This window comes from Varroa jacobsoni, unplaced genomic scaffold (genome assembly GCF_002532875.2).
Source record: "Varroa jacobsoni isolate VJ856 unplaced genomic scaffold, vjacob_1.0 scaffold_675, whole genome shotgun sequence".
In the NCBI taxonomy this organism is placed as follows: domain Eukaryota; kingdom Metazoa; phylum Arthropoda; class Arachnida; order Mesostigmata; family Varroidae; genus Varroa; species Varroa jacobsoni.
This window is the reverse complement of record NW_019213577.1, coordinates 1-71,054: the sequence shown is the minus strand read 5'-3', so window position 1 is coordinate 71,054 and position 71,054 is coordinate 1. Positions and strand designations below refer to the sequence as shown.

General features: G+C 40.4%; 6 protein-coding genes across 21 annotated transcripts in view; 3 read left to right on the top strand and 3 right to left on the bottom strand.

Annotated features, from left to right (window-relative positions):
* The window catches only part of LOC111262571 (uncharacterized), a 2,149-nt gene extending 1,248 nt beyond the window's left edge, over positions 1 to 901 (top strand). Inside the window, exon 2 of the mRNA XM_022836902.2 lies at positions 1 to 901. This exon is cut by the window's left edge and continues 569 nt beyond it. Coding sequence (XP_022692637.1) covers positions 1 to 568 — 568 coding nt within the window. The 3' untranslated portion in view covers positions 569 to 901.
* An 832-nt stretch (positions 902 to 1,733) lies between these two features.
* LOC111262572 (uncharacterized) lies at positions 1,734 to 12,459 on the bottom strand. Its single transcript, XM_022836903.2, has 11 exons — positions 11,618 to 12,459; positions 9,858 to 10,009; positions 8,755 to 8,830; positions 6,942 to 7,134; positions 6,439 to 6,609; positions 5,885 to 6,093; positions 5,561 to 5,635; positions 4,353 to 4,742; positions 2,978 to 3,115; positions 2,353 to 2,603; positions 1,734 to 1,967 (listed from the first exon to the last, which is right to left on the bottom strand). The coding sequence occupies exons 1-11, from the start codon at positions 11,696 to 11,698 to the stop codon at positions 1,886 to 1,888; spliced, it is 1,818 nt and encodes a 605-aa protein (XP_022692638.1). The 5' UTR covers positions 11,699 to 12,459; the 3' UTR covers positions 1,734 to 1,885.
* A 2,695-nt stretch (positions 12,460 to 15,154) lies between these two features.
* On the top strand, positions 15,155 to 21,595 carry LOC111262573 (uncharacterized). 7 transcript variants are annotated; one of them, XM_022836905.2, is made up of 4 exons: positions 15,155 to 17,071; positions 18,557 to 18,989; positions 19,123 to 19,902; positions 20,099 to 21,595. In XM_022836905.2, the coding sequence occupies exons 3-4, from the start codon at positions 19,840 to 19,842 to the stop codon at positions 21,221 to 21,223; spliced, it is 1,188 nt and encodes a 395-aa protein (XP_022692640.1). In that variant the 5' UTR covers positions 15,155 to 17,071; positions 18,557 to 18,989; positions 19,123 to 19,839; the 3' UTR covers positions 21,224 to 21,595. The 7 variants fall into 7 exon arrangements, with proteins under 7 accessions (XP_022692640.1, XP_022692646.1, XP_086825338.1 ...); XM_022836911.2 differs by having other exon boundaries at positions 18,557 to 19,250; positions 19,642 to 19,902; XM_086969212.1 differs by having other exon boundaries at positions 18,557 to 19,250; positions 19,630 to 19,902.
* Positions 21,596 to 49,233: 27,638 nt separating this feature from the next.
* Fer2 (basic helix-loop-helix domain-containing Fer2) lies at positions 49,234 to 58,666 on the bottom strand. 2 transcript variants are annotated; one of them, XM_022836921.2, is made up of 5 exons: positions 58,538 to 58,666; positions 56,524 to 57,318; positions 53,774 to 53,973; positions 53,235 to 53,437; positions 49,234 to 50,812 (listed from the first exon to the last, which is right to left on the bottom strand). In XM_022836921.2, the coding sequence occupies exons 2-5, from the start codon at positions 56,740 to 56,742 to the stop codon at positions 50,628 to 50,630; spliced, it is 807 nt and encodes a 268-aa protein (XP_022692656.1). In that variant the 5' UTR covers positions 56,743 to 57,318; positions 58,538 to 58,666; the 3' UTR covers positions 49,234 to 50,627. The 2 variants fall into 2 exon arrangements, with proteins under 2 accessions (XP_022692656.1, XP_022692655.1); XM_022836920.1 differs by lacking the exon at positions 58,538 to 58,666 and adding an exon at positions 57,585 to 57,654.
* A 1,322-nt stretch (positions 58,667 to 59,988) lies between these two features.
* On the bottom strand, positions 59,989 to 66,894 carry LOC111262574 (uroporphyrinogen-III synthase). 9 transcript variants are annotated; one of them, XM_022836918.2, is made up of 9 exons: positions 66,802 to 66,893; positions 66,269 to 66,354; positions 65,173 to 65,378; positions 64,579 to 64,707; positions 64,200 to 64,329; positions 63,726 to 63,871; positions 63,231 to 63,347; positions 62,627 to 62,720; positions 59,989 to 60,294 (listed from the first exon to the last, which is right to left on the bottom strand). In XM_022836918.2, exons 3-9 carry the CDS (start codon positions 65,308 to 65,310, stop codon positions 60,263 to 60,265), a joined length of 786 nt encoding a protein of 261 aa, XP_022692653.1. In that variant the 5' UTR covers positions 65,311 to 65,378; positions 66,269 to 66,354; positions 66,802 to 66,893; the 3' UTR covers positions 59,989 to 60,262. The 9 variants fall into 9 exon arrangements, with proteins under 9 accessions (XP_022692653.1, XP_022692649.1, XP_022692648.1 ...); XM_022836914.2 differs by lacking the exon at positions 59,989 to 60,294 and adding an exon at positions 60,352 to 61,882 and having other exon boundaries at positions 66,229 to 66,354; positions 66,802 to 66,894; XM_022836913.2 differs by lacking the exon at positions 59,989 to 60,294 and adding an exon at positions 60,352 to 61,882 and having other exon boundaries at positions 66,802 to 66,894.
* Positions 66,895 to 66,970: 76 nt separating this feature from the next.
* On the top strand, positions 66,971 to 68,808 carry LOC147753182 (uncharacterized). Its single transcript, XM_086969210.1, has one exon. It carries the CDS (start codon positions 67,321 to 67,323, stop codon positions 67,819 to 67,821), a length of 501 nt encoding a protein of 166 aa, XP_086825336.1. The 5' UTR covers positions 66,971 to 67,320; the 3' UTR covers positions 67,822 to 68,808.
* Positions 68,809 to 71,054: the final 2,246 nt, after the last annotated feature.

The following is a 71,054-nucleotide window of genomic DNA, read 5'->3' as shown; positions in this document are numbered from 1 at the left end:
TAAAGGCTATTCTATGTCAGGACCTGAATTCAAGGAGCCGTTATACGGACGTGAGCCCACAATGACGACGCCTCTACCCGCATTAGCTTATACTCTGAAGCCGCCCGCATATACTCCAGCGCTACCTGCTTATACCCCACCTCCATCTGCATACACTTCGGAGCCTGTTCCTGAACCGGCTTATACTCCAGTCGCCTATCAATCGCATCATCGACTTCGCCGTGAAGCAAAAGGGGCAACGCCGTCAGCTGTCCCCGAAGAAGCCCTTCGCCAGGTTTTCAGTTACGTAGATCAGTACGATGTGGACCAGTGCATTCTTCGTGTGGTGTGCGAGCTGGCTGTCAACCCAAATCTTGACAGTTACCCGGGCGACGATGTCACTAAGTTTATGCTGTCGCTGAACGACAGCAACCCAGAAGAGCCTTGGACGCCGTATAAGAATGCTGCCATTATGGGCCTGACCCACCGCTCACGCGAACAGTGCCAGAGCAAATTCAGCCTTTGCCCTGTAGAAACGGAAGGTCTTCTACGACTTGCGAAGATTCGTCTCGAAGGTTACGACCTATAGTGCTGAGTGAGCATTAGACAGCACGATCTCATTCAGCACTGAGCGCTGAGTGAGATCGTGCTTTCTAAGGATGTAGAAAACCATAGTTTCTACTATTATTATTTAGAAAAGCACGAAAACTTGGCACAGGTGACCACGAGCCCGGACACTATTTATAAATGCACCCGTCGTTTCGCAATAGGTTCGACACTTTTATCCACCCGCCTATTTAATATAACGTGCGTTCTTGATTTTTAGCGTGTTATGACGAACGGCTTTTTCTCCTTGCACTGCCTATGCACTCGTGCTTATAAAGCCCAAATTAGAAGCCTAATAAATGTTTTGTTATCACCAGTTGATTCGTCATTCTTGTATGGCCATCCGCAGCATATATAATAATTAAACGGAGCCTTTTATAGTAATAAAGACGCATCCACGAATCCATTACTAATATGATGAAGATAAACGCATTACATAAAGCTAAACACTATTTATTAAATTCAATTTTTTAACTTCGAGCATAATTAGTTGTCACATCCCTAACCTATTTTTTAATTCTCTTACACCATATACCCATAAACTACTTATCTCAAACCACAGAATATTAGCACTTTGCATATGGATAAAGTAGTTTTGCATTATCTAATATTTACGCCAACGTCCATTAATCAAACATGTCGGACATTAAGATAAGTAGCCTAACTACAACCCTGAAAGATAATTTGCGATTCCAGTTACTAGCTTTGCCGTAGAAGATGCTTCTAGTGTCTGTTTGTCACTCTAACAAAATGAATTATCTATCGTGAATTGTCAAAAAGATAATTTCACAGGTTGTGCAACAGCAACTTATATACAAATAATCGTGACTTATTCACACGTGCGTCACCTAAAGCCTTATTTATTAAAATCTTGTTCAATTACGTTCCGCTAACAACCTTTCTGTATTAGCTTGCTATAGCTTCAGCACTGAGCCGATTTCTGATTTTCAGATATTTGCGATTATTTATTTTGTCAGTTTTTAACGCGGCTCGCCTCTAAATGAGATGTGATCTAGACTAGCAATTTTATACACTAATTTCTGTTTCGTGATCTTAAATCTATTATTATTATTCAAACCCGTATTCAGCCGTGTACACGGGATAGGCATTTATACGACATATACTACTGAATTCAATACAACGGTACGTTATCGAACATTATGATTACATTTATTATTTTCTAATATTAATATATTTAAGTTCGTTTTCAGTTGTTTACGTCTATTTTACAGGTTTAATGTACATCAACCTCGAGAGTTGGTTGTGCGATTTTTGCCTTAATAGGCTCGCCGCTTCGATTTCATCGCCTTTGTGGAGGCATCAGATATGGATTACCTTGGCCAGCCGGCCCTCGCATATACGGATGGTGTTGATTTGACGGTCTGAAAGAACAACACAAAATTTGCTTATTGACTGTACAGTTTTACTAAGCAGCTATGGTAGCAATGATAGTAGGCTCGTTTATTATTCTTTTACCATAGTAACTTTTTGAGATTTAAAAAAAAATAAGACTTTAACCGCTTCCTGCATCATTAATTCTACTAGATGTTAAGACGAAACTGTAATTTTCATTGTTAACCACCAAACTAAAGAATGGAAGAATAAAATTCTGCTTTGGACCACAGTTCATGATAATCCAGTGCTAAATCCACGAGCGATTAATCAGCAAAGATGTGACTGGCCACTATTGTAACAAAGTTTGTGCTACAACAGATTCAGCGAATGATTTGTCATCAGCTACTAGCAGCTGTCTTTATCGATGCTTACCTATAGTGATCTCTAATTGGTCCTCCCGGTCCGGGTGCATTGCCAGATGGCGTTGGCGGTAGGCCCATTGGTGGCCGATGGTGGTGTGGGTTTGCTGGATAATATTGGTGTGGAGGTGGTGGTGGAGGCGTTGAATAGTCCTGGGGGGGTACTGCGGGAGGCGGTCCATGCAGGAAATAGCTAGCTGCCCCTGGGGGAACGTAACCACCCTGCCCTCCAGGTGACACCCCGACGACAGGCGACGGACGGGACTGCAAAGCACGATCAAAAATTAACGCTCAAGTCAATAAAAGGTACATTTCTCGAGTATTAACACTGCCATATTAATCTAACGCCAACAATTTTTATACTTAATGCAGAATTGGCGACCAAAGAAGATCTATCATAAGAGAGACACAGTGCACAAAAAGCTCGCCGAAGGTGGTCTGACTAAATGCATCTCCGAAAAATTGATACTGAATAAACTAGCAAGCTGACACTCGCCTTCTGCATCTTGATATAAAGTCTCTGAGGTTTCTGAACGGTTCTCATTTTACCTAGATCTCCGCAAGTCGGAATTTTTATTACCTTTATTATCTTACTAGAAAAAATGTATATATACATATACATATATATGAGAACTTACATGGACGGAGGGTGATCCGGCCACGTGTGCGGAAGGCGGCCCCTGGCTGTTGTGGTTTCTTGGCAGTGGCGGGGGTGGCCGGCTATACAGTCCGCTGCTTAGAACAGGCACCGCGCTTCCCGCGGCTCCGACCGGTGCCTGTAATAGCGAAAGAGAAACTCTGGGTTAATACACGCGTTAGTCCTCGACATTTTAGAAATACCTCTCCTCGACTATACGAAGACGCCACTAAAATGAATGTGCCCAGCATATATAGGTACATGATGAATTCTTCAGGAATAAGAAATCTCTAAGGTAGAATTTCTTTAGGCTAGCGTTCCTGACAGGTTGGATTACAGCAAGTCCAATCAATTGTAATTGATCAAAAAGAAGAACATAGTTAGCGCACTGCAGAGTACGAACGCCCAAACCCACGCTTTGTAAAATAATTGTGACACATGTAAATATTCTGAACATCAAACTTGGCCAGCCTGCGGTAGGCTAAGAGCAATAGTTTTGATTTGCCACACATAAGCACTCCATAGAGGATCGCATTATCAGTGCTTAAATACCCATAGTTATCTTACTGTTAGTTGCAAAATACGTCCATTATGGCTGAGCATAGGATCCTACATGCATTTTAAACAACCACCAATTCCATGTCGCGGATGCAGGGTCACTTCCATAGCTACAACTTGTTTATCCGTTGCCATTATTCCAAGCTTCAAATAGGCATCAATTGGCCGCTTTTTTTAGTCAACTGTTATCAACCGGTTTAACCGGAATCATCGATATAATTATAGCAAGACCCTCTTGGTGGTCCCTTTGAAACAAACAACGCAATCTTGCGTGCGAACCACACAAATCTCAACTAGAACCCTCTAGTAATTGCCGTGAGCCAGAATCCATCGAGAAAAATGCCGTTCATATAATTATGGTGGAGCATGCCGATAAAGGTGACTCTTTGGAAACTAGGACTCGTCTAGTAAAACTCGAACTGCTGTACACTTGCTCTCACCCAGAGTCTTTACAGTACTGATCGAAGAATAGCTTTTAACTCAGACATATTCCACCGAATAACGTGTTAGTCGTAGAAGATATTTTCGTCTGGCGCATGGCGCAGTTCTAAGTCTTTGTAGCAGTGGTAGGAAACGTCAAACATTGTTGTTGCTTTTGTTCTTAATGCGATTGTTGATGTTACTATATTTATACAGGGTTGATTTACGTGTTGTCCACACCCTTGTACAGGATGCTGTTTCTTTAGCTTGACGATAGACCTTAATCCGTTCTTTTTGTTTCGTCTCCACTTTCCAACATCTCTGTGCTTTCTTTCGTTGTCACCATTTCTGCTGCCGCGGTCGCTGCAGTGCAATTTGCTTTTTTGCTTGTAGCTCACCTGGGGCGGCGGCGGAGGCACGACGGGGGTAGTTGTCTGGTGGTTGTTAGCGTGATTGTGCGGAAGTGGAACCACCTGCGACTGTTGTTGCGGTTGTTGCTGCTGTTGAGGCGGTGGCTGCTGCTGCAGGACAGGGTGCGCCTGTGGTCCATGCGGAGGTTGTTGGTTGAGGCTGTGCTGTGGTGGTGGAAGAACCGGGGGTAAAGGTGTTAATCCGCCGATTGGTGGACCTCCTCCGCCAAATGGCCCGCCAGTCCCTTGCGAGCTCGATGGAGGCGCTGTCGGGTGCGTGACACCCAGTACCGGAATGGCCGAAGGCGGTTCGCTTGGTGGCGGGGCGTAGAATTGTGGCTCCTTCGGCAACGGCGGAGGTGGTGCTACCGTACTGCCCTGTGTTCGCGCAGGCCAAGATTGACCGGTCGGCAGCAAACCAAAAAGAATGTCGGCAGACAGACAGGATTTAAGATGGAAGGGAGGGGGTAGCGAAAGATTCAAATTTAAGTTATTAGAAATGGGAAATTAGGAATAGGGAATAGCGCAAAACCACCATCGTATCCGATATTTGATAGAGCAGCACACCAAGTGATTAGGAGCCGAGCGGAGCCCAAGATCGTATCAGAAACGGGCCACAGCACGGGAGCACACGGCGTTACACAGTCAGGCACGGAGGAAGAAAAAAGAAAATACCGGAGGAAAACCCCAGAGAAAAAGAAAAAGATTAAGACAAAAAACGACAATCACAAAAATAAAGAAACCACAGAAACAAACAACAGATGAAGAGATGAAAAAAACGATAAACATTAAAAAAAGAAAAAGTCAATTTAAAATTGAGTGTTACATTAACGTGGCTAGCATGCTGGTTTGCGTCGTTGACAGAATCAAGGTAAAAAAAAACTTTGTCAATGCTTCTTACAAAGTTTTTTAATAAGAATTTTGCGTATATTTAAAGAGTTATTGTTATCAGTATTCTTTTAAGGTAAACGTTTTTCTTTATCTATTCTTGTCCTTAAGATATATATGGGAAGATCACTTCATGGGGAACTTCTATCTGCTTACTCCAATAGAGGTTGGAATGTTGGACAAAGAAAAAATGCTTTTCTCTGTCTAACCTAGATACATGAGAACCTCATAATTAAGCGCACAAACTCAGCCATATTTCAACTGTAAAATAAATGAGTAATTTATGTGTATATCGCGTAAGTACGAACCATTCCAAGGGGTGGCATGGGTGGCATCGGCAGGTTTTTGCTTTCCTGGGGTGTATGAGGCTCTTCTTTCTTTTCCTTAATATAAAATAATAAAAAGTATAAAAGTTATTTATCGACCAAAAGAGGGACAACTAATAACAAGATATATGCTACATACGATTAAAGCAGCACTAAAACGTGAAGTTACATTGTTTGTCCTTTCTGCAAGTGTGCTATTACTTTTTGTAGCAGTGTTACTCATAGAGACTCGGCGTGTGCGGAAGAGAGATTAGCTCTCTAGCGTCTAATAATTTGCAATATACATATTCTTTTTTTCTGTCTTACCTTTTTACTAAGTGGCGAAGGCGGTCTCTGTGGAGGTCTTCGTGGTGGCGTTGGACATACTTCTTCCTCATCAGGCGGCGAATCCTGCGGAGTGTCTGGATTCGCTGTAGAGTACAAATCTAATATTTGATGGCAAATATCCTCTAACAATTCGACTGACACCTCCGAAGCAAACGCTTCCCACCATCGACGTTGACTTGACGTTCGGCCTACGATAGACACAAATAGATATGTCCTTGGCACATGCTATACAAGATGTAAGGAGACGTACCCATTAACACTAAGAGTTGTTCTTATTGTTGTTCAGGACATACAGATCGCTAATAACATAATAATTTAACCAAATACATCACAAACAATAAAGATTATTAATATCCTTCAGCGAAGACTGATTTTATGTTATTTAACGAATACGATGAATTCAAAATAACCGCCAAATGTCAGACTTACATTTTCGAGAATTTCGCAAAATATGCGAATGAGCTCAAATTGTGTAATCATTTTTATTATTAATTTGTGTCAATCGCTTATTATGTCAAATCGCTTAAAGTTACCTTGCCAGTCGGAAATTTCAAAGTTGGATAATTTGCTTGCTAAATAGATGGCAGCGATTGCAATAATCTCCGGCTCCCACTGTAGACATAGAGTACTTTGTAACGAGTCGTTGATAAACGTCCAAGCCATTTGCACCATCTGCCCTATTGTATCCCGGTCGCCGTGAATTGCTGTGGAAATTTGACAAAGAATTCAATAATCGAAAACGCCGTACGGTATTAATAATGCTGACATATATGTATTTATGCACATAGCCAAGCTTGCACTTATCTTTTGAAGAAGTTAAACAGTTAACTTCCACATCTCAAATTTGAGTACAATACAAATATGATGGAATGTAGTACTTTTGTTTGAAAATTAGTTAAAGCTACACGTCACCTCAATAGCAAATGATACAAAAACATTATTAGATATACAAAAGAGTTTAATATCTTCTTTAGGCATCCTTGCTGGTATAAAAAAAAATAGTGACTATTGGATTGAAATTATATATGATACGCACCTTTTGCGTATCGCAAAATGAAATGGTACGGGTGCGCTACTTGCAAGTCGAATTTGATCGTTTTTAGAAGAATCCGCTCCAAGGTCATTACTTCTTCTTTCGGGTCATCTCCGAACGTTTCTAACTGCTTTTGCGTAAGGAATTCACTCGCCGTCGAGATTATTTGTTTGCACTTTTTCGGAGTTTCTTCTACCTGTTCGAATAACCATTAGAGGATTAGCGTGTAGTTGATATAGAGTACAGTGAAAAGCACTTCTGTTCGTCAAAGTATTGTATAATTCGATTGTTCACTGATAAAGCGAAAATACTGTGATTTAAACAAACTGTTGTACTGGCAATACACGGAGAGAAGCGAAAATCTCTACATAGTTGAAGAAAGCGTCTCTTGACAGTAGAATTTTTACTTAACTTTATTCAGTAGCAGGATATTCGCACATTATAGCATCAAAGAGCCAATTTAGCTGTGCAACACATTTGTGAAAGAGGCTGCCTGATACCATTTATATATTTCTGTAATACTTTATTACAATGTTATCCTTAGAATATGCTTAAATAGTTTTGATTGACTAATATCAGAGTACCTTGCATGTTTATAGCATAACATTATAGGAATAGAGAAACTGGGGTGCCTCAGTTATGCGCTGCACAATTAAATCAGATAAACAGATATGAAACTAAGTTTTCTGCAACCTTTTGCGTATCTAACTACTATTTACGACGATAATGATTTAATACACAACCAGTTCCATCAAGGATTACTAAGCTGCACAGGAACACAACTGTTGTTAACATGAAATATTGGGCGCAGGATTATCTCGATATTTGTATTGTACGAGCGCGATACTCGACAATTCCTATTCATTAATACACGCGAAACTTGCTGTTGTCATCCTGCATAGTTCTACTGATGCACACTTCGTTTGTTGTTCTATATGAAATATCTTCTAGAAAGGATCTCCTTGAAACAGCATGAGATCAAACTTTTGGAAAGCTACATATCATCCTATCACTTTAATAACTGTTCATGTAGAACAACTACTTTTTTATTAGGGCTAAAGGATCTTGGTTGGAGTTTTTTTGCTAGTGACTTACTGCTTGCAAGCATGGACGCAACTATGAATTTGCTTAGACTTAAGAACGTGCTGTTATTCATGCCTGAAGATAGCTATACGATCAGACTATGCTAGAAAGTTGACCAGTAACAAGCGTCGTGTGCACCTTTACATTTTATATCAGACCACAGCGTACAAGCCGATCAACTCGTCTTTTTAATATAAACTGACTATCCACTGTGCGCGAAATATTCCGGTAGGTGTCGCATTCTGCGAATTAGATTATGGCTTTTGACAGGGTTGCGTTTGTGCTACCGCTAGAGTGATTCGTTTCACATAAAGTATCTATAAATGTAACGTATAAACCTAAACAACTTCCTAAATGACAGCGATTTCGTGTCATAATGACCTGAACATTTGTCATCACTTAAAAACAGTGAACCTGCACCAGTGATGCTCGGCATAACCGTATTCATGCTAACGTTTGAAGCAAAGATACAACGGTAATATTTTACCGCTATATGCACTATCAGCGTTCTTGTGTCATCTCGTATGCGGCTTTCGTTTTGCCTATAGACATACATCAAACGCTTGTAATACTTCAGCGATTCCCTCGTGCAGGTCGGATCCGGCAGTAAATGCTGTATTTACCATTGTTTTTAATCCAAGGTATTGTATTCTGTGATGTGACAGCACTTATAGCGTGTGTTAATAGCAAGAAATGCTGCTTTGCTGGAAAAGCGTGTGACTATCCAACTTGCCTTTCCAGCGAGGAACAGACAACAACAAGATGTGATGAATCGCGGGAACTGTTTAAAGCTGTGAAACATATAGAATCTGGAAAGAAAAGAGCAACAAAATGTCAGTAATTGCTTTATTCTCAATTACTATTGCAGGTGGAACGATTATTTTAAAATGCGAAATTGGATGCGACGCAAAGCACAAAGAAACAGCTAGAAATGCGGCACGCAAACGCTCCACGCGCTTCAAGCGTAGATTTTATGGTGGTATAGGGCGATACCAAAATTTCCTAACGTTTTACCATAACATATAATATCTCAAGCGAAGAAAAAGCAGTTCCAAAGGTGTGTTAATTGTACTGAAAGCCACAGATTTGTGTGGAGTGAATGCCGCCAACCAAAGCAAACGAAACCAAAAAAAAAGACAAAGCAGTTTTGGTGCGATGTACAACGTACGGGTTTACTGTGAGATTAACAGAAACAGTTGGCGCTTTACGGAACATATTCTAAAGACATAGGATCCTAAGATATATAAAAAAAAATCACCGCAGTGTCTAAGTAATAATAGCACAGTCAATAATGAAATTCTCCGGAGGAGGTACGCTTTGTTCTTGAACGAAATTTATGATGCTAATGTGTAAAAGAAAACTGCAATAAATAAGAAAAAAATATTCGATTAGCAAAAAATTTCGATAATAAAAAATAAAGTATGTATCTATACGCTCAGAACAATGCTACTTGTTGTACATTTCGTGCGTTTTCTACTCTTAGCTCAAATCGATCTGGGACCGTAAAACTCCAGGATGACTACAACCAGACCAGTGACATTTAAGATATATCAAGTATTCATTTGACACCACATTACCATATATGACCGGTCTATCAGGCTTTGAATCGTAAACGAAAAATCTACATTTAGGAGATAACAGTGGAAATCTGTTTACCTTAAGTACCTAAATATAGACGCTGTGTTACCTCAGTGGTAAGTACGTCAAGCGATTCATCATCAGACTGAACCCATAATCATGAAGACAAGGTTTTAATCATTCCTGTTTGTTACAGTAGCTATACATCTTCAATATTGTGTAACGGTCGTTGGATCAAAAGGTAAAAAGTTTTCTCACCTGTGAAAGTACACAATACCGCTTGCCGTGGTCTCACATTTAAGTCCCAATTTAGTGCCGACTTTCATAATAAATCGTGCACCCTCCCGTCGATACCGCATCTCCTTCACGTTTGATATGCCATCCAGAAAGGATGGCGTCTCACGTAATGCCTGGAAGTATAGCGCACCGCAAAAATGGTCACCACTATAATTTAACCTTGATAACTAAATTTAAGGCGTAGGAAAGCGTGTTTTGCTATATACTCTATTGACATCGTAGAATTAAAAAATACTTACGATAATTAATCATAAGAACGAAACTGGCTATTTAGATCTAAAATAAACATTCCTGGCCCGTCTTTCTATATTTGTAAATAGACATTGCAAATGGTAAATCTTGTCGCAGTCTCTTCCTGATGAGCTTAGCAGAATAATTTCACGAATAATCGTTCGCATCTTGAATAAATAGAAGTGTTCGATAATTTCGGGTTCCTTCGAAAGAGATGTTTGCTAGACGGATGTATGCAACTTCCAATTAAATGCAGTCAATGAGCTGAAGAAACCTTGTTCTCAACTCACTGTTTGGATCCAACTGTTAAACAGATCTTATGAAAAGCACGGTCTGTACGAAGTCCTAAATATATACACTGAATTCAGCTAGAAATAAAATTTGAGGCCTCTGGGGACGAAGATGATTTTATCAATATTACGATTAAGGAAGCGTAGCAAACCTGGTGTATTTAGGGGTAATAGCACACTGAATATACTATTTGTGGATAGAGAAGCCTATGTACTAAGTAAACATGCTTTAACTGTGTTTTCAAGTAAAATTCAGAAGCTTTTTTGGGTCTTGGCCATTCGTGTGAATTTGCCCCAATGTATGTTCAACATCGTATAAGCTATTAAAGCTAAAAGACACACTAACATTTAAAAGTACAAGCCTACCATAAATTTGTGAAAGCTGAATTACCCCACATTTGGGCAAAAACCTATACAACAAATATTACAAAACCTATACAATAAACCTAAACAAAAAATATTATGGGTTGCCTGCTCCAAATAGTAGGTTTGCGGGCTTTCCTTGTTGTACAATTGCTATTAAACGATTACACTATGCGCTTACATAAGGTTCAGGTGACAAAGTAAATAAAAAATACTGATTTGAATCGCATTATTATTTTTTTTTTTAATTTTATTTCCACGTTAACTTCCAACTTTTAGTTATTGCTACTGAACACCTAGCCATGTATTATTGTGGTGGACGGTTCCATATTATAAATACTCTGCGAAAATATCCTATGATGTCATTGGTTTGGCAGAGATTTAATTAAGGTTAGCTTACTAGTAAAATCCACAGTTTACTCAAAAACGAACCGGAAAATATCGAAATCGCTGCCCATCTTGCAATGTACTCACGCCGAAGCAGATCGCTCGGGTAATCGGTGGTTACTCAAATTGTGTAACTTCCTAGTTCCCAAATTTATATGTAGGCATATATAGAACATACGAAGTCCTGTCAGGTAGTTACGTCGCATGGCTATTTGTTCAAAAAAAAATACAAATTATAGAAAAGCAGCATGGGATGAATTTTATAATATTAGTGAAATAAAGCGGAGAGCAAGACGACCAACGACTTTCGGCGGCAAACATCTAGATAAGAGAAAACTACATTAGCTGTATCTCTACTGAATGCTGCAGGTTTTATCAAATTCGCAATATATTGTGACGATAAGCACGGTCCGATGCAGCAAACTTTCGTCGTCGTCAAGTGGCACTCACCTGTTTATCGTAGTACCAATTCGGCATCTTGAAACGTATTTCTGGTGGCGACATTTTCGCAGGCGGCTTGCACGTCACCATAAATTCGGCCGACAAATTTTACTTGACTTTGTGTTGCAAAAATGATATATAGCTATCCTTAGGTATTTGCCAGAGAGTAAATCTCTGCGAGCACTTGTTCCTGACGGTCGCATGCACCAATCACAGATTCGGACCCGTCACTGGTCCACAATTGCACACGCAAGCAGTGGCACGGGCTAAACCTGCGGTAAACCCGGCGAACGGCGGGCGGGGCTGGAAATCCACTGGCAAACCCCTTTCCCTATATACACACCGTTTCCATTAACTAATTGATCATCGCTGCATGCACAGGAAGCGAGCTGTCTTTTATTTTTTTCCTAGTTACACGGTCTCACTTTCAGCACAACACTGATAGGCACGCTAAGCACAGAAAACGAAGAAAAATACGAGGTTGTTCGGCTATCGTTTCACGTTCCACTACGACTAATAATATTGCTCGTTCTACAACTTCCTGCAGCACCATACCCCCAAGCCGCTATGGTATTGGTGTTTTTTTCGACGCGATAATACAACGCGCCGTAGGTCACAATTGACCAACAACAATTCCCACGTACGCTAGCCAACTCCTTAGGTAATCTGCCTACAGGAGTTGATACGAGAGCGGCCTGCAGGCTGATACATGAAATTACAAAAACTAAAATAAACTTTAATACCAAAAATTTCTGATGCGTTCGTCTCCGACACGCACGACACACCATCAGACAAAATACTAGCGTGTATGTCTCGACAAGCAACAGTCAGTCGCCCATCTGCTCGAGCTCCCGGCTGTGCTGCTGTGCAGACTACTAACAAAAACACAAACAGAACGCACATAACGCAACACGAAGTGTGATCATATTGACATGGGCGCCGCCATGACAGTTGAGGCCGTGAAAAGGATCGAATGTTCAACGCGCCGGTAACCTCTTGCAGACAACTAGAAACGCCCGGTGGAAGACTAGCAGACGACAAGGCTATTGTTATTTTCGAGTGGTGTTATTATTTACAATAGCAGATGGCGGGATTTAACGTTTTAATAGAGTGTGAAATAAATCAATGTCAAGTATGTTATGAAGGGCATTACTTGAAAACCAAACGAACTTGAAGGCATCTTGACAGGGATTAACGATAGAAAAGAAGCGGTGTGACATATAGCGAACGTTAGTAAACGAGCATAACAGAATTTCTATATGCTGTGATAAGTTGTTAAAAAGCACTCCGAAATTGGTGAGAGGGTCTCCGTAAAAGACGATACTAGAATAGAAACAAAACAGATGCTCTACGACACAGAGATAACAACAACACGATAACGATTTCTACACATTTTACCAACTGTGTGTGCATTTTTATTGGGGTTAAGAAAACGTTCTCGTCGTCAACGATGCTGAACTATTTGACACGTGTTATTGATTATAGCTGAATGCCTATTTTTTCTTTTTCAATACATGTATATTTACCAAAAGCCGATTGGACGGAGAAATCTCATTTAATTTTTATGGCTGGATTATCGTTTTTCCTGTTTTGAGTTGCGGCAACGATTTCTTTGCGCGCGAAAAGTGGCTGAGGCTTGTCGTGCCTATAACTATTCGCTTGTAAAAACCGTTTATATTATCGCATAAATAAGATACAATTGGGGATGGTTTTCATAAGAAAAAAAACATTATTAAAAATACTTTAAAGAATTGAGAAAACCATGCTAATTGATGCTGAATATGGATAAGTAGTGCGTGAATGGGGTACTTTTTTACTATAAAATAAACATATTAACTAATTATCTTAAAAAGGTAACTCGTAATCTATCTAATAATATCAGAATGAAGGTTCTGAGATAATATCTGTAGAATTTATTAATCGTTCATAATCATATTTTATGTGTTAAACGTTCATTCTGCTAATAAAGTTTTTAAAAAATTAGATGATGTCAACGGCACTTTGGGTTACAATAACATATATCGTAGTATGGGGCTTAAACCACCAATCTCACTTCTTTAAAGCCAAAATATGAGGCTGAAGTACCGTTGGAACAACGATTATAATTAAAAGAGACTGCCTTCGAAAGAAATGCATCATTATACCGACAACATCGTGATAATGCCAAAACAGTCAGTAAAATAAAGATTTTACTTGCGTGCTACGAAGTGAAAATAATAGCAATGGATATTCAAACTTGCCATAACGGGATCCTAGCACCTACTGGCAAAATTATTTTAAAATCGATTATCTTCCCAATAATATATAAGAATAAAATGCTTACTGTCGCCTAACAAAACTACTTGTATGAAATCTTATTATTACATATTGCAGATCGAGTGGGAAGGCTCATTATACAGGGTAGAATTTTACCGTGCACATTGCCGGCACACAAACTAAACATTGAATTGTAACTCTAACCAGTCTCTGATATTGTTTGACATAGCCGATGACATTAGTAGGATAAATAATAAGCGCATTATTCTGCTTTCCGTTATATGTACAAGTGCAGATTTATGTAATTATTTAATTAAGTAACACATAAATCTTGTATCAAATATAATATACGATATATTAGATATAAACAGTATCCATTTAAAGGTGCTTATATATATATATATATATATATAATATAAATAAAATAATATGGAAGTTTTTACAATTTAGTAAGAGTTACAGAGACTTATAAAATATATCTGAGTACACTGCTAAATTCTTACAAATTTATTAGCAAATATGTTTAATGTGATCTCTGATAAAAGTTCAGCTTGCAGACACTGTTCATGCATTGTTTTTAAACGTGAGGTAGCGATGAAGCCATGAGTGATTTTAAGAATGAAAGAAATATGTTAGGAAATCGAATTTTGCGGCGAAACCCACGCGGCGATAGGCAGTAGGTTTAGTAGAATATTAAAGCAAAGACGTTTCAAAGCTGTATAAGGTGATACATGCTGTACCTGTTTATCTATAGGGATACAAAGGAGCCATACTACTATGACCAGTAATTGGAATCACTTATCTGAGAGATTAAAAGGCCTAGTCATTGTATATATCGTACTATATTGGCAAAAGCAATTTTTCAGGCAGTGACAAATTCAATTTCGTTGGAATTTGGGGCTTTCGCGCGTCACACACCTTCGGTGATCTGAATCCCGGAACCCCGGCAATATTCAATTATGAAAATTATGGGCTAGTCTATTTAAACGAGTTGTCTACATAAATTGAGTAAACTACGATACGTACGGGGCACCAACTTAAGACTCTTTGAGCAAGTTTTGTCGTGGTTACAGAAAAAATGTTTCTTTTCCTTAACTGTACACATTAAAACAACAAACAGGCAACATCTAATGAATGGAAAATTCGATACCGTTAATTATTTGTGTTTACTTACAAAGTAGCAAAGAATATACGAGTGAAGTTAAAGCTGATATGCTTATTATTTTTTCATTTAAATTGCTATAAAAAATATTTTCTTCTTCATTCTCCCAAAAACCTCATTCTCCGAAATTAAATGGATCGTCCGCAATTCAGCTCGGAATGATGCAACAACTTTGATTGATACATGCATTTATTATTTTTATAGATGAAAAGCTCTTTAGAGATTACTCATACAAAGTTGCTTAGCGCTTGATGAACTTCAAATCCAAAACTATACTAGGAGATCAGTTTTGCTTTAATTTTATTTACATATTTATATATACGATATTGAATATATTTCTCGTGTATGAGGCAATTATCCTACGCAACAAGGCCCATCTCAACGCAGGGGGCGGACAATTTGCCTTTATATTAAAAAGAAAATACTTTTTTAGTTTAAATGAATGCCAAATAGAAATGTAAAACAAATTTAAATAACATTACTATAGATAGCCATTTCCTTTGCCTCGAGCTCGATTGAAGATATCTATAGAAAATAATTAAGTGTCGTACCAGTGTTTAAGATATGAGCTGCACTTTGTTCTACAAATATTGGAGGGAACTCCGAATAATACAACTAATTATATATGTCCAGTGCGTATTTCGACAACAAAAACAGTATCTGGCTTACCGACTGGAAAATAAGCGTCGCTGAAATAGTCATACATTTTAAACACAGGTTTATGATTGCAAAGAGCTATGCTTAATAGCAGTACTAGATGTAAAATTCGAAAGAACTATTTAGGTTTATAATTGATGTGGAAAAAAACACACTTTATCAAATGATGAGACAGTGATTAGTAGCCGATAACAACAGATGTTAGTACTTTTCATTGTAAACATGTACATGTTGTAAAGTTAAATAGCAAACCAGTAACTCTAAATGAAACAATTTGCGAATGTATGATGACACAGCGCTCATCGTAGAAATGAGTTAGTATCTGGCTTAGGGTTACTTACATGAAAAAAATTCGCGCCTAATACACGGTATATACAATACGTCGTATTCATGAAAACGCATGTTAACAAATTAAAGCGGCTAAATACTCAATTGAATATTACAGGCTTGACACACTATGGGATCTATTGAGTTCTTTGAATAATCTTCTACGTTCAATACTATATGCATAATGCATATCGCAAGCACCATTTTCATCTTTTACTTTTCCACTTAATACGCTAATTGCTTGAGTTCATTATCTATCGAAGATAGCACGTTGGTAACTACGCCAGCAGAAGGTGCCCACTCCATCTTTGTGCAGTAGTATAATCCCGCTATGTTTACGCGACTGCAACATGCTTGGTCAACGTGATTGCCCTCGTGTAAACGAAGCCAATTAGTCTACGCTGGCGCGTCAGTGAGTCACATGTGCAAATGCTAAAGTCTCCGAACCACCGAACGGCGGGTCATCGATTAATCCCGCTTTGAAGCATTGAGGTACAGTCGCTTACAAGCCTGCCCGAAGTGAAAAATCTCTGCAGACACTTCGCTGCGATCTGTAACAAACAATATTAACTTCTCATTCCGTTCGGAAGCGGTACTTCAACGGAACGAGACTGACATGAAGCGGCTTCTTCAACAGCTGCTTTCCAATACGAACGCTTCCCATAGGTCGCCCCCGTTGGCTCAATCCGACACCCGATTTTCGTCTGTTCGTCACAGCTCTTATGAGTTTGCTTGTCGAAACATGTCGAATAGATCTGGTGTATCACAAGCGCTGCAGTAGAGTCAGAAAGGGGCACGTTGAACTTTGCACTGTAATAAGCATATCACTTCGAAAAGATGGTTTAGTCCAAACGGGAACGACAGCTTCACCGCCTATCGTTAAAAGGGGGCAGCTGTTTCTGTGGCCACCGAGTTTAGTAAATGATTGTAGCTATAGATGCATCGGTAAAAGGCTCCAATCAGGCTACAGTAATAATTAACGGAGATCGGAGCTAATACAAGTGAAAGATTAAATCAAATGTGTTTACTAGACGGATGCAGACAACCTCAAAAAGCCAATGGTAAAATTCGTTTTTGAATGAAGGTTCAGTTATCTCAGCGCGTCTGAATAGAATTATTTGAATAGCATTGTCATCAGCCGTGAATGGAATCCAGACATATGAGATTACGAGTACCACTGACCCAGTTGATTTCGTGCTTTAGATATGATTTTTCAATTAGATCCACCGCCCACTACGCGATTTCTAAGTTTCTACGATTTCGAAGTTAAGCGCAATGTGAAATTTCACTTTTTCGTAAACTGCCTTCTCATACGCTATATCTCTTTTCATGCTCAGAAGCTTTGTGGCTCTGTTCTTGAGAAATATATGTTTTTGTTCTCTCTGTTGCTGCATTAATCGACAGTTTTGATGATGTTACAATTGAATTTTGCTTTAAATAGATTGGGCAGATGTACAAAGTGTGTCTTGATTTTTTCAGAAGAAATTTGAGTCTACTAACGTATGGATAAATATTGTTTTTCGATGCACACGTTTAAACCAGTGTGGTTTCGACATTTTACTGCAATGTTGGTTTCCAACCTACAGATTCATATTAATTATGCGATAGTTAAATTAGATAGTTCTCATAGACTTTCCGTTAAGCACGGCACAACTTCTCCTGTGCCTCACATAATTTTGAATTGAAAATATACGTGGTCTGCGCGTATCCTGCGCATATCCTTAGGACAGGTCTAAGCGAAGGATTTTCGTGAGTCTTAGTAATAGTACCTGATAACGCTGAGGTCGACCGCAAAAACCTCTTACGGAAGTTTTCCAACTTGCTGTAGTAAAAAAATTTCAAGCAATAATTCAAAACTGTAAAAGGCAATTTCAGCAGTACAGGATTCATCAGAGTGATACAATTTTATAATAATGTAATTTCTCTGGAGGTCAGAGTGCTGTTACATCGGATCGCAGTTACTATGCGGCACTTCGTTAGCCGCTTGAATAACCTTTTAGTGTTACTTTTTTCTTTTATTTACTCATGTTTTTTATGAATGTTCAAGCAAGATTATGGATACAGCCGTCAGTAAGGTTAGCATATGAATATTTTTGTCAATTATTGCCTTAACTCTATTGACCGAGAAAAAATCGCGAAAAAAGTGTAAAATAGACTTTTGTTTATTTCTATGTGGAAAGGGAAAAGGGGTAACTTTGTCAGCCAAAGTGAGGTCAGCAAATAACCAAATATAACTTGAGTCGTGTAGATTAATTTCATTGTTTCAATACATATATATATATATATATAGGACTTGGACAAGGAGATTAGAGGTTTTCGAATTAACCAAAAAATATATTTCATATTTGCTTCATAACATATGTTATACGTCCCATCAGCTCGCCATCAAAAAAACATGGCGAAACTATTTCAACTTGGTTAGTTAAGTTTACCTATTTATATATCCAGTGTTCTGTACTTCATTATCATCACATGGTTGTAACCTGAATTTTATCATGACTGATTTTGTATGAATCTGTTCTGTGCATTATCGAAACCGTTAATAGACGCTTTCAGGGCGGCAAGATCAGACATTAGGATCGGAGGAGACCCATGCAGCTATGAGGCTTTTGTAAAGTCATACGTGAAACTTGGGAGAATCGACATCGGCTTAAAGCACAGTAGAGTGATGAAGGCCATTAGTTGAATGAACAAGAAGGTCATTGGGTGGAAGTCCTATACAACAGGGATTGGAACACTTAACTACTCAACTGAATATTTAATTGAACTATGATCATGGTCTAAAAATAAGGACGCTTGCCTAATGGTTCGCCGTGATCTCATACTACTCTCGGATCGCCGGCTCGCTGCATCATTCATAATCTCCTAACGATTAGGCAACGCTCCAGAGCGCTATAGATCTACAAATCACCAGAGTTAACGATTACGGAAGCTATGCCATTTACTATTTAAAATGTTTAAATTCATCGTTGCAATTGGGTAAACGAATTACAGCTTGATCTATCCGAAGTGAATTATGACAACAAACCGGAGAAATTACATTGTTGCCTTGAAGAAACAACCTGTGAATCTACAAGAAATTGTCCTGCGTTCATTTTGTGCACTGTTTAAGGTATAACTGCATCATCAGACGGAGATGGCGTACCCTTTGGTTCGTGCGGTGCGAGTCCACGTCGCAGTTTTCGAATTTGTCCCGCAATATACCATACTATGTAGCGTTACGCGTTATGTGGGTAGCAGGTAGGTGGATAGGTCATCATACTCGAAAGCTAACTTCTATATATGAGAAAAGCTGTGAAAGCCAGGTAGTATGCTACCGTCGTACTCTAGCTTAAGCGAATCCTTTCGGACGCAAACTACATCGGAGCCTCATATAATTGTAGTAGTCAAATACTTAAGCTACATGTCTTTATTCAGTGTTGTTAACATGCCATTGTATGTATGATGCCTTTTAAAATGATTCGTTTTTTTCCTATAAGCCATGATGAACGATTAAGTTTTAAAGATTCCGTGGCCTGCCGTAGCATGGCGCCGAGAGTGGAACTAACTGATCTGTTCGTCCGCATTCGGGTGACCTCAAGTCCTCGAACGGGACTTAAGATATTGAAAGTCTACGTAGGAGTCTTTACAGACATGATATGATCCTACCATTGTGCCACGGTATCTGCACGACCCCAAGAGAGCGCGCTAGTTTCCTCGAATCCTGACGGTACAGTAGACGTACCCCAGCCACTGCGCGAGGAATGCACGGCTTGGGGTTGAGGGCGAAACGACCCATGACGAATTGTGCTTCCCGCGTTAGAAGGAAAGAGAGTTTCACCTTTAAATAATGGCAGACTCCAACGGAGATCTCACTCTGAATCTTGCGGCCGAACAGAGCGCGGTCTCAAAGGCAGGTCATTCAGTTGCTTTTCTTAGTGGAATCTGTTGCACACTGCATTAAACGTACCAACGCTTCGATTGGTAGCTATGGTTACACCAGCCGTTACATAGTTGCAATACGGTTCGCTATCATTTGGTTGGCTTTCAACTCATAACAATTTTGACTTCTGATTATTAATTCTTAGCATTTTCTTTCTTTTTTTCAGATGCGCTTGCTATATTTGGTGTTCGGTTTGCTGGCGATCACAACGGCTAGTACCCATTTTGCTGGTATAGTAGGTGCCGTGAAGGGCGTCACGGCACTTGGCGATGCCGTATCTAGGCTAGTGACCACTATTTTGCCGGCTGGTTTGCTGCTGCCATTTGCCGCACTAGGCCCTCTAAAGTTGTCGCTTCCGATGCTTCTCGCCCTAAAAGGAATGGGCTTTCTTAAATTTAAGCTGCTGCTTACCAAAGTGCCCCTCCTATCACCGGTGAATATTGCGTCTGCAAAGTTTGGCCTGCTTAGGGCCAAGTATGGACTAGGAAGAACTGCACTTTCTACCGTTGGTAAGGCCAAGATGGGCTTGATTCAACTGCCCGTGAAGCTTACCGCCTTCAAATTGGGAGCTTTGGCTGGAACGACGGCTGGTGCTAAGGCAGGCCTAGCTGCTTATAAAACCAGGCCGAAGATGGGCATCTTAAAAGCGACACTTCTGCCTACAACTACTCTGTTCAGTGAGTCGAGAAATCTTCTCAATAATATCAGCATTCCAATGAAAAAGATCACCGTGCAAATTCAACGCGACCACAAACGTAACCATGCCGAACCCGAAGCAGAATCTGGATCAGAAGAGCCTTTATACGATCAGCGGCACACAATGGCGCCTCGTCCTGCCCCGGCTTATACCCCATTACCATCCCCCTATACTCCAGCACCCCCGGCCTATACCCCGTCGGCACCTGCATATGTCCCAGCGCCATTGCCAGAACCGATATACCGCAAACGTCGCAGCGCTTATACTGTTGACGATCAACTTACCGTAGAAGCTTTGAGTAGCATTTTCACATATATTCAGACGTACGACTCAGACCGCTGTGTGCATCGATTAGTTTGCGAGCTGGCTGTTCAGCCGGAGCTGGCGGGAACAAAATTTGCAGACGTCACCCAATTCATGACCAGTCTCCCTTCGGATCCCGCTGCCCCGTGGATGTCGTACAAGAACGCTTCAGCCACTGGATCCACATCTCGGAATCGTACCGCTTGCCGTCAGCACTATAACAAATGTGGACGACCCACTGAGCTTCTGATCGAAACCGCCCGACGTCGCCTTGCTGGGGTTGACTTCTAGACTTTTGCATAGTTATACCGATATTTGTCGCATCTGAAGCATGTGCAATACTGTTCTGTCTATGAAAATCTGCGACCGTAAACTAAGGGGCCTAAGGCAATCTAGGTAAGAATTCAGAAGCACAGCGGATGGCTGAAAATTGCCTTTGCGAAATGAATATCCTATTCTGGTGAATGATGAGTTATAGTTATATCATCGGAGAAACGGACAACATGCGAACGTATTTCAACTAAACTTGTATGTCATTACAGATAACATTGCAGCTCGTGAACACATTTATTATTCAAACACATAACGATATTAATAATTCTTTCTTCTAGTAAATCTTTTAATAATTCAAGTACAACTAAGAAATAAAAGAACGGCAATATACTTCAAGGATTTTTCTTTAAGTATTTTCACTTAAGTACGTTATCGGTGGAGACTAGCATTTTTTATTCCATAATGGTTGCTAGTCTAACTGAAGGTAACTCGGCGCGAGCTAATACTATGCTTTTTTTTTATAGAATTAAGCCTTTTATTGGTTAGTCCTCGATTCTTTCAGTATGAGTCTCCTTTTTGTTAACAGTCGACCGATATTTTTCTGCCTCTCAGTTACGTAGAAGCATATCTTTCTTCTATAAGTTCATCTACTTCCCCTTCTGTATATGCACCGGTTTATACCATTTATGTTTATTTCAAAAATAACAGACAACGCTTTCTGGCTTACCGATAGATCAAGCTGCTTACTGGGACAGCCGGCGAATAAAGGCAAGCTCTATACGTTAAGTTGAATATGCTTTCTGTACCAAAACGAACGAATTTAAAGATATCATGTACTTTTTGTCATTAAGAGGTTCCTAGTTTGAGATTTGTGCACATGTCTGATTAGAAACTGAGGTACGAAAAATTACTAAATCATTGCTACTATTCTACTTGGACATCATTCTATTTAAAGTGAGAACTCACTGTACCATATAAGCAGCAGTGCTCTATATTATTAGAAATATATAGTTTTTTTTTAGCTTAACGGCCGCACCAGAAGGGTATAACCAGTCTTGTCATCAGGAATATAGCTATATTCCACAGATGTTATATAGAAACAACAATAATAGGATATTTTAGGAAAAAGGCGTGTACAAATTTATAAGCACCCCTTTAAGGAACCATCGGTCATTACGTGCCGCGTACTTCTACAAATACAGAAATTGTTCTGGATCTGTATTGCATATGTGCGTATTTTCAATAATTAGCTTTTAGAATGAAAACTTTAAAATAAGCTAAATTCTGGTACTTGATCTTTTTTAGTCATATTGATCTCTAAACGTTTCTCTAATGAGACAATTTATATATATATATATATATATATATATTTAAGTTAATCTTGAAATAGAATTAAGTTTAAGAATAACTACGAACAATACGGTGCGACAACCGAGTAGCCTCGTGCGTAGTTGTGCGAAAGGCACGAATCTATGGAAATGGAGATTAGAGGCCAAAAGAAGATCCAGGAGAACCTCACATTAGAAATAAATAGTATGCATATAGGCATAGGGTCACTATTGCTTGATTGCGTTCGTTTCAATGGATGCTGTATGTACGGTTTTGTGAGGCTTAGCGGTCACCGTACTCTCGGGAAACTTCAAAGCACTGATACCCAGATCTCCGCTGTGCACGTAATGCGTATCCGACCTGCCGCTGCTTAACAGGTGTCTACCTCGCTAGCCTATTAAATTTTCTTCCAAGCTAACTGGTCCAACATTATCACAACACGAACTCAATGGTCTAACAGACGAGACATCGTAATCTCCGCTTAAATATACTCTTTGTTCAAAATTCAAAGGAAACCAACGACCGTTTGCCGGCTCGCCTGGAGAAAGAGTGGGATCTTTCTTTGTTCGCTGATGTAGTCCACCGTAAGGCTGAAGTAATCAGCTGCGTTGGTGTCAATCGACTCCGGTACTTTAATCGATTTCATAAACACACATTCTACACAATCTGATTGAATTTCATAGAAATTCTAGGAGCTTTGTCGTCGTTAATTATAAAAATAATAATCAACAGGTCTAACCAGTAGAAACATGCTTTCTATGCAGACAGCTATTTTGTGATGAATATACTTCAAAATGCTCGGAGATAGACGAGAAAAAACCTCAACCAATTTTAAAATACTTGCCTTAGAAAAAAAACGCGAATCTCCGCAAATAATAAGCTTAAACTTTGTCTGAGCTTAAGCAAGCCACTGAATGAAAGGGTTTTCAGCGCTGTCTTTCGTGCAGAAGATTGACCGTCATTTCAAGTCTTCGAAACTGATAATACTTTTTTGGAACCTGACATTACTAGCAAATGCGCCACAGATTAATGCAGCTTCCCCTTTACTGTAAAATATCTCCGTCTTTGACACATACGAAAAAATATAGAGTGATCAATAATCCTATGTGGGTACTCTATCATATACTGGATGTGTATTATAATCAATAACAACAACAGATATTATAGTATAAGGAAACTGTACGAAGTGTGAATGAAAACAATTATCGATGGTGCCTCTTTGAATTGTCAACTGAAAAACTAAGGGGGGCAGGCTATAGAAGGTGAGTGTGTCCCATCACAATGTCCTAGGATTTATCACGCTACCCTCTTGTTTTACCGACCACCTGGGTTTACTTTTCTCGGTTTACATTAATTTTAAGAAGAAGGGAGTTGCCGTGTGCACATGATTCGGTCAGCTCAAGCTTGCTTAAGATGTTGAGGATTTTCCTTTAGCATATATGTGTGATGCTTCAAAGGTTAAATGATTTAGTAGTAGCTCTCTTGGCCGACCCCCCGGTCTGGAGTGCTTCACCGTTTCCGGCCATTGAGTCTGTCTGGAAACTAGTGCAAAAGCCATGGAGTACCCGGGTTCAACTTTTATATTCAGCCGCATAATCTTTACAGATAACAAAAATCATCGCGGCCAATCTCTTCCCTTGAGTGATGCTTCCGTTGAGCATCGTCGATGAACCTTTTTACCTTCGGTGGAAGCACATTTCAGGCCTATTCTTTTATTTAGGCAGATGTGGCTGCTCACACATATAGTGTAGGCTCTCGGGTATGTAGATATGTAGAAGAATTCATTCAGCTATTTTATTATGGCACGACATATCCATACTTGGATAGCGTCCCCATTGTCAGCAAGTCGCTTACCGCACGAGAAAATGCGCAGGTATTAAAAGGTTAATTAGTCAACAGTCGTTTTGTAACTTGCAGCAAAGGATCAGTACTTTTTCTGTCAATCAGCATATTTATGAGAATTGGCAGAAGTGCGATGTCGGAGGAGTACGACCGTCATCCGAATACATTAAGTTATTCTCAGAAAATGTTTATTGGCAGGCATACGGCAGCCATAACAATCTAAAACAAAATACAATTTTTAAACTGTAGAGTTCCACCAAACTTGGGCACGATTGTGTTTAGCATACGATTGTGTGTTCGAGGTGACTTATAGAGCGTCTTGCAGGGTTCTTACAACGAAAAGTCTGAAGTAACAGCCTTTTATTATGCATGAAATCGAAGGTATAGTAGAAAGGTTCATGATTTTTCAGATATGATGGAAGTCTAGAGTTAACCTGATGACCTATGTAGAGGCTTTTGCAACGTTAAATGTGTTACTTGAAAAAAAAAGTACCCTATCACTTTCGTAGACGCGCAACGAAAGTGTCCTTGTAGGAAAAGAAACGCAAACTTTTTGAAATCGGTTGTCCATTCTTAAACATAAAAAGTGTCAATGTAATAGGTATCAGACACCAATTTCATTAAAATGTTAAAGCCATTCTCTCGAGCGTCGCAATACACCGATACGCATTCGTGCCACCCACTGACTACTATTAAGCAAATATATACCGTCAAGTTAGTTCAAGTTCCGCAACGGCGGACGGATAAACCAATAGATTACGGTTGGCTATTGCCTTTATCCTAGTACACTTTATAAACGGCTCCATTTAGTGTTTTGAATGCATCGATAAATCTTCCGCATTCATCCCCCGCCTAAATTATGGTTCGCGCTCATGGTCCCATTAGACTCCTAACTTAAATCCCGTTTCACTGCTTCACCCGTTCCTGCTATATGTGTTCACTCTATACTCAGAGTGAGCTCCGGTAGACTCCACGATTACCCATTCGCAAACCCGTCATTCCTGCAAATGACAGTCCGTCCCAATCGAACAGCCCACAAGTTTGTATGGGAGGAGTCACAATTCGGCTCCGCCTTGTGGGGCTCCGCGGAGCAGATTCACTAGCTTCAATGAGATCCGATGAGACCGCCCTGAGGAGCCCACGACGCTGACCTCGACTGACTTCAACTATGAAAAACCAGGACGAAACAAGAATGGCGGACAAACAGTGAAGGAGAGAAGCTTACCGGAATTTGTAACCTTTTAAATAAATAGTATTTCGCGGTGGCGATTATAATGGCACTGTCCTAGTTATTGGCAAGGGTTTTCAATTTACTACGCAATAAGTAACTGCTACGGGAATACAGGCCATAAAGGCTCTGAATTTCCACATGACCACATTTACGTAGTTGGATATCCGTTTTTGTTTCTTGATTCACAAACACCCGAGAACGGACTAAACACACCATTACGATGGCTTAATTTGCGACTTTTATAGTCAGGTCTGGCGCAATGTGCTAAACATGCATAATGGAATATAGACACAGGTGGGTTTGTTAATCCTTTTCGTATTACTATTATATATGCTGGCTCATAGAAATAAACTCGTTTCTTCTTTTTCATAAATTGGAATAATAAGACCCAGTTGAGCTCTATTTGAGATCATTAACAGCAGCACTACTGTTTGCTGTGTCTGGCAAAAATCTTAATAAAAGTAATACTGATCAGATACACTGAAGGTTGCAAGATAAAAAGTGGTCATACAGGTCAGAACTAAAATAGATTAAAACGAACATCTATGCGAAGTACTAGAAAAGTATATTACCGTATTCGGAATAATAGTAAATTTTGCTTATTGCTTTACTTTTTAGTTGTGTATTTTAGTGGCCAATGAAATCTCTCTTGCTCTACAACAATTATAGCTAAGAAATACCGGTTCACCTAACAACTATCTTTTATTAATCAAAAGTGCCCCAAAAACCACCCTGGTGGAACTGGAAGAGCCCGCCGTAGTCGAGGATGCCGCATTCGAACATCGCAAGCAGAAAACGGTGAGGAGCTACTTGACTTTCGATCTGGACCATGTGACGTTCCTCGTCGGGGTCCGTTTTTCAACCGACACGCTAGGAGTTACGTCTGGGTATCCTCGTATCCGTAGACCCACGTTTGGTTACCCGTAATACCATGTTCAAGCAGATTTTGCTCTTCTTGAAGCGGCAAAAAATTTCCTGGCCCAGTTTTTTTCCAGTAGATATTTACTGGAGGTTCAGCTGTTTCTACAGAAACTTTGTCGTAAACCTTCTGACCGTTGAACGGTAAGTGAAAATGAGCTGACTTAAGCCAATTCGGATCTCTGTTTGTTGTGCTAGCTCCCTTATGGTAACTTGGGAGTTAGGCAGCCCGAGTTGTCGTACTTCCTCCACGCTCTCGTCCGTGATCGCTGTCACAGGCCTTCCAGGATGATGACTCTTCTCTTATCCGTTCCGAAACCCTTTACCGCCTGTTTACTTAAATTTCACAAAACCTAATGCATTCTCGTCACTACATTTGCGAATCACAAAACTATCTACGAATATTTTTTCGATCTTACTAAAAAAAAACTATAATTGCATTGGATTGTTACGGAAGTTTACCTAGTTATGGCAGACCCCCGTTTTTGCCGCAGTAAACGTGAGTCGCAAACAACTATTCGACAAGGCGAAAATTCAAACAACTTATTGATTTCTGAATATACGGTCCTAAATATCGTATATTTAAGACCGTTTATTCAGGACGTAACTTTGGCAGGCTGTTCGTTTTACCGGGCGTGTGCCATTTTTCTAGAACGAAACAAGGATGTTGTTACGGCGAAAAACAGTGAATCGGTTTTGGGACTTGAACAGAGATGATGTAATGTTTTTACGGGAAAAAGATTGATCTGAAACTATAAATTTCTTGAGTTGAGCCAGATCGCCACTACAATTTCGCAAGTGCGTATGCGGTTGGTTGCAGAGGAGGCAGGTTCTAACATTATATGGAAAAAAATTACTGACGCAGAAGCTAATAGATGCAGTCTAAAACTATGCTTCCGACGATCCTTCTCTTTCGATCAGGACGGTAATTTACAAATTTGTTGTTGATAGGCGTCTCAGACAGATACTGTCTGAGGACAACAGAACAAAACACCTACCCATATCGTTAGCTTCTTAATTCTCTCAAGAAAAAAATTAGCAGGTCGGGAAGACATTATGGAAACGAAACTCCAGAGGATGTGCCTATTGTGAATCAAAACAAATTTTCGACCATATGCTAAGTGTGGTATTGAATAAAGGAGAATGCATGTTTCCCAACTCAGTGTGCAGCCGCGGACATGTCTGAAGGAAAACTATATGTTTTCACGGAAAGGTTTCCAGGCTGGCCGCTTGGAAGCACAAGGATGTACAAGGATGGATGCAAATGGCCGCCGAACAGTTCAGGTGCGAGTCATGTGGATTTTTATGTATGGAACGTTACTGAGGGAGAGTTCGACGGACCTTGACTTCGTAACGTCGATTCGCTCACTCGCCCCTTTATGAAAAAAGCGTTCCTACATTTGCACGGGTGGAACAGAATAGAATTGAAATCTCTAACTAAAGTTGTGATCACTTTGGATCGGGGCTAAATTGAATAAATAGTTCAGCACATGCAAAAGAACGTGCCTTGAAATACCCGAAATAAATGTGTAAACCTCCTTTAGATACGGTTGTAGAAACAGCTTGGATTTATATGCCTCGCCCTGTATATAGATAAACATTGAGGAGTAGATATATGTCGATGGCTCGATAGCGTTCCACCGACTCTACATAAGCGTAGAGCGAATAGATAGATGGCTTTGGGGTGCTGATTCACCAAAGAAAGTGGTCCGGAGTGGCAGTCGCTATGGGCGTCGTACTGACGAGCGTGGCCGAAATTTTTGCCACCTGGAACTCGTCTTCATTAATGGTCGCCAAGACGCTTCTGAAAAAATGTCCTGCAGAGTTTGAGTGGTTTACAAAGTAGGGTAAATGGCCGATCGACAAGACCGCCGCGTTTGATATCTGCAGTATTACTTGATATATCGGCATGATTCGATATTCAGGTGACGGGTACGCATACGTGAGGGCATGGTTTATGAAGTGTCACCAGTACGCTGAATGGTCATCTTCTTTCCGAACAGTTCTTTGCTCGGTATAGGTCGATTCCGAAAAGCTTGGGGCGATTTGCGCTAGCGAAGCAGACGTTGTGAGACGTAAGTGTAAAAATGGATCTTCGACAATATTGTCAGGCAATATTGAAGGGAGGGGATTGTTTAGTTAATCGATATGGTAAAAGGAACATTTTACCGAAGTCTGCACTCTATTCCCTACAACGTCTCGCCCCGACGAACACGGGATAGTATAAATTGTTTCGGAGCAAAAAACGCAATTCAAGTATTAACGAGTATAGCGAGGTATATCGCGGTGGCCACTCCATGATTTTTCTATAATTGTACAGCAAAAGTTCTATGGGATATCTGATTTCTGTCTGAGCACAAGCCTGAGTTGGAGAGGATAAGGGTGGTATGTAAAGAACTCACGTTCGTCTCTAATTTGTTGGTAACACTCGCTCATCCAACACTGATTCATAATCTAGTTCCTAGGAACGCTCTACATCATTTGTGGGGACACATAACAATGTTTCGTTTTCAAAAAAGGATCGAATATAAATACACGTTTGAGCGCTTTGGCATCGGGCTCACTGAAGCTAACTTGCATAGATTTGTTATCATTGGCCCGCAAAAATGAAAGACCAGGCTGGTCAAACACATCCGGGAGTGACTCGCAATCAGTGAACCGTTAGAACAACTATTTCGCTGTTTCGGCCAAATCACCATTAGCTACCTGACCGCTGCTACCAAAACGAGGCGGACTGGCTTTTGGCAATGGCTGGCAGGTCCGGGCACTTCGTATCCTATATTCGTAGATGTGTATTTATTCACGTAGTTATATAATAATAGTTGATTTTTCCTTTAACATGTATATAAGGGGGACAGCGGTTAGCTCTACAATTTTTCTAACGGTTTGTTTATAGGACTGTAGCCAAAGGAAGCACACATCTCAAACGTCTTGTATGTGCCAAAAGTGTCCTTCGTGACGGTCAGGACGATTAAATGTAACCAATATCCACATCTTCAGTTTGGGACTTAAACCACTAACTAGCAGTTCTCGAAATACTCTATTTTTAATCCGCAAATAGACAGTGAGCGTGCATCAAAAAACATTGATATGCTTAACCCATAAAAGTGTCACGCAAATAAGCTACATACAAAAAACCTCTTCCGGAAATAAATTCTGGGCTGATGAAAGCCCTAAACATCCTCAGCTGCGAAAAGCTAAAACCCCAAAAAGGCCCAAAAGGATAAAAAAAAAACACCGATACAGGAAAGGAGCGTATCTGGACAACCCAATCGGTAATCGATATCTTCCTTTTCCAAACGGTCGTTAATTTTTACGCGAAAAATTTGGCTGTACCAAAAATGGCTTTTTGACCCCTCTAAATATACACCTTATTTATTTTATAGAAACTTTCCTCGGATTTTTCAAAAGCCACAAGGAAGCTGGCAATGATGTAAACCTTTCATTTTGAATAAAAAGTGCTGTTTTTAATCTCGTTGACGCTTTGTTCAGCATGGAAAGATAGAAAAAATCCCACCGTTTTTCACCATAGCGAGTATGTGTGGTTTTTTTCTAGTACCATAGATACATATATATGGGTCGACCCACTTGTACTGTACAAATGCAATTCATTTGAGCAACATCCGGCATTTGTATAGCGCGATAGCAACGGAAATTCCTGGGCTAATTGATACAGGTCGTAAAAAAGTATAATTTATTATTAAAAAAATATATAAATTTAACTTCGGGAGGAATATTGAGCGGTTCTGCATCAGAGCATGAAGTTAGTTTATTAGGTCGGTTATGAAACATCGAAGTAGTAAAAGGTTGCAGAGACCTAATTATACGGCGTTATCTATTTCGGCTATCAATATTTTTGAATCTATCTAAAAAACGACGATGTGAGCTTTGGGGCTACAAAGTAACAGAGAACTGACTGGTGGCATCCGATATATGCATTCTAAACGTTACTGTTTTTTAGTTCATTAACCTTGAAGCGTCAGATGAGGCTGATTTTAAAAAAACCCGCTGATTACCAGTGCTACTTATGTATAGTTGTTCATTTGGTGATTACAACTTCACGGTCACATAACTTACATTTTTTCAGACTTTAGAAATTTTTAGAGATCTATACATAGCAAAAATTTAGGAAACGTCTAGACCTCGAAGTATACTAAATGGTCGAAAATGTTTGAATATCTTTCAATTGGTTATAAGCGCGAATTCACGCGTTAGCGTGGCTCATAGCGTAGCTATGAAGTACAGCTGACCCTCAGCATATGTTTTACCAGGCAGGAAACCGAAAAGGAAATATGCATTACCATAGTAATTTGTGTTAGGCATATGAAAGGCTACAAATGTCTCAGAGCGCTTGCTTTAAACTGAATGGAGTACCAAAGGGAACGAGTTTCAGGTGCCTGACCGTAGGAAAAATTTACGTTGACTTTGTAACCTTGAAAACGGAACAGCCTAGGAAATTTTGTTGTAGAACCTGTCAAAAGATTATGTCATTATATTTGCCATTTGTTTTTGAACTCTTCATTTTTTTAGATGAGTCGAAAGAGTCCATTGTATGAATAACCTATATGTAAAAAATGCTCATACCCCTATAATTACTTTAGAGCTACAGTTCGTACCTTAGATACCCTCGGTGGAAGGCAAAATGCAGATATCATGTTATACTGCAAGGTGTTAGCTTCTGAAAGAGGCTCGCGCATTGCCATGCTTGCGATTAGAAACATTCGCCAATGCCGAAACAAACTTGTCCCATGTCTTCTCTATGATCTACCGTATCGTCAAAGCATCGCCACATTGACAACGCTAACGGGCTTAGCGTTACGTCTTCACCAAGTATAATTATCGAGTAATATTTAACCGGTCCTATTGTTACGTCTAAAAGCTCCACACTTTTTTGTAACTACCATTTTGAGATTTACTTTTTTTTTATCGCAGAAACACCAAATTTTTTACCTGAAAATTTTTAACCTATTAATGCAAATTGAATGTTAATTGTCGCCACCCCTCAGTAATGCCTTTATTAATATTATCCTTCATAAAACGACGGATCGCACTTATTCAACGGTGTTCGTATGTTGTTGATGCTGCTGGTATGAAATGATCTTCTGCAAATGAAGGCTGAGGACGACAATGTCAATAAACAATAACGTTTTTCGCGTTAAGTATCCAACCGATCACAGATCGATAACGAAAAACGGGTTTTGGAAAATCATTGAAGAATCATGCTTTTTGATACACCAATTCCATAGTGGCCACAGTTACTGCCTCTGTAAACCGTCGAAACGGCACCAACAGACAGAGTGCAAGTGTCGTCCGAAAGAAATAGCTGAAAGAACTAGTTTTGCTGCCTGCTTTCCTTGCTTCGTTTGCCCGTGAGGGCTGAGCTAACGTGATAGGCCCTTCTGTTCATCAGCGTGTATTTGATTGACGTGCGGTTGCTTCATGCTTGCTCGACAATGATGATTCAGTACCAGACTATATAATGACTCCCGTGCTCTAAATGCACGCTAAATAGAAAAATACAATCATACTTAGCAACGTCTTGAAGTTTCATTGCAGTCACACACCCAGCACCGAATATCGGACCGAATTCACGAGCGATATTACAAAATTTTGAAATAATTCAGTAGACATTCCCAGCGATAAGCCACTTCCTACCTCGTCATCCTAATAGGTTTGTTATGCGCGTTCAAGTTTCACATCAGTTCCTAATCACTGCTGGCGATGGCCATACAAACCTAGATTCTGTTGCAGCCTTTGGGCCGCTCACGAGACGCGCATTGCTATGACAGTTTAGATGTCGCCGATGTTAAAACTCCCGCTTCTAAATCTTTTCACAGTCCATGTAACTATCCCGCTGCACGTCAGGAAAACAGCGAGACAGGCTCTCCCAGCAGGAAGAGGGAGTGTTCAAAGTGCGAGAGTAAACGCAACCAAGTTTCAGTAGGGTCTCCCATAAAGCTTTTACTCCTGTACAGATTCGTCCATGTTATGAGTACGGTGTTGCGTCGGACTGGGGGTGGGGGGTGGGCTGTATGTGTGTATGTGAAAACAATTTTTTCGCTAAAGCCACAAGCAACAGCACGCGACAACTCCATGCATGATCCCATTAGAGGGTTAAGCCGTGAAGAGTGAGACATATCTACATACTCGAACAGAGCCCCTCGTTCACCAGCAGCTAACACCCTTAGAGCAGAACGAACGGATTCATGGCCTTTTCCATCGACACTACCCACTAATCGGTATTTAGCAATGCAACCCTACTCAATTGGCATAATTTCATATTTTTGAAAAATCTGCGAGCTCATACACGATCGTCTTGTTTCTCAGACTGAGAAATCCAGGCATTTTCCCACCGCAGTCACTGAGGTTGACCAAGGGACATTGGCCAAAAGTTCAGCCGCAAGCTTTTCATTTCTCAAGAATCTTCACTTGCAGCTAACTAACTCCAGTATCGAATTCAATATGATTTTTATCCAAAGTTCTGAGCCGGCGTAACATGAACATGCAGCTAAAATCTAGTTTACACGTGGGCTATTATATAATGGGATTAAAAACCAACTAAAACTAGAAGCGTGTGTGTGTGTGTGCCTATGTGCTATAAAATAATAACAAACATTCGGTACTGGCCTAAGAGAAGTCATTCTTCATTTGGAGATCTCAAAGGAAGAAGCCCATAGAACATGCGAGCTGTTGAAGGCTTGCCGCGCGTTCTACTTTTGTCAGCGAAGGACGAGCAAGCTTGCGTACTCTATATTACTCTGCAACTGATTGTGCTGGATTGGAACTCTTCCTAGAGCTCAAAGAGGATTAAAATGATCCTGCCAAAACGAGTTTCTTTTTTCGAGGATACATAGGACTGAATGATTAAAGACCACTTTCGTGGCCTTTTTCGTTCGAATTGTGGGAATGACGAAGAGAGGGTTGTGGTGTATTCTGAGACCGCTGTTGTGCGAGCATCCTTCAACGCATGATAGGTCCGAACGATACTAAACTGAATGGCTTCTTAATGAGAGCATAAAGCTATTCTTTGCCGGTAAGTAACACGACCTGTCTATGCCCGGCGAGGGAGCGCAGATAATGTCCGTTTCTGTTAATTGTTATTTGTTGTTTTTTGATTTCAAACGCCTGCTCCTGATACGGTGGGAAGCAGCAGCTCAAACGATATGAGAGCCGAGAGGTATTGAGGATCGTGGCCGACACTGATATTGCCATTGGTCCAGAAAGAAGCCGCTTCGAACTCTCCATTGATAAATAACTGACGACGTTGAATTTTCGAAAAAAAAAAATAATAATTTATCGTACGTTTGCATTCAAGGGACCTGCTGCTATTCGTTTTGGCTGACGGTTTAATAACGATGAATGCTTTTAAAGCTGTATTGATAGTAAGCATAGGGCAGTTAGTTATATAGGGGACCCAACTCAAGCATGATTTATCTGGAGTTAGTATGGCATGGTCTTTAAAGGCATGTGGTAACAACATTTAATCCATTCTAGCTAAAAACGGCAGCTTCTTCTATAATAATCTCTATAGCTTTTTACGTTTACTAACTTAACAGCTCCATATTGAGTCTAACCGGGCTCTCTCTGCTTTAAGAAACCGGTGCTAATACGATTTTTTTTAGTTAAATTTCTTCATTTTATCGTACTACACCCACAGGAACATCTAGATACAGCAAAATTTAAATATCACTCAGAGCCACTGACATCCTTTGCATTTAAGGCGCGGCTTTTCTATAATATGGCTTTCATATGGAAGCATTATCAGACGTAATGTAAGATACCATGCACGTCAACGGTATTAATCTACAAAAAATTGGCGCCAAATGCAAAATCAGTGGGGAAATTAATGATCAGGAGATTAATGACTACCACTGACTATTGAGGTGGTGTAACAGGTCGTTAGGTATTTAAGGGTCGAAACTATCCATTAAGCCTAAATTAACCTTCCAGACGGTCTGATCTAAGACGAGAATGAACATATATATATATTGAAAAATACTAGGCAGTCAACCTAGGGAGAGACATCACAGAGGTTGCAATACGTGTACAAAAATGCAGTGGACAACTGAATATCCATCTAATATTAAATGCGCGCTGCCCCGACTCGAACGGCTAACCTCTTAACGAAGGCTGCAAGTGCGGGCTGTATTGAGAGTTCCAGACCCAACCAGGCCACTCATGGGCCGGGAATGAATAAGCCTTTCAATTCACACAAATTGTGTAGAATTATTACGTGCAGAAAGTACCTACGTAGTATCAATATGGGTATCGCGTCAAAATTTATACTAGAGTGTATAAATGCCTAAGTCAAAACGTTCACATAGTTCGTTTAGTACGTTGTCTAAATTGGATCATATTATTTGAAGTGGTTTGTTGAAGGCTGTTGAGTATCTGTTTGCTTTGGGACTCCGATTCTACCCAATTTATCGGCTGAGCCCCCTTGCCAGATACAAACTTCGTATGCAAGTCCATGGAGCTCATTAAACATAGCTACAATCGACGCACCAACTAGCACTTAATTAGAGGGACCGGCTCTACGTGTCTGAAACATAATTTCTCATTTATTATACAGTACCTATTTATCAATGCAGTGTCCTGTGTTGCAAGCACTCTGGTTGAAAAGTCCAGGGATCACTGTCTACAATTCTTCGATAGGACTAAGAATAAGAAAAATGCTATTTGTCTATGTGCTTCATTGAATCTCTTCTTTAACAAACAAGTTATTATATGTAACTCATTGCTAACGAAACTAACGAAGAAACTTACTTTATTAACGTCATGTAACACAAACTTATATTTGAGGCTGAATATGTAAATATCGAAAAATTCGCGTCAGTAGATTTTGTGGTCAGTAACAAAGGTTCTGATTGGCATTCAAGCAGTGGGAATCTCGCATAATAACAACAGCGATCTTAATCGAGAATAACAATACAAACTGCGAGGATTTGGATTCTAGGGCATTAGGTGTGGCGGGTGCATGTATCGGAACCTTCAGTGAATCGTTGCGGTTAGCTTCACACTGAGGAGTGGAATTGATGGTTTTGAGTAGTTGTCGGCGCGAGGAAGAAGCCCGTTCCCGGTCTGTTTGGAAATATTCCCACAGAGCCATTAGTATCCCGCTGTGGCGGAGCGGCTGATAATATTAGTGAGTCGGGACCCGTTGGGTTTTGAGCTGGCTAATCCTCGAAGACAATTGCTACATCATGCGGGCGCCGCTTAGCCCGGTAGCCAACGTCACCCTGCCCGCACAGTGGGTTAACGAAGTCGCGTGCAATCACTGTTTGTGTAATGGTGCCTGATTGTTTTGATCCAGAACTCTTCCATCAGAAGCTATCACGATTCCGACTCAATTCGGCACGCGCAGACGCTTGCAGCCGCCGGGACATTCGAGCCCCGTGGAACACGAAGCAATACTGACATTGAAGTTACTTCGAAAAAACTGAAATCGCACCACTTGAAAAAGATCGAAGATTTCTGCGACTTAGCTTTTCGGCTTTACGTTGCCTAGGTACCGCAAAATGATCCAGTTGACGATGCCTAATTCTTTCGTCTCTGTGTAATTTGTTTAGATCTGTTAAACGATTATTTCAGGTTTATAATCTTCGTCGATAACGATTAAAGGGACTCTTCACTCAGATTGAAGTTTACCATCTACCGCCTCCCAGAACCTTGTAGTCTCCTCCCGGAAGTTTGGGCAACAAACAAGCTGCTCCGCTGCTAAAGTCTCCGTCAAGGCCACCTCCATAGCCTTCTTTATCCCCCTCTCAGAAACCGGCTAAAGCAACGGCTACAGGGCCGGTAGAACGCACGTAGACGGAGAACGGACGAAGGAACAAGATCGCATAGCGTCTGTAGATATATCGGCTTTACCGCTGAGTGGAGTTGTTGTGTAACAAGGTAATCAATATTGATTTATAGCGATAGTGCGATAATCAAATTGTTAATATACTAAACACTTTTCTCTTGGTGTGTTGTATTTTTTTTTGTTATTAAGTATGCGCGTAGCTGGTAGGGCATGTATATTTGAGCATTGCATTTAACATTACGATCATGTTTGTTGGTTGATAAAACTTTTATAGAATGGATAAAGGTGGACTAGTTCGGCATTATTAAGGAAAAGCGGTCTATGGAAAACAGCTTTTTGCGCACGCCCCAAATGAAGTTAATTTTTTCTTTCTAATATTATTATCAATTTTAATAAGATTTTTTTAAAATTAAAGTTTAACAAATAAGCCCGTAAGATTTCCAGCGTTTTCCAGTGGTGACTACAACGTACGAAAACATAACAAACATATTTTGTTATTAGTGTTTGGAAATTTTTCTTGGAATACAGTTTTGCATGGAACACAGTTTCCCACCAAATTAGTTCAATGCGACAGTTCTCGAACATGAACTTGGCAAGAGGATTACAATATCAAGCAATCGTTATGGACCTGTTGACGCTAGCGATTGAGGTCTAACATCCTGTGGGAAGAACGTATTTTGTGATAGTAAAAATTTGGTTCAGCTTGTGGAATGAGCTGTGAAAAAATTAAGAAAAAAATAGCTATTTGCAAAAAAGTACTTTTACAATAAGGCTTTGGCTGACTGATTAGCATATCTGCAGTTATTCAAGGACGACAACGGGAGTAGGTTTAAAAATGAAGCATTTCTTTACGAAATAAACATTCGCCCTGGTACTAGCGTTTTTTAACCCGTGTCATCCATTATATGTACCCTACTCTCTCTTGCTGGCCCTGCGTAAGCGCTTGTTTTAGTCCCTGTATCAAACGCACCCATATATGTATATATATATATCCGTTTATATTTGGAGCACATGGCATTATTAGTTCCACGGGCTGCTGTTGGGAAACTAGTTGACAGAAGCACAAGGAGAGGTAAAATAAATAGCCTCAAGCGTCGACTCTACCATGCTCAGCAGAAAAAACACCTCACTCAACCTTAAAAATAATTGAGACTCTACGGGCGATAGGCAAGTACACATTATCTACCTTAGTCAGAACACAAACAAATGTATTAAATGAAAACACTACCAGAAAATGTCAAGCTTCTTACTGTATGCCTCTATAATATTTAATTTGTTTAGTTTCTTCTATTGGAGTATCCATGAGAATCTGATATACCGGTGAGGCTCAAAAAAGACTTACTACATAACCTCCTCTGTCTTTTAAAGATTGATTAGACGACCGTTGAATGACCGTAGAAAAACCGTTGTTATTGGATACATGCATTTAAGGTGCACTACATACATTGGAGCCTATGTCGCATGCTTGCTCTTTAAATTATATGCCTGTTTATTAGATTACTTGTGTATATAAGAGCAAAAAAAAAAAAAGATGTTTTACAACTCACGATATATACTAGCTTCCAAAGAGAAAAGCAAATTGGACATTAGATAAAACAGCCAACAGCTGGAAGTGCTATTTGGCCGGTGGTGAACAAACCTGTACAGGCTTGTGCAGGTTTAGGCCATAAACGTTTAGTCCCTACAAAAAAATAAATATTTTCAGACTTGTATTGTGCTGACAAGCTAAGCTACTTTATATTGAGTCCTAATTAACTTACTAAACTTCGTTGGCTCGTACAGTAGCATCATTACGACAGAAACTAATAAAACTGATCTACTTACAAATCAACCCAATAAATCTTAAAAGAAGCAAGGCCCGATTTTAGATCCCACCGAAACATAACTATATTCTTCGTCTCAAGTTCTAAGGCCATTTTCTACGAAACGATTATATAAAAACTACGAAAGCGCCGATTATATCTTCACAAGCTTTATCAACTAAAAATATAATGTAAAATCTTGCGTCTTTAACGGCAAGCCAATTATTAGTGGTGCGTCAAAGCAGGCACAATGAAATAATTATCACTGCATAGTAGGCTCCCAGACTTAGTACGCGTGGGGTGTGGAAATGGAGGACTCTGGAAAATGTCTGCAGAAAACAGATGAACATACAATATATTTCTTTTGTTTTTGTCAGATGACGAAAAGCTAGCTTGAATACGCAAGTTTATAGATGCCTCTGATCGGATCGCAGAGGGATATCGCTCTTAAACAAATGTAATGTTGCTGTGATTTCATTTTGCCTGCCATCATGGAAGAGTTTCATAGAACTTCATAACAGAGAACTTCATAGAACGCGAGGCGCTGTGTCTGATTTAGTTCAAAGTATAAACCGACGGTCATAGGTGCAAATGGGGAACTGCGTTACCGTTACTGACTGACCTTTGACTTCGCAGAAGGCTTTTTCCAAGTTTCGTATCTGCTTAGTTGGAATAGAGGAGATCGTCGTCGTCGCCGCGATGATGCACTGTGTAGCGCGTTCGTCTGTTAAACCTTTTTTTAAAGAGGATTTGAGCAGTGTTATTTACTTTGTACCAAACACGACTCGCGGTAAAATCTATTTGCTATGGGGCTCCGTTCCGATAATTGAACCGTTTATTAATTTTTTAATTATTTTTTTGCCTATTAAATTTAAGGACTCACGACGTAGCTTACGGTTGAGGCTGGACGAAGACACACTTCTCTTCGCGCTGAATGAAACCAGCCGTATGAAGCAATATTACCTAACACTCGGACTGATTATTTAGGCGGGTACTTTATTACTACGCACCGTTGCGGAAGCAGCTTGATGATAAATTAGCGCCATTTAATTCATTTCTAATATTCGATACAGGTAACGTTCCTATTTAACCAGGCCTTAGAAGGACCATCAAACGAATGATAAGCGTACTGTTCTTATCATTAAAGCAATTTGTAATCTGAAAGCTTCAATGTACCACATTTTAACCTTTCATGTAAGATGTGCCTCGTTTTCTAGCCTAACCGTTACCTTGTACGCCCCTGCCAAACAGATACTTTGAAGTCATAACCTTTTTAGATAGAATTATGTCTTTATTCCTAAAATTAGGCGAACAAAGGAACTTACCTTGTTGCGCCTATATATTTGCATTATGGTCAACTGATCGTTATCTGGTCACAACAAAATTGTATAAATAACCACCTAAACTAATCATTTAGAGATGAATAGGACCAGTACCATTGGTATTTTTTTTGGTTGGCTATCTCATGACTCACCGGCCAAAAGCCAACTGTAATTTGCGGGCAGTCTCGATATGATTTGGTTTGTTCCTATTAACTACTGTGACAGTGTCTGTGATTTACCACTATAGTCATGCAAATGTGTAGAGCAAACCTGGCCAGTTAGGCTAGTTTAGTTTCCCATTTCTTCTTCGGAGGGTCTCCTCGGCTTTTCTAGCCGAAACTGGACGATGCAGCAGACGGCGGCAAAAATCGGCGAATCCATAGCATGATCATGAATGAGATCTTACAATCATATAGTCTAGAAGATATCTGCTGTTCAACTCTTCACAGCATCGAATGCGTGCCCTTTGATTTCGAAATTCGAAGATATGCTGTCCGCGCACGTAACATCTGTATCTAATATCGTAGCGGCCACTGCTGACAGAAATTGTGTGGTAGGCGATCTGCAGGGTTTCGTCCTTTTGCGCGTTCCTGCACGCGAGACGATAGACCGCGAACGGTACCCGTGTCGATCGCTGTGTCAGCACCAAACAAATATTACAAATCCTCGTGCACATACACACTCATTGCCACGTATAAAGCGACATACCTGCTATAGCTCGATTTACAGCGGGTAGCCGGAACGGGTGAACAAACAAATAGTGAAAGTGGTAAATTAACTGGGCAAACAATAGCATTAACTGCGAAGAGAGAGCATATATGGCTTCGGTGAGCCAATTCAGCTAAAAAATCACACGCAGATGTTGACATGTGAACTAAACCCACCTCCTGGCCTATTTGGACATCTACTTTCCAGGCTGCTATGTATTGTTACTTGTATGATACTATTTCCTGGCGTCATAGTGCTGCCGTTGTTATTGCCGTTGCTATTATTAATGCCATAACTGTGCCATCGCGGTATTTCTTATGACGTCCGTACAACATATAAACAACTTGGCCGAAGGACGACATCAAGCAGTTCCTATATATATATATATGATGGGAAATGTTCAAGGTTAACTAAGAACAAATGCACAAACTACCCATATAGGCCCATATGACTCATGCGCATCTTTTTAAATCCGTTCACATGGAGGCAAGTTAATGCTAAACCAACGCGTTCATCCCAAAAACTGGTCCATATAATAAAAGTTAAACAAAAGTATAACCGTCTGAATCAATATTTTTCTATCAATCCTATAGTCTAGAAGATATCCGCTATTCAACTGTTCACAGCATCGAATGCGTGCTCTTTCATTTCTGGATTCTCAAACTTATCCAGTCGTAACTTGGTAACTCTTTAGGAAAGGAGGTGGTAATTTGTGGTTTCAGGCGGATTGCATTGACGTTGGAGCATATCTTCGTATAGGATCAGCACAAAACACATAATTCTATTTGAGACTAGAATGTACTATAGGTTGGCACTCTACATTGGCCGGCGACTGGGCAATTGCACCTTCCCTGCGTGGGTACACTCCCGGCATTATATACATATATAATGTGTAATACGCCGAATTCAAAACCATAAGACCCCGCATTCGGCATCCAACTAAGGTCCTCTAATTTTTCTTAATTAATCGATACTTTATACTGCTTTATTGAAAGTGATTTATGACCAGCGTAAATATGACTACATCCTCCGCCCGGGCCACATTCTGAATTTACTCTTCAACATTTATTTACTTAAAAGTATCAAGTCCGTGAGCGCTTTTCAGTGTGTGTACCGCCTAATATCTCTGGTAAGTGTAACTTCACAATAAAATAAAACGTAATTATACTGCGTTTTATCCATACTAATACAAATAAATAAAGCGACAAAGCTTTTCACTTGCTGTACGCTGTGCAGTTAAATAAATTTTACCGTGGCAAGTCCGAGGTAATCTTTCCTTAACTTGGCAAAACGACAAGGAGGAATGTATGAGATCGGCTCGCTTTTTCGGGTTTTATCTTTGATGTAGTTGTTGCGGTACATAGTGCTATGATAAGCCAGAGGATAAGGTCGAGGACTCGAAAACTGGAACTTTCAATATACACAAGTTATGTCCGTAAAAAAACTTTCTGTTATACGATAAGAGTTAGCCTGTTATATTACGAAAAAGAAATATCTACAACAAAAAACAGTATCATATTTAATTTTCTGCAGGCTATACCTCGAGGTAGGACAACGTATTGACTAAAATTGTTCTTGGTAGGACAGAAATCAATTTTTATCTTTATTGTTTTGATTATAGCAATAAATTGTTCTCCACATTTCTAAGTAACGAGTTGTTACATTATCGTATAGTTAGCATTGAAAACATTTTGGCAAACCTTAACGTACAGGAAAAAATATGCTTTTTTGTACCAGAATCAGAAATGGCAGTGAAAACCAGTATGAGGTGCATATTTGGCCATTTATGATATGTACAAACGCAAACACCTATTCCATCCCTTTTGCAGGGAAAGGGTCGCATGAAATAATTGTTTATAAGCTGTGTTAGCTTTGTTTTAGCTGGACCCAATTTCAGCTATTTAATGATCATTATCAGCTCCAGTTTACCTTGCTCAATTCGTTTCGAAATAATGGAGCCGTCCTCAGTAGCCAATGTCCGATCTAGCGTGAAACAGAGCTAACGACTAGGGACGAAAACATTAATTTCACACTCTCATCCACTTAGCGCCGCCAATGCCGTTCTACTTCTATCGAGATACTTCTGCTCTGAAGACAAATCCTCCATGAGGTTATGCCTCGATATGATTCGCTTCGGGGGGTAGGAACTCTTGAAAGAACAACAATACAGCCCTAAAAGGTACATTAGACTAAAACGTCGATAGCTATAAAAACGCTGTTCGCTATGAAATGGGTGTTGACACCAACGTAGTTGACCGAACTGGTTGCCATAATATTTTTAAATTCCCATGAACAGATTTACTTCGGGTAGTCTTTTGCACTCAAGAAAGCTAGGCACTAAGTGCCAGTGGCTTCTAGTCATGATACTCGCTCGTTTACCCAACTGGAAATAATTTCAGCTCAGTCCCTAAATGCCTGTATGCTAAAGGGTGACGCGTGTCCTAGCTAAATAGAAATTAAGTAATCAAATATCATTAGCAGAAAGTAAAGTCACAGAAACTTAAAGTAAACTAAAACTATTATAAGTTTGGGACAACGAACTGAAGTTACACAACTTGTTGGCATACATTGCGTGCCTCGTTCGGCAGAAAACTAAATAGTGTGTGTCTTTTATTTTCCCCTAGCCTTTAACAATTACCAAATAACATCTGACCTTCTAAAAATCATGATGCTTAGGGATATGCTACGCAGATCCTAATTTCTGCATGTGCTATTTACCACCCTAAGGAGTATTATTTCCTGTAACGGAACGCAAACTGTAAAAGTGCATCTTCCCGTAATAACAGATTCTCTACACAAAATTCCACTTCATCCTCTCCGAGACGCATCATTGAAGCTCGTGAGTCGTCTTCGCTGACTCGTGAAATGTGTTGTGTTGCGTCGGTTCACTGATGTGGTGACGATTTTGCCCGCTCGTGCGGTTTCCATCGCTGCCTTCTGTTCCCTCGTTCTTCTTCCGACCATCGGCCGATTGCGCTCGATTCTGTCCACACGCACTCATACGATTAATTCTTGTAAGGTGTGTCCCACTCTTGGCTGGGCTACTGCCTTCGTAAGCAGAACCAGGAGCTCCTTTAGACTGCAGTGATGCTTAGAAACGACCTGAGCTCTTTTGGGCAGCTCTGGGCCGTGACTATACTCGAACACCAATCTACCAAACGATAGCATGGGTCCACCCCTCGCCCCCACCTTTCATATTTGACGCGTAAGCGTTAGCTGTTTTTCTCTTTGTCTTTACCCCCGCCGTCCCTCTCCTTCGCTTTCTCTTTCACTCTTTCTGAAGAGTTAGGGAAGCGATGATACCGCGACTAATTGAGGAGAAACCAGGAGTGTGCGAAGAGGACAAATTCGACTGGTGCCCTTGGCCCAGCGTATCTGTCAGAAAGCTTAGAATTCTCGAGACTGCCACAATGAAGGCTCATACCGACTTTGGATACATCAGAAGTCGGCTTTGACGCAGGAATAGATACACACGTGCATTTGGGAAGGATAGCAGCAGCGTTTGGCTAATTCGGATGTGTGGGAAAATTCTGCTTCTTGTGGTTCGTCTTTTCGTTAGCATCTCTAGTGAACCGTCTAATTAGTGACGGGGTAAAACGGGACAAGGCGAGAAACATGAGGTCAGCGTAAGTGGCTGTCGTCGTCAATGTGAGTGCTGCGGCGATATCGAGAGGTTTATGTTGGTTGTGCTTGACGCAGCGCTCGGCGCTGCTTCAGCGACAGCCTGTAGGCACCGGCGAATGCGTGTCACAGTTATGTCGTCCGTCACTCACGGTTGGAAAAAACCATTTTCTAGGGACCAGGTGGAACACAGGGTACGGTAAAAGGGCGAGGCAGAAAAGAAGTGTCTTGGCTATTTTATGTAGGTTTTAACGGTTGTATCTAGAGGAAAAGAACAAAAAGAAGACTAGGAAAAAGTAGGAGTAAGGTCTCAGCGGCAACTGTAATGAGGCAACGAGCAGATTAGCCCAGAGTCAAGAGGTAAGTCTCCGTCAAGCGCGCAGGCAAAACCGTCCGACGATTACATTATGTAGAAGAGTGCGAACATTTCTCATAACAACGCACGGGGCTGTTGTACAGTATACTAGAGAAATTCGAAAAAAAGACAGATTTTTTCAGTATTTTAAAAGAAAAAACGATACGCAATAATTGATAGGTGTAATTCGTTGGAGGATCGTTGTAGTGGATGTAGCATTTGAATAGCTTACGACCGTCTCGTACCGCTAGTTGAAGTTATTTCTAGGAGAGCAACTGCAATTGACGCAACATGCTCGAACAAGTTGAACAATTGTGTGTAAATAATAACCTATCTCCCGCGTTCCTTGAAGTTCGGCATTCGAAGTTCCGTGAAATAACCTCTATTTTATTATGGCTGAGTTCTCTCGCTCCGTTTTACTTATTAACAAATTTATCAACATGAGCCTGCTATACAAGCCCAGTGTGTCTAGGCTCGTAGGAATTCGCAGGTAATGTTTCAAACCATTGTAGAGCATCATCGACTACTTTCTACGTATGCAACCGCTAACAGGTCCTATAATCAAATTGCAATGAAATCAACGTTCACAAATTTGCCTACATGGCTTATAAAAATGTTTAAATCATACCCGCCGCTATAGGTGTAATGTGCTAAGCGGCGTAATGATGAGTGACTCGTCACAGGCAACAAATGTCTTCGTTTTACTTGCTACCCTATGTTTAGAACAATTCCTTAGTTGAATGAACTTGTTGGGAGATGTTTTCAGCTGAAAACGGCAGCCAATTGGTTCGAAGCTTTCGATTAAAATGTGTTTGTAAAAAAAAAAACAGGGAAAATTCACTGATTCGTGATTGCAACACTTCCACTAACCCTACGTCTGGTATATTCGCTTTAGAAGCGAATTTAACCGAAAGCGCAGATACGTTCTTTCTGCCTGAGCATGTAGCCATTTTGACCGGGCTCTTCATGACATAATGGAGGAGCATGATCGCTAAAAAATTATATACGTTTCTAACGAGTCCTCCTGCCTCAGCCCAGTTAGCTATTTTTTACTGTGAAAATTCAGAGCTGCGACCGCCTCGCATTGCTTCTTGTTCTCCCAGATCGTATTGAGCAGGGAAATTAGTTAAATCTCACTCATAGGCCGATTTGAACAGTGGTACGGCAGTATTGGCGGAGGTCGTTATTCCGATTTTTAAGTTAAACCATCGCCTATCGTTATTCTAATTTTTAAATCCGTGAAATTCCGGAGCGTTGCTTATTTTTTACTCGCAGTCAATGCCAATCAGTCGCTGGCTAGAGGGAGAGTCTAGTTAAAATAGAGGTTTCGTTACAATGTAATCGTGTCCGCCCGCGTGGGCTCAAGGCATGCGATTTGTGCGCGTGTGAACGAAGACCTGCGATTCACGCCTAGGTTAGCAACCCAGCTAGGTGGCTGGTTAGCTAGCTGGCTGGCTGGCAGGCAGAGAAGCAGGCCCGGGTAAAACGAATACAATCAAAACGGTGATGTACGGTTTTTGAACAAGGTGCTCTTAATCGTAAAATGATTCGGTTGAATGTAAATTGTATTTAGACAAGATAAATATGAAAAAAGGAACGGCGGGTTCAGGGTCCAATGTTTGATCTCTACGAATGCTCTAGCGCAGCTTATGTGGTAAAGTCTTCAGAAGTATATGAATAGAAGTGCAGCCAGGTAAATTCCGTATTTTGTATAATTCTCGTGTATTGCTTTGGCCGACCATGTTCCTTATCGTTGCTACATTATTAGTGATTTTATTGGACACTAGGGAAAACCATGGGCAAGTAAAACTGAATACACCGATAACCTGTTATAGTCACAGCCTGAATGCGCCCCTTTAAATACAAACAAGTCGAACCAAAAATATCCAGTATTCTTCGTTAATTTCATGATTATTTTTCGTGCGTTTTCATTGTAAACAAATGTTTTTTCGCATACAAATGTACTATCAATATCTATTGATTCGATCTACGCCAAGTTCACATAAGATTATTAAGCAAAGTAACACATTCCCACGAACTATTTCTCTCTAGATCGAACACACGTTATATTTGATACCAAGCGCCCGAAAAGCCATCATCGTTTGCCTATTAGCGATGCACATTCTACCCACATGTACACTCGGAATGTACTTAACAGACTGCTAACAACAAAACCTCAGTCTTCGTGCTTACATCTTGGATTGAGGGTGTTCTCACCTGAGAGGTGCTGATCTCCCTAGCGGATGAGTCGGACTAACCCTCCGCGAACGAGCCGTCGCCCGCGACTCATAGTTTGCCGGTAGTTTCCAGCCGCTAACCAACAAGGCGACCGTATGTCAAGAAGGTGAGCGTGTGCTCGTGGTATCCTACCTTTCGCAAATCGTCAACCTATATTTATTTAGGGCATCAGAAGATGGAGGAGAAACCGCGGGAGAACAGATAAACATCAGTAATCCAAAACCAAATAAACCTGTGCGGCAGGACGCTCAACACATGTGGGTCCAAATGTAGTAACTGCTTATGTGGCTAAGGAAGGAAAGGAAGCAAAGCAGTACGCGCGAATGGAATGGAAACAAATGGATTGCAACCATCATCGCATTGAGTTGAATAGACGACGGGCGCCTCTTAGCATTTACACATCTTTGTAGAGACACATTGACCAGCCCAGGTACCCTGGCATGGATAGACACGTAACAAAACGATGCCAATAGACTCGTGTTCTATAGGATACTATATATAATCTAAATCATATATTGGATGTACCACAAACGCAACAAGGCGAAGAGGGAAGTGGCAGGCGAACGAAGAGCGTGCGAAACCGAAGTTTGGATGCTGGTAACCAATGTTCAGAACGGTAGATACGAGTTTTACATTGTGTATGTGCGTGTGTCTGTACGCTCTGAAGCCTATTGTTAGCCTGTCAAGTCCTGTTTACCGACTGCGTAGAAATCTTACTCAACGATTTATAAGCCGGACGATTGAAAGCACGTTTTGTCATTTATATGCATTCATTAGAAGCATTGATAATTGTTTATTTGTCCCGAATTCGGGCGGAACGTCGCCACGCCTTTCTCATAACCCGGATCGATAGGAAGTCTAATACTGGCCTCAGGTCCTATATTCGTCACATATAAATCTAGGTAATTTTTACTGTACTTGTACCTGAAAGAGAGCGATAGGTGGCATGGCGTATCTGGCTGTAAATTTTCTCAAATAAGGCGTCAATAACAAGATCAGGTATTGTTAAATTATGAGTACCGGAAATAAGAAGCCCTGCGCAATATATAAACAATAAAGGGTGCATATCTGAGACATGCCAAAAGACGCTGCTCTATCTTATAGCGTTGAAGGGATACTTAACCCTTTCGCCCCCCTAATAATTCCGAGCGACCTTGTTGTATCTATATCTATCGTATTTACGAACTTCACGCATCGTCTAGATTGTTTTGGTCAAGTTATTTGGCAGAACTGTTTTTGAAAGATCTGATTGGCAAGCAACTGAGTAGCCTGAGCAGATGTTTGTCTTCAGTGAATTTACTCACAGCAATTCAGCTTATTCTGGCGACCAGGTTGAAGCGATTATCTTGTTATCGTATGTTCCCCTTTAGCAGGTAGCACAAAGCAAGTTTACAGTGTCCTTTAACAACCCTCCGTACAGGACGTTTCACCTTAACTATTCACTGATATCATGTATTTCCGCTAGTCATTGCATCTTTTTCAATTAGCTTTTTTCGACTACCTTCCCCCAGTTTGTTCGCTTTCCCCACAGAAAACACACAACAATCGCTTTCTATCTTACCTATCTTTTGGAAACAAATTTTGCCATCTTCATCAGAAAATCTTCAAATAATAAGAAAAAAACTATTGATCAGGTTAGTTTTCAAATAGACATATGCTCATATATATGCTAAGGCAAACTCGCATAGGCTATTTCAGTTTCAAGCATCTATCAATGGGTGTTGAGCGATCAGCATTCGTGTCTCGACCACGACCATTTGCACTGTCATCTTGTCCCAGTTGTAAATCTCCGCTCGGTCTGTTTCACTCAGGAGACTACTTCAGAGTACAAAGCCAAGTAAAGCATTGCCAGGATTCCTTTCGAGTCCCGATCTCTCTCAAAGGTAGGGATTGAGCCATCTACTGGGTTGTTAGGAGGTTTTCAATAGGAAGAGAAAAGAAGTCGGACGGCTGTTGAAAACGACTGATGTGGGTTACGGACTGGAGAATTATCCAGGTTATGTCACACGGGCAGCGGAAGAGTGATGAGATATTCTGAGCTAGTCGTCTCTATAGTCGTTGTGTCTTGCCAAGTGGGGGGAGTTTTTGCGGTAACAATTAAGCTCTTCTGTAGGCGGACCAGTAATGCGAAAATATCCCTTGCTACAACGACCTGCCATTTCCTGACACGGGACAAAACTTGCGGGTGCCACGAAACGAAAACACGAACGATTTAAATGGGTAGGTAGATGTGTCTTTGAAGAATGATACGAACAATAGAGCAAAAAGGGCAAGTGCGTTAAATAAAAGTCTCCTTTAATTCTGCTAGGGCTTCAGAAGTTTATTTTAGGCGGGTATTTAAAATAAAGCACAAAATAAAATTGAGAGTATATTGCGTGGTCACACAAGCACAGGTAAAGATTTACTAAGAGAAGTAATTATACTGAAAGGAAAAATAAAGGGTTCTTTTTGATCAGTCGTATTCAAAGGCTGCTCCCGTTAGAACTGAATTCATCAAGGTTTAACACCGCAAGTCCTAATGAAACAGTGCAGAAGTAGTGTTCGCAGTTCCCGTTAAGCCATCAGGATCGACGTGCTTACGCGTCAGGTTATTACGTATAGCCGTCTAGAAGCTTTGCGAGTTAGTTCTTCTTATTGAAAGGCCCTTTAAGTTGTAAGTTGCAAACATATGACCCTTGGTATTTAAGCGAACTGATGCCGATTAGGTATTACGGATTTTAAGAGTAATATTGCGTAGAACAATTCGATTTCGTTCTTACTGCGAACGAACTATATACCAGGTACTGATCTAAATATTTTCGTGTGATCCGAGGATGCATTTACTCTGATCTGTTGAATAAAAGAAGAACACTTTAAATACTTTAACATAATATTAGTTTTTATTGTATTCAATCCTCAGTCCCTTTTCTTGAATTTTTTTATTCCGGTCTTTTACCTTTCTTTGGTGTTTATCATGTATATATATGCATATGTGTATACAATAATCTTCCTAGTTATACATACAAACTGTCAAACGAAATAGACGGTTAGTAATTATTGTGGTTTTTACTTCGAATCGGTTACGCTCTGTTGCCATAGAAGGAGTCTAAACGTGGTTGATATTAGTTTACGCGGCTATGGAAAAAATTGCACTTCGTCGCGGGAATTCAAAATCGGCCAGTTGCACGGCGGCTCAAGGCTCTCATGAAGCGTCCTTGCAATCGCCGTTTGGGAAACGCGTCGCTTTCGGAAACACGCTAGATTCTGACAGTAGTTCAAGCAAACAATGACCTATACAGTGGCCTAGTGCAAATGCACGAATTTATTTAGAATTAGTTTCTTCCTTCTGGGCACGTTTTTCTGTTGACGCGTAATTCCCCGCTTGTTTTCCGAAAGCTTTCGCACACTGGACTGCTTGACCGTTTTCTAAATTTTCATGTGACGAAACTATAGGTAACTATACTGGCCTTCCTCTCTCCGCCGTTGAGAGCCTTGACCGCGGGGCCAATCAGCCTCACTGGTGCATATGGTGCTTCCATTTGGTTCGGTTCGCAAGTTTGTTTCAGCAAATATCCGCTTTTGTGGTAACGGGGGTCCTGTTGCATGCTGCTGCCATATCCAACACTACTCGTGCTTCGTCTTCTATGATTCTGCACAAATCTTGGCGTGGAACTATGGCAAACAACTCGATCCTCTGGATCCCCTGATGAGGTCACATCCAAAGATGGCAGCGCCGTCTTCGGTTCCGCTGCGTGCCAGTTAGGGTCTGTTGTGCGTGGGTAGTGAAACCATCGGCGCACAATTGATCTGTTCGATAACTCGTCTGTAAATTGCTTCCCTTCATCAATTAATTCGTTGTCGGTGTCGTTGACTTTTGAATGATTTGAGGTTTACACGTAAATTATCCAATTTCCAAATTCGCTTCAAATTTCGAATCTCACATTCACTTCATCGACTCGTGTTTAGCTATGTCCTTGTAACGGTTCTACACGGTGTAAATTGTACTTCAGCCATTATTTTTTCTTTACCTCAAAGCTTCAACGATTTTCTTGATCACACTCACAGTAGCTTGTAAGAAGACCATTTTCGTCCGTAGAAAATGATCCAACACAAAACCGTTGAAACGGATTCATCGCGATTGTATTAGAACGGAAGTTTTCCTTCGAAATGGCTGAAGAGATGTGCCGGTAGAAGTTCATTTGTTACGTATGTGGTTGGTTACATGCGATATTATGGCATGACAATAATGCGAAAGGTGAAAAGTGGGACAGATTACATGTGCGGTGGTGGGGGCATGTGGCGCAGATGATGGGGGCCTAACGGCCCTAAGGGTCCGGCCATTACCGGTGGTGGAATTCCGTCCGGAGAGGTAATGGAAAGCGAATTGAAATTCATTCGCCGACTGGCCGGAACGCCCAGGTTTTCCCAATTAATCCATGACAGCCGTGCCGTCAAATCTGTAGTAGAACAGAACAAAATGCAGAAAATAGTTAATTACACAGCTGTTAGCTAAACTCGACACTTTCTACACTAAATCTACGGAGCGTGAATAATGCCGGCTAGAATTTCCCTAGTTTCTGTCTTTGCTGTACAAATCTATACATTTACTAAAATAAGGAGGCTTGACACATTTTTTTAGAAGTTAAGTGATATTGTGACTGAAGCCACGGAAATTTTATATCTAATCAGAAAGTTGAGGGTATATGAAGTATGTTTTTGGTAATACCGCATACGATGTCATGTTTTTTCTTTTTACATCTTTTTAATTGACTGGAATATTTGGGACTAAAGTCTCAAATGGCAGCTATCAATGTACTTTTTGGTGACGAAAATATTACGTTGTTTAAGATCCGTATATAAGCTCGTTAGCTTGTTTCTTACATATAGATAAGCCGATACCTTGCCACACGCTAATCAGGCAAAACTTTTTTTTTTACGTGATATAAAGTGTACGAGCGAACTTATCGATTGATCAGCACGATATATAAACCGAGGTCTGAGGCATGACACCCTTATCACTTTTGCTAGCACATGTATTTGCGCATTGCCCATCTGTAGATAGAATCCAATCTATAAATAGAACTACTGATCGCAGTCGGATTTCAACCAATACCTGATATCTAAGATTCTTTAAATCAACATGATTTCTTTTGAGTATATACCATGAGTGAACACAACCATTTACCACACGTCTGCACTATCCATTTAGCTCAGCGAAATATAAATAGCAGTTTTCGTCAATGGTTCCCTTCGTTCGTCGACAACGGTTTGAGGTTCTTTTCTTATCTATCTGATCGCCATGATGCAGTCCGCCCGTTATCCAATCATAAGACATGATACACTTCGACAGTGGCGACATGACAAGCACCGAATCGGGCCGAGAGGACCGCTGGATATCGGCACAACCGATCTGGCGGCGGGAAACCTCAAATACTTACAGTCAGGGCAGGAAAACTCACCCTGGCAAAACTCTTAACTTAGTAGTTTCCCTCGTCTCAGGCAACTTTCCCCAGCAGGCAGGTTTCTGTTTCGGGGACAGCCGACCCACTGCGACAGCCGACCCACTGCGACAGCTTCGCTGGCCGAGTGGAATACAACGGCACGTGACCATGGGCCTGCGGTTGATAGAATTCAGGTTGGCAAGGGCCTTCAGCTTGTGTGAGGTGCCAGCTGCAGGTCAGTCCGGCTGGGCGCACGATACGCCGGCTGCTCTACAGGAGACGTGTACCGAACTCGGGTGGTGAAAGCGAAGCACTTAGACGAGGGTATAGCAAGGCAATAACGCTTGACAAATGCAGCATAGGGAGAGTTGAGGCAGACCCGCAAGTTTGGCTCTGCTAGTGACGGCCACCGCATGATCGTGGGTGTAATGGGAAAACAAGACGGCAGTTTGCGCTGGCATCGAACAAAGAAATAGCACACGATGTACTTGAATATTATGTCTAATGCGATGAAAAGCACAATATTTCTGACAACTTCAAGTGATTTTGATGTTGATCACTACGAACGGCGGCTCATAGCCTGGCCGCTATATCGAATGTTTTGGAAAATATATTTTTTTCGTTTTTTTTTTTGTGATTTTTACCTTGTTACCTTATATCATCCTATAAAAAGTTCTTTTTATAGAATACAGTCAGCGCATTGCTTTATCGTCTGCTGAAGTTGCCATCTTTCAAAGTATTTATTCAGACCATTGCAAGCGCCATTTTTTTAAAGGCCTACCATTACAGGTCGGCAGGAAGTAATATATGTTCCACGGTGCGACCCGTACCAGCTGCTCTAAAAGTCGTTTTCAACTTTTCTGTCATGCTTATTTAGCTTGCAGATAAAATCATGTAACAATCCAAGATGGGATTTATATGGGAAACAGAGTCATATGAATGCATTTTTCAGATAAGAGCCACGGTAGAGTTAGGAGACTAAAACAGATCCTAAGCGTCATAGTCTCCCTTACCAAACAAGACAAAACCCAAAATTTCAGCTTTATATAGCCCCAGCCAGAAGTAGTATGACTTTGAATACATACACAGAAAAGTCGAGTTCAAAGCATCAGCTTCCACGCGCAAACTTCCTAGTAAACAATTGAATACCAGCGAAAGAGAGCTGCGGATCAAAGCAGGCATGTTTTGCAGCAATAGATGTTTATAGCAATTATTCAATAGTTTCAAAATTCTACTAAACAACAACCTCTTCTCCGAAATGTTTTCCTCGTGTATTTAAACGTAGATTGGAAAATTGCTCACTCCCAGTCATTTTTTCTCCTTCCTAAAAATGTACCTCTCTGTTCACTCTAATCGAAACAGGTGAAAAATACAGCCTATCCGTGTATACAAGGAAATAGGTCTACATGTCAGATTAACCAAATCGACGTATACTTACCACTGGTATTCCATTCGTGTGAATGCTCTGCGCGAATTTCGCCTCGAAGACATTTCTCGATATGTGTGAGCGGATCGTAAGGGGACATAAGCACCTCTTTGAGAAGCGCGATATATGCAATTGCCAGACGTAGCGTGTCGATCTTGGAGAGACGCTTCTCGAACGGGAATGTAGGCACATGACAGCGGAGCTCTTCGAAGGCACTAGAATCGTGATGTTTCCGCGGTTAAGTTAAGATAATTCCCAAACTTTATAAAGATGATCCCCTTTAAGCTTATGATAACAGGCCATCATAATCGTAATAATGTTTTTGGCAAATCTAAGAAAAAGATGACCCAAAAACAAATATAAGGATAACGGCTAAAAGCTTCATTGCAAATCATCTAACGAAGTTCAGTTGAAACTTGTTCAGTCGGTAAGTTTGCCAGCAGGTAGACCTGCCTAAAATTGAACTTCCTCACTGACAAACCAACTAAATGACCAGCCTATCTAATACGTACGTACCTGACGGAAAAGGCCTAATTGTCGTTTCCACTTACCTGTTGATGCTCATCATGCGTTTCCTTTCCCGAATATTTGCAGCCCTTCTTTGAACCTTATAAGGTCCACTAGAAGGATATTCATGCGGGTAGAAGCCTTGCGACAGAGGACTCGAGCCCGTGGGGCCAAGGCCGCATGGCCCCGAACCCAGAGAACCCTGTCCAGAGACGCTGCCGCCGCACACCCTACCCGGGGATACCTGGTTATATTCACACAGAAAAGAGAACGCAAGCAGGCATACTGTGATACGTCTTGTTTTATGCTCGAAACGCAACTTATCAAATGCACATGCAACTTAATGACTCGTATAAACATGATGTTTCGAGTCATACTGAAGTAACTTCAGAATAACTCAACAGCGAACAAAGTAATCCCATAAGCTGAAAACTGTGACACTTTAACTGTTGTAATTTGTTTCCAATGTTCGAGGTTGTCTGGAGGTTATAGATAATAGTAGCAAAAAGTAGCGCTCCAAAATTTGTCGGCCGTTAAGCGATCTGCTCAGAATCGTCCAATATGGGCTTAAGTGACATATGCGCACAAATCAAGTTGGAAAAACACACACAAACAAACAAACAAGCATACTATCATCTAGACACTATATAAACAAGTGTTCATCTCAGTTTTACGGACAACGTTTTACGGGAGCTATGGGCATTTTTAAGAAAAACGCAATATGCCTCGTTAGATAACAAGTATCATTTTATGGGCTTGTAGTTTGACTTAACTGTAATTATATGAAATAGCAGACATAGATTTAATATGCGTCCACTGACCCTTGTGTCCTGCTTTTATTTCTGGCTAAGTTCAGTATAATTAGGAAAACATTTAAATAGCACCGGAAGCATTTTCTAAAGGTTTATTCTAAACTTTCTGGACTGGACTATCAGGAGCTCTTAACTTTACCGTAACGACTTAATTGGCAACAGTTTGGGTTGGCACAGAAGTAATACTGTATTTTCAATGTCTTCACTTCTTCCATAGATCATTCCGTTAACTCGTCCACTGCTGTAGAATACTATGAAGCTCAAAAACCTACCAAAACGATGATGTGATATGTACGATGCGGGCTTCCCAAAAGAGTTCTACCGAAGATGCTATGCTAAAAATTGCCTCTCAGATTTAAATAATGGAATCCACTCGACGTTGCGAATTGGTCGAATGTTTGCATTGACCCACTTCTCTCAAATGTCCTCGGCGTACGCGAAACAAACATTTGACGCTGTCATCGCAGCTTTTTTCGACGGGGGAAAAATTGTGGGACAGAACAAACATTGACCACGCTATTTTTCCTTAGCCCATACTTATGCCGTATGTTGAGCCCCAGATGATGAAAATTATCTAGAAAATTATTATAATAGCTGTAAGCGAATTAGGCGTAAGGCGTAGGCAAAAAGGTTACGATTGGGAAGTAATAAACAAGAACGAACACACACCAACCTATTGTATAGCAAAACGCTCCTCTTTGCCGAAGCCAATTGTATGACGTCTAGTGTATCAATGCTCTGGTTTATATATTTAGTGACATATTTAGAATATATTGAAGATTTATATAGTCACTGTGTTGTACTACCGTTATACCGGGAGCTTCGTTTCGTGCAGAGGCTATCCGACTAAAGCAAATCTCTTGAAAGATGTATTACTTTCATTGTACAAATCACAGCCTTTCTATAGTGCATCATGTATGCTACAAAGATCTTTCTATCTATCTATATCTATCTCTATCTCTATCTACGCTATATCTGAAAACAGTGCTGTAAATAAACGGACTCTGCAATCAAGCTTTGTAATGTTTTGAAATACCGACCTTATAAGAACGTCCATCAATAAAAAAGAGATCAATATTAGTAGATATCGGTATATGAAATGGCGAATTATCAAGCATTTATACCGACAGTGGATGACGCTTATTCGGCTGTCCGATCTACCTGAATATCTAACGCTAGCTACAGAATGATTGTAGCTCTTAGATCTCTTGCAAGCCGTACTCTTGGAATAACTACATTTTAAATGCATTTATCAGGCGTTTTGTCATTTCAGTAGCGGGTGTAGTACCTACCGTCCGCTGAAATAATGAGCGATGGCCTTTACTGTCTGAGAGACCACGTAATTTCAAGTTACGGCGCAAAGCCTATGCTATCAATTCCCTAGACCCTGGTCGAATCGACTAGATTTCAACTAGAAAGTTGGCATTTGCGTGGCTAAAACTAACTAATTGACTACAGTCTTCAGTAGACTAATGCCATGGACAGCAAGGGTGCAGGGATGCTAAGCTAAATCATGCGATAAGACACACACGTACACGCTATATGTGAAATAAAAACGCCTGGAAAGATTCAATGAGGGTGTGTAAGGAATTAACTGAGAGGAAATCAGACAGCTTCTTATACAGAGCCACCTAGTGATCTGCGAGGGAACCCACCAAATTAACATTCAGTAGCGATTAAAGCCACTGATAGATCTCACACTAAGTTGATTAATTTATCAACATGTATGGGTATCATTTTTCGTCGCATGCACAGACGTTATCACCAGGGTCCTCGGATTTAAAACTAACCAAATTTGTATATCAAATACTTAGTCCAGTACTGCGAAATAAAACTATGGCCGTTTCCTTTTAGTCACTTCGTCCCTATACAGGTAACCTTTATTTGAGGTGACCATCGGATCGAGAAACCTATGACGCTTTCTTCTGCGTTCACATACATTATACGCTCGCATTTTTCTCAACATATCGATTAACACTTACGACACCGTGAGCACCATCCAAACCGACTGAGGCAGAGCTGTTGTCTTGGTGCGATGTTTGTTGCTGTTGTTGGGTTTGTTGATGTTGGGCTTGGGGTGGAGGCGGACCTGAAGGGCCTGAAGTGGAACTGGAGCTTGAGCCGAGCGGCGCTGCCGCTCCAAAGAGCTCCCCAAGGGAGCCCCCGGGCGAATAGCCGTACGGGGACGCCGAGCCTGACATAGTCGATCAACAGGGTAGAACTAGCTGATGAAATTTGGAGCAACGTCGAAACCACTAAACCACAGTAATGATTACAAATGGTTCGGCAAATTCAGTAAAATGACACGGTGAATTTCTACGTTCTCCGCCCGTTTCAATGTAAGCGACACCGGCTCAACCCAAGCTCCTCAGGCTCAGCTTTTAGCACGTTGAAATACTGCTGTCGTGCAGTGCACGTGTCGGGAAGAAACGATATTTCGAAGTTAACAGATATCGAAGTTACTAGTTGGTACTTGCTTCTTGATTTCCCTCGACTCTGTACGATGTATTAGGTGAAGTGTCGAGACCTTCGAGCGATTTCACTGATTACTTGTTTTCTTCTTTCACCTAATCAAGCGGGATCCCTTGCTGAATACTTCCTAAAAGCATGTCACCTCGAGAGAGAAGCGCATAGTGCTACAATGCAGCGCGTCAATTCGCCATTAACGTCACTGGTTTTCAATAAAGTAATTTTCCGGTCATTTGACGTTGATGTCTACCTAAGCGGCTTCCGCTTCCTTACTGCTTGAATGCCCCGTCTTCAGCGTGCGATATATTCTGTGACGAGAATTAAACACCTTTATAAATCTCCTTCCTTGTTGCTGTTGTTATTGTCGTAGAATTAACACAGTGCTAACAGTTGTTGACGGATTAAATCTATGATGAAGCACGCATCTACATCTCGTTTACCGGCGAGGTTCATACAGAAACAAAAAATTAGTAGATAATAATATGAACTAAATTTAGCTTAAACTCAAAATGTGGATAACAACTCCCGTCGACAATCATGACACAAAGCTACGCTTTTTCGACAAACGGCTCACATTTTTGAACGGACAAACCAGCTCTAGCAGCTCTCCGAAGTCCAACGGTGTGGAAGTGACTACAAGAAAGGCTACCCTCAGGCGAGCTGTCAAAGACACACATCGCGCATTTCAGACCCTTAAGGAGACTCCACCCAGAGCGAGCTCAGGGTCCGCCCAGGAGCCTCGATCAAAGCGCCGCCCACAAAGTGCTTCGCTGATTTTACCATTGCTCGCAGCAGAGAAACGAAGAGTGGGACCACATTGGGAGAATCAAAATGTGGGTATACCCCGATGTAACAAGAGACGAAAGTATAGGTTAATGTTAGGCCTACTTTCGGTACCACGAAGCTGTGTTAAGAGAAGAAAAACATACAGTAGATAGCCAATCCATTAGGATCGCACAGCGTTTGCATTTGTTGATCTTTTACGCCCGTATCTTACGTAAAAAGGTTACTCGATTCTAGGCCCTGTCGCAACAATGCAAGGTCATTCACTTTAATTTCATTTTTGAAAAACTCTTCTTCACTCAGCAGTAGCATTGTTCCTTAATAAAACTAAATAACTATATAAGTTCGACGCGGTTTTGAGCAAGAAATAAGTTGCATGCTCAAGTTTAATTTACTTCTAAGATTCTGGATTTCGGAGTTATCTTTTTATATTCGAAAATCGCTTATTTCAATAAACCCCTTATATTCAGCCGTAATTCTGTCGCACGAATTTAAAATCGATATTTCCATCGAATTGTTTGATATTTTTCGCGTTTTACGACTGCGTTGGGCCACTATCATATGTAAACTAACATGAGGACTGTTATCGCGAGTGCACTTCACAGCTTTTCCACGTACTTCAGACGAGGACGATGCATTTCCAAATATTTATAATTTCCGCTTAGTTTAAAACTCTCTTTTTAATAAAAGAAAAAAAGCTTATCTTTCGATCTTGATATCGAACTCTTGACTTTTAAAGTTTACCTTGTAGATGAAATCCTACTTCTTCTAACCAATTGTATCTCCTTTTTCTACCTTTGAAGGTTATAAAATTGAATCGAATCGGTTACCACCATGATACGGTTTATGGTCTAGCGGAAACAGGTATGCCACAATGTTTTTCTCTGAAAAAAAGACAATAATAATAATACAAATAATAAGAACAAGTTTTGAAAGGACAACCACATGACGTTTTCCGTCGACGTTAGATCTTACCAGACCTGCCTCGAACGCTTCAGCAGAACAGCTAGAGACTAACATTGTCACCTACTTTTACGTGAAGGTATTTATGTATTGTGCTCAAAATATTCACCTTCGGCCCCCGGGCTCTACGGTCCCATAGCAGCGTACGAGACCAACAGCAACCTATTACCTTCGATCATCTAAAATATCGGGTTCCTCCGTACTGCCAGTCAGTATTAACAAATTAAATTCTGCACATTCAGTTACCACCCAATCGCACCCAAATATTCTAGAAGTTCGCAAACCTAAAGCAGAACAAAATGCACAATTCCTCATAAAAACACTACAGTCAAACGAAGCACGCTTTAGTAATTAAGGCTAGTTCGATTAAAAGATACTATCCATTGATTGTTAACAACTGCATAATTTTGGACGAGTTGAGCTAAGGTGAAGTTCAACTTCAACGTCTCGTGTGAACCAATTGAGAATAAGGCCACTGAGTCCTGTCTTTGTTCAAAAATTAATAAAGGGCGCACGTTGTCTGAAACGGCTTCAATATATACTTACCTAGCGACCTCGTAAACGATTTGTTTCCATGCAAATATGCTTCAGCTTATGGTTTTCACGCGAGACAACCATATCTACGGCGACTATATCGGCGGCTTAAATCTCCGTAGATGATATTTAACGTGTTGCATATGTAGTCTTCATTCTCGCTAATTAGCGACTATTTCAACTACTTACTTCAACGGTAAAGTAACTTACGCAGCCTAACTAAGAAAATCTACAAAAAAAAATTGCCATGAGAGAAGATCCTAGCAAATGCTTGACCGAAATGACCGAAAAGATGGTCGTAAAAGATAAATTGGTGATTATTTGCACATAGATTGCTACAACCTTTTTAGTACGCACCACTAACTTGAACGAAAACCCTATCATTAAAACCTTCTAAAAATGTTTCAAATTCCGCGCCATTTTAGTTGTGCCATTAAACATTACCCCTCCAGTACTTTTACTATTGGTCGAGAGATATAACCGAAAGGACTAAACGCACAGTATAACTAAAAAAGGATTGAGTTTGATGTGATCATTTTAAATGGAAACAACGATTTGAGAACAAACATCTTTCGGGTAAATTGTCTTCGCACAATATTTCCGTAGATCCTATCGTGATTCCAACGTGAAATACAGAAAACTCTATATAATAATGCACTGACCAAAAGATAACTTCAGCCTTGCACACTAATCACCTTGAAGTTGGGCGCGAGCGTTTATTAGCAAAACCGTTTAAACAACTTTTACACAAACATAGATGTACTACTATTAATCGAGCGGGCTGGAAGTTCTGTTGAAGTTAACAATGGAAAACTAGCCTGCAGTGTATACGTTATACGCACTTGACAAGAGACTCAATACGAGCAACTTTTTTTTCTTGCCAACACTGTTGTACGCTGACTGTATTTATTTAATCATACGATTTGTTCGAAATGAATATTTTACAAATTATAAGTCGGATCACAGAGAAACTTAGCCGACTTTTGATTCCTCCGAGCAGTCGCCTACAACAAACACATGACACACATGAAAAACCAAAAAGAAAACATAACGCATTGTCATCAGTGGATTGTCAAAATAGCGTGTTTTATTTTTGCTTTTCTTACATCGAACAAATACAATCAATTCGTTAATAGTTAAAGTGTCACGTTATTCGTAAAAAATTGCAGTAATACACAATTTCTAGTATAAGGTGAAGTCAGACCTGTTAGTGACTTCTCGTATAGTAACCGTCAAAACGGGGGCACTAAACACTGTAAACTTTTTTCACTATGTGAGCGTGAAAGGGAACCCAAAACTTAAACATTTACAAGTAGGGTCCCTGGATAGAAGCGGACAGTTACATACAAACCTTGGATGAAGTCCTCGTATGCTTGATTGTCGTGGACAAATTATTAAACGGTATTAGTAAAGATTAGTAAACCCACGCATTGCAATCGAACGCACACATATATATATATATATATATATATATATATATATATAACATTAAAGAGTTAATAGTAACAATTAATTTAGACACTCCATTTGTTCAGTAGGTCAGTATATATATATTTTAAGGGACTGTAAAGTATACAGGTGTACACGTATTTAATATGTTTTTCATGAGCGGCTAAACCAAGAGCAGACCTAGTACATCGAAACGTCTCAAACTAATTCAAAATGAGATTCAGAAAGCCAGTATATGATATGTTGTTTGTATCGGTTAACACGCCGCAAATTAGCACAAGGCTAATGGCGTCGTCTCAGGCAGCTTCGGGAACCACACAAAACGGCTCGAAATTGTGATTTCGTTGACGCGGTGATAATCGTCTCGTCTGCAGTTCATAGATGTCTTAGCAACACTGGTGTTTAGCGTACACGTCAGACAAAACAAGATCCGTTTAATTCACGCATATATACAGATCATTCGAACCTGATGTTATTCTTAAGAAAAACATCGAGCAGCTTGTGGCCTCATTCCACTTCACGCTATGATAGCCTAATATTGGCAACTTTGGCCAAGCTGCAAATATCTTCAATCACCGGAGACATTTCTTTACTAGATGGGCCTGCAGCGACGTACCGATCTAAAATGCTTTAAAATACAATAATTTTGCTGTCGTCCCTCTGTCCCTCTCTCGCACTACCATAGAATATAACACATCTTTCTGCGCCTCTCATAACATTCATCTTCGTGCATTTACAGTTTTTACTAGAAACTGCGTTAGGTGGGATCAAAATCGCACTATTCCTAAACAGATGCGTTATCCCTACACCTTGTTGCCACAACGACACCGTAAAGGTGATCCCAAGGCGTAGTTGTATAGTTTCGGTGTCAGCATTACGAGCGAAATTCTTGCTAATGTTATAATCGTATCGCTTCTTATGGCACCCGCGTAGGACGGTCCTAATGCAAAGGGTGTACCTTTTTGGTTCTAAAACAAATTGACGTTTTGAATTTTTTTTCGATTAATGCTGGGGCATTGGGCCTTGCTTCAGACGACTTCTGTCCTTCCGCAGCGTAAAACGAGGTGCGTCTATGCCCGACTTTGAACTGACCTCTTGCGTTTTTATGTTAGGTAGGCAAACACGTTACCGAACGCCTTGGTTCTAAATGTAAAAAAAGAAAATTAGCCTAGGCAACTGCGCGTTGCGCACTGATGGCAGAGTTAAAAAAAACCACTATCGCATTGTTCTCTCCGCCGGGAACACCAGAATAAGACATTCTCGCTAAGTGAATTGTGATTTATAATGATAATAATTAACAATGGTTCTTTGTTGCAATTCATTGAATTTTCATAACAGCACACCATTACGATATAGTCAGAGCCTAGCTAAATTATAGTCCCCTAAAAGCTGTAAGATACTCTAAAGCACATGTCGCTAATTAATTGCGGTTAAAAACTAATGTAAACTAGATTCAATTAACCATGTATGGATAGAACTTGGTGAGTTCCAGCAAACGTCAACAATTGGATTTTTCACAACCAGTGTTGATTTATAGTGCATTGCCTATTTACACCTAACGTGTTTCTGGCTCGCATCCTCAGACATTACACACATCCAATAAATTGCAAAAAAAATAACTTACATACATAAAGGCCATTTACAAAGGTATGATCATCGATCATTGCGGTAAAAAGCAAGTTTCGAATAACAGAAGACGTGTCGATTCTATGTTGTATGAGCTTTTGCGGACGTTCGACGAAAGAGGTTCGCTCCTCATATAAATACTAATACATATAGGAGCGATGAAGGTTTGAGTATTTTCACACGAAATCAGTAATTGACTATCATCTGCAAACGTGCGAATTATGTCCTACTGTAGTTAGGATACAGCACACCGACGTTTACCTCGACTGCAAACTTTCTTGAGTGCCGACTTCAACGCTGCAGGACTAGGCTTTTCACAAATCTCGTCTGCAGGGTGTCCCTCGTTAGAAAGGGCCTGCAAGACGTAACAAAAACAAAAACCCTGTAACTAGGACAACCTACCGACAATTCGCGTAACACTTGCGGATCATATTCACTAAGAAAGTAGATAAAAAAAAAACTCGGTGAAAAACGGTCGGTGTGTTGAAATATAATCTAGCGAAACACAAGAGGCGAATCTTCAATCTTGTGACAAGCGCGATTTTGCAGGAAGAAAAGGCGTCCCTACAAGCATACAGAACTTCTTCGATGGACAATAATCATTTAATAAATATCACAAATTCCCACAGAAAAAGCCGAGTCTCTTGTGTGTGCGTGCTCTAGTACATAGTCTAGTAGATAGATAGCCTTTACAGTTGTAGAAGCGCATTTTTACCTCTTATATCAAATTATCAATTGCGAAAAAATATCAATACGACATATATTGACAACAACTCCTTCGAGAAACCTTATGCTTTACATGCATAACTCATAAACTGAAGGTAAACTACATTTTACATTTGATCAGATTACGTCTTTTACTCACTTGGGCTGTGGTTGTTCCAATGGCAACGGCACGGAATTTCGTAAGGCCCCTTTTGCGCAACTCCTTAACAGCGGCCCGAACGCCCGACGGACTAAAAAAGGCACACACGACGCGTTCCTGCGAAACGCATTATCGAATTCAGTGCCACTCAGCATCGTTATTATGGAACATATGTCTGTGTTGATCTTTCAATGCACTGGCCTGATGTTAACAAATGCGTATTAAAAAAAGTAAGTTAAAGTATGAGGATGTGCCTCTTTATTTACGTATATTACAAAATCAAACCTCATGAACCTCAGGCCATTCTAAATGTAATTTTGGGGCGAACCTTCTGCGTTTTGTAAAACTCAAGCGTGACCATATTGCCACAACAGGACAGCAGTGCAAAATGCATAAGTGCAAAAGGCGCTGTTTCACCCTATATTCTTTTTACGGAACAGTATTTCTGGCTCACTTTTGGGAACACAATGTGGCCTCGGCCAAAAACAGAGTTACCTTTGCCACTTGCTCAATAGAACGGAGATCAACGCAGTCGGCAGTCTCGTAGGCGCTAATTCTCTCGATTGGAAGACCAGTGAAGTTGTCTGCATCTGCTAGCGAACTGCATGGGTACAAAAGTGGCAGCAGCTTCTTCTTTGAACCTGGAGGAAAAGCAGAATTTTTCTAACCACTATTAAAATAGTCACACAGTGGCGACACTTCATCATTCTATTACCATGACCAAATAGAAGCGGTTTCAACTTCGTGAGGAATAAAGGCACACGGTTCGGGAGAAATATATGAGTAATATCTGACTGAATATTACATTGATGCAATCTTTTCCTTGAATTTCTCAAATCTAAAAGAACAATTAGAGCACTACTGGAATTTAAAATTTCAAGCTAGATCGTATCTGAAAGGACTCAATAGTCTGCCATACAATTCCGACAATTAGACAACAAACATTAAAAAACTCTTCCAGATGCTTACTTTCATCGACACCTAGTGATTTACGAATCAGGACGGCTAGTGCTTCAGCACTTCCTGTTTCCTCACCCTCGGTAGGCAAATGAAGACTGTCCTTAACCGCGCGTGAAGTCGATGGTCCAACGACAAATACCTAACATATAGAGAACTCAGCATCAAGTTTAACAGGTCTAGGGTTAAGAACACTTAAAAACAATTTTTGTGTAAACTATCGTGAAAGCACATTTTCACTCATACATGGAGTTATCCGACATGAGTATGTAATGTCAAGGCACGTTCTCAAAGCAAAAAAAAACGACTATGATGGGGGAAGTGAAGAACAACGTGTTGCTCAACGACAAGCATTTACTCCAGCTAATATTTTTATATTGCAAGAGCATACCTTTCGTTCATTCCAGTGTTCGTAAATTTTAAAGGACCAAACTTGTTCTACTGCCCGTACACAGCGCGGTGACGAGAAGATGATGCCGGAATATTTATGGGCGGATTTCAGCGCAGTACATAGCTCCTCCTTCAAAAAGTTAATGCAAATATGACGAAATACGCTTTATTAATTAGTAGTTAAAAATCTTCCCATGTTGTCTTCGATCTGGTTTCTGTCTTAGTTCAAACGATCGGTGAATCTCTAATTTGTTTATTAGAAAACGCCGGGTTTTCTTCTGGTCTATTTCTAATCGTACAGAATTCGAACGTGCTATCACCGTATTAGAGCTCTAGCATTAAGGGACAAATTTGACTTATGCACAGCGTAGTATTCTTTAAATTGTGCAAAAGTCGCACCTAGCCATGTCGAAATTACTGCGACAATCATACTTACTTCAAAACGATACTTCAAGTTGCTCAAAAGAAGCTATCGTATGTCCCATGTACACTTGACTGCCAAATGTTTAAACGGACTTGGATCGCTCACTATACTAATTGCATTACACAGTCACTGACACCCACTTGCATTGCGGCTGCTTGCTATGATACTTGCCTGGTTGATGAAGCTAAATTGCAAGACCGGTATAAGAAAGGTGCGGTAGCCTGCTTCTGTGAGAGTTATCAGGTAGCGATCTTGAGGATCTACCTCATCACCTTTGAAAAGAAGCACTGCTCCGTTGAAGCCACCCATACTGCGCTGCTCTTCGCCTAGCAGTATCTGAGTATCGTGAAAAAATCCTCGACCTGTTAGCAGTGATGCTTTTGGACGAAATAAATAAAGCGATTTCTATGGTTACACATTGCTTTTTATTTGATCGGATAAGAAAGCATAGACGACCCACTCTAGAAATAGGTATGCGATGAAAAACGCAAAGTGAATCTCACTAAACACAAATACTTCATAACTAGTTCCAGAACGTGAGTTTATTTGCCCCGCTAGTCTGTTGTAGCGCCACTGCAGAATCATTTTTTCATAAGCGTGTAGACCACTTGGAGTTCACTGACCTAAACTGAACAAGCTTATTATTGGCACCATAAAAATACCATGCAAACGAATCCTGATGGAAAATGTGTATCCCAAATGAAACAGCGATACATAAAAAAGATCTCGTCCAGGCCCGTAATTATTTCGTTACTGTCTGGACCAGACTTATCTACACAATCTCTACGGTCAATCATCATACTCACAGATGTCATCTGTCAAAAGGTACTTCTGTTTAAATAATTTTTTTTCGTACACGGCCTTGAAGAGGGCTTTATAAGCACATCTCGACAATGAAATGCAACGGTAGAAAAAGCGTGCAGCGTGCTGTTCGGATTGCTCTAAACTGACAAAAGTACTAAATGCGATGTTATCGATTAGTGCGATTATAATTAAGCGCACAATTTCTTTTAAAAACAATGCCATCCACAATGTACGACCTGACAGGCAACCTCATATCGCAGAAATTACAACATTAGCTGTTATATGTTTTTTTCAGCGTTCTGTTGTCTACAGCATTTCACCATGAACTTATACAACTTCGTAGTAATTTATACTTGAAACGGAGCCAACACCTTATTCTCTTGGAAATAAACAGAATAGATGCAGAAATTTGATTCCCTTCACCTTGTCAAGTCCTGCTAATGCCAATTAACAGCGAGCGCACCTTTCAAGTATAATTCATACCAACGTAGGCATGTCACCTCCGATATGTGGTCGGAACTGTAGGTGCATACAGTTTTCCAATGATCACTGAAAGTCAACAGAAAAAAAAAACTATCGTTAGTTAGATCACGGTTCACAGCAAGTTTGGAAATAGTGTTCACTTTGAAGCTTTTCGGAGACGTACGATAAAATCGAATGACTACCGTCGCATCAATCGATCCAAATGGTTTGATATCTGACTGTTTTGAACTTAATCAGTTGTTCATCGCCTAAGTGAGCTTTTGCAAACACTCACAGGCCCCTGTTACCAAATGGTAGATTTTTCCAAACCCTTGATTACCCTTAATTGGAGGTGAGGTGCTAATTGTACACATACTACAGTTATTGATTAAAGTCAACGTTCTGGCACGCAGCTGTGTGCAAGGTGTTGCTGCCACCTATCGACTAATGACACAAGATAACATTGAAAACGGTATAGTGATTCTATCGATACATTCCAATCTAAGGGGTATCCTATGTGACAGAAATACGTACTGTTTTGTAGCAAGACAGTATTTGTCGGTGTGTCTAATTTATATCGGCTCCTGTGCTTTTTGTTCCGTTGTTTACGTTCGGCAATTTAGCCCGGAGCCAGCCAGCCAGCCAGCTAAACGCTGAACGATTGCGTCCGGAAACCGCTAATCGCTGAACGCGGGGGCACATTTTGAGCGCCTGAACAGTGTAACGGTTCGCAATGCTGCTGTAAAATAATGAGTGACGATTTAATAGGGGAATCGATTTGAAAGCTACCCCTCTTTGTAGCTATGCACAGGTAGCGTTATCACTTGGAAACTGTAAAGATGTACTATAGAATTCACCGTCAACAGTAAACCGTTTTGCACGAGACTCGTTCCTGGTTCAGCTGCTGTTGTGTCTAGCTACGGAAACAGTTGAGTGAGAAATGTTGCGAACTAACAATTCCCATTAGAAGTGAAATTTGTTCAGCCGACGACCGTTTTCCAGTATAGCTGTTGTCACAACTAATATCAACTAGATCAAGCTTTCATTAATCCTATGATGGCGCCGACACAAGTTGTTAGCCGCTTTCAAGCTTTGTACAAAGCCAAAAGTTCGCCATGGAAGGAGGTATTACGCCAACAAAGAATCGAGCGACAAAAGGTGGCCCGAGCTGCACAAGTAGAGGCGCGTCGCCGTGCAGCCATCGAACGAAATGAGTTCGAAGAGGATCTCTTGCGAGAGCAAGAATTGATGCTGGAACAGGTCGAGCAAGAGTTCGCAATGTGCGAAGAAATCCATCTACCCGTTCCCCATGCGTGTCCGGTATGCTACGCACAAATGCACGTACATACGTTCGGCGTGAGGCTGATCTCCTGTGATGCGTGCGGAATAGAAGTAAACATGAGCTGGAAGGAATTTCATGAAGCACTGGAGCAGATTCATGGTATTCACACAGCGACAGGCTGTGTACATCCGGGCGAATTTCTATTTTTCGAAAAGAATCTGTTTCTAGCTTGCGATAATTGTGATTTCATGGACATGGCTTCAATAAAGTAAGCCAGCTAAAAAGATCGAGTACGATGTACATACTGGGAGATAGCTTTAATGAAGGGTGAAATCAATGGTTGGAAAGGCCCAGTCGTACAGCAAGCCATTGTATATCACCATACTCCATAATAAGGATTTTTTTGCGTTCGTCAGTACTTCACTCTAATGATTCTATTCCGTATTGCATAAATAATTGTGCGTCAGTGCATAGACTGCATATGGACAGTACAGAATTTTACTTGGCTTGCTAGTTAGATGAATAAATAAGGTGCTGGAAGTGCCGGCATGCGGACGTAGGGTTTCCTCAGAATGGCAGCTTGTTCCTCTCATGCGATCTTCGATAATAGTCCATTTACAGGTACAATGGAACATTTGTGTTGGGTGAGCGTTACTTATTGGTAGTTGTCCCGCTGATGTTGCAAGTGACACATGCGGTCTAAGAGGGGGCTTTTACTCATGGTGCAGGACGGAGTAAGGATCAACGGATCCGGTAATTGCGCTATTTAAAATATGGCTTGGTTTAAAGACTCACATTAAAAAGGCCTTCGCAATGATCATGATAAACGACCTGTCAAAAGAACTGTATAAATTTTAAGTTGAAGTAATATAAATACAGTCTGTTGTCTGAACAGTCGTTGACTGAATCGTTGTAAATGTGAAGTATAAATAAGTCTCGTATATTTATATGCTGTTGCTTACAAAAGTTTTCTTATGATGTTGGTGAGGGGGGTCTACAAATTGTTGATATGATTATCTTCGGCAGCTGCCCAATCGTATGGTGAGACAATACCTGGTAGACCTACCATTTTGAAGGTCAAGTTGTTTTCGCACTCAAGACGTTATTTTCATGCCTAAAATTCGAATGTAGCCCATTTTATGGGCCGCATAAACGCAGCAATTAATAGACGTATGGCCAGTGTAGGCTTACGAACTGGCCAATGTAGAACATTTTATAAAATGAATAAAGATAGGTCCAATCGTGGACTTATTGCAAGCTTTCATGCGTATTACTTTCATCAATCGCATAATGATTTAGTCTGAGTTATAGACTGACAATATTATGCTCCATTATGTAGCGAATATGTATATGTAATTTATATAGTATATCTAATGAAGACAGTAAATAGCAGTAACTATGATTTAGTCCTCTTCGGCCTTGTCTATATACCTTAAGAACTTTACCATGTAGGCTCAAAATGTGCAACATTTCTACCTAATAACTATACTAGTCCTGGGACTTAATGTTCATAAAACACAAAAATATTACTTTGATCATTTCACTTAAGCATCGTAAGCTTCATCAAATAATTTTCAGCTTAAAAGAATTGTTTAGAAGAACATGCATCTCTTCCTTGGATTAGGAGTTTTCCTATGTATTGTTGATAATGGTTACGCTCAGGATTTTGATTGCACGGTATCAAAATTATCGTTTCCAGTGCATATTTATTGTTATAGGGCTGTGCGTACGGTGGTGTACAACTAATGAAACACCATGCGTCTCATTAAAGTTTCAGATCTAGATATACCCGGTTTATGACATTTTCCCTCTTTATCTTGATATCTTGATTACCCTTCTAGTAAAACGTCGAAACTAAACCCAAAGTACTTACGTCCGATCTTGTATGTTATACCATTTCAACCTACATATCTACATTGTCGCCATTAGCAAAAAAGATTATATGAAGATATACCCATATCAAAAGTCAGGCAGTTCCTCTGTTTTTAGCATTGTTTACAATGTCATGCTGTAGTACATTTACATTTTAATTCCTAATTCAACTCTATTTAGATATGATCGCGGTAGACTTTGTCAAAAAAAAGTGGGAAAGTAAAATAAAAAATAACGCATTAACTGTTCCTGCCATTTGCATTGGCTTCTGCGTCGTTTCGATTTAGTACTTGAGCCATATAATATAGTTCCATATGAAATCGATATGGCGTTTAATGGTCTTTCTAGGTGATGGCATAGACGTCAGATTGTTAATCAATAGTTATTTTACTGGCCGACCCACGGCCTAAAGCGCCTCACAGACTTTCAACTGTTCAGTCTCATGGGACACTACTGTACAATAGCGATATCTGTAAACGCTGACTGGAGTGAGTGTGCGAGAAACACTAAATCCGCTTCGTTTACTGCTATTGGATATTAAGAGCATGTGCTATAATGTAAGCCAATAACACCTTAGTTTCCTTGACTTTGACACTGACTTATTTTCTTGACTGTTTCAAAACAGCTCAACTTCCACTACCCATTCATTGTGCAATTGTGACTCTCTGTGGAACTAGCGCGATGCCTGTAAACATGTACACTATAACTGATACCTTGCCTGTTCCTATTTTATTTTTTATGTTTCACTTATACATATGGCCTTAGCAAGACACAAAACAAGCAGTTTACAATACTCACGTTTTCATGCAAAAGACTACACATGAATAGATTATGCAATTCTTCCCTTAGCCAACCCCTGGTCCCTAACGATTTTCCGGCTCCTACGAGTCTTTTTTTACATCACTGAAAGACCTGAAAGCTTCGTGCCACAGAACTCACTCGCCACTACATGAAAGCAAATTCCTTATTTGTTACTATTTTTTATCGGTTTATTAGAAAAAATAACTACAAAAGCTCGTGTCGTCACACTGGAGAATTTATTATTATGACCATCATTGTCGTTTTACGGCACAAATACACTTATATGATGATGCATTTGAACTGGTCTTCGCTGACTGGTAGGCAGCTCCATCGGGGCTACACGTTCTATGTATCGTTGTTGCTGGTTTCGATGAAGAATTATTATTATTATGCCGTAGTAACGGTATTAGGAGCTGCTTGCTACAAGATACAGGACACTAATGTTTATACGGACAGGCTAGCTGTAATTGTTGTGGTTTTTAGGCCATCTCAATAAAAATCCGTCCGTGTCAACCTTTTACCGTATCGTTATTTAAACTCGCCAATTGGACCACACTGAGAATTGTTTCAGTTGCACCGCTCGCATGTGTAAATCTGTGTGTGCGTGTTTATGAACGTGTTATCCATGGTTCGGAGATGTTTTCCGTCTACGTATATCTATGCACTGCTATTTTTGTCCTTGCATGCACATATTACCGTTAGCAGAATTTATGCGAGTCATCTTTACGGCTACTGTTTCGGCTTAGATTCACTATACCTGCCCATCTACATTCGCTAACCTAAATTACCTTAATAATAATAATAATAAAAAAGAGTATTAATCGTTGTATAT

Bases quoted from the DNA above. Each gene is read 5' to 3' on its own strand.
- LOC111262572 (XM_022836903.2), bottom strand. From the start codon at position 11,698: ATGGTGACGTGCAAGCCGCCTGCGAAAATGTCGCCACCAGAAATACGT. The intron at 7,135-8,754 runs GCAAGTTGGATA...TTATTCGAACAG, and splicing joins GTCTGTTCCTCGCTGGAAAG to GTAGAAGAAACTCCGAAAAA. The intron at 6,094-6,438 runs GTAACTTTAAGC...TGTCTATCGTAG, and splicing joins TGAAATTTCCGACTGGCAAG to GCCGAACGTCAAGTCAACGT.
- LOC111262573 (XM_022836908.2), top strand. From the start codon at position 19,840: ATGGCAGACTCCAACGGAGATCTCACTCTGAATCTTGCGGCCGAACAG. The intron at 19,903-20,098 runs GCAGGTCATTCA...TCTTTTTTTCAG, and splicing joins AACAGAGCGCGGTCTCAAAG to ATGCGCTTGCTATATTTGGT.
- Fer2 (XM_022836921.2), bottom strand. From the start codon at position 56,742: ATGTCAGGCTCGGCGTCCCCGTACGGCTATTCGCCCGGGGGCTCCCTT. The intron at 53,974-56,523 runs GTAAGTGTTAAT...GAATATAACCAG, and splicing joins TGGATGGTGCTCACGGTGTC to GTATCCCCGGGTAGGGTGTG. The intron at 53,438-53,773 runs GTAAGTGGAAAC...TCACGATTCTAG, and splicing joins CGCATGATGAGCATCAACAG to TGCCTTCGAAGAGCTCCGCT.
- LOC111262574 (XM_022836914.2), bottom strand. From the start codon at position 65,310: ATGGGTGGCTTCAACGGAGCAGTGCTTCTTTTCAAAGGTGATGAGGTA. The intron at 63,872-64,199 runs GTAAGCATCTGG...CTTTTCCTCCAG, and splicing joins ATCACTAGGTGTCGATGAAA to GTTCAAAGAAGAAGCTGCTG. The intron at 63,348-63,725 runs GTAACTCTGTTT...TGCGTTTCGCAG, and splicing joins CTATTGAGCAAGTGGCAAAG to GAACGCGTCGTGTGTGCCTT.
- LOC147753182 (XM_086969210.1), top strand. From the start codon at position 67,321: ATGATGGCGCCGACACAAGTTGTTAGCCGCTTTCAAGCTTTGTACAAA.